The sequence below is a fragment of the Sinohyriopsis cumingii genome, chromosome 5, assembly GCF_028554795.1.
Source record: "Sinohyriopsis cumingii isolate HCF-2022 chromosome 5, ASM2855479v2, whole genome shotgun sequence".
Taxonomy (NCBI): Eukaryota; Metazoa; Mollusca; class Bivalvia; order Unionida; family Unionidae; genus Sinohyriopsis; species Sinohyriopsis cumingii.
In genome coordinates, this window is record NC_142965.1 from 116,453,927 (window position 1) to 116,520,558 (window position 66,632).

The following is a 66,632-nucleotide window of genomic DNA, read 5'->3' on the forward strand; positions in this document are numbered from 1 at the left end:
CTGAGCGCCTAGCGAGGCAGTTGTTATTACCAATTTTATAAGTCTTTGGTAGACTTCGTCCGGGTTCTAACTCGCCAATTCCAGCATCCAAGGCGGACGCTCTAACAACTAACCCGCCGAAGAGGTAAGCAAAACAATGTAAGTTCTGTACCAGAAGTATTTTACTGGTTTACGATCTCTTTCTAAAATTCAAAATACCGGTTGGTATTAGCGCGGATAAGTCTCTTCCACATGCGGTTTTTTGTTCGATTGTGGTCACCCCAACTTTAATGCATACTAACCTCAGCACCAAGGCTTATTCTGCATTCCTCCATGACGTCGCTGACAACTTGAGAGATAGCCAGCTCGAGTTAATGACAATCGGAACCAATGAGAAATTTGTATTCAAAGTTGCTATTAAGCACTGTTTGCCTGGCAGCACATACTTTCGCTGTACTCATCATCTAAAGCAAAGTGCAAACATACACACGGACTATATAGCTGGTTTTCCGTTAAAAGATCGCCAAGAAGTGCTTGATAAAGTGTTTGGCTCAAATGGTCTTGTACAAAAGTATACGTCTCTACCCACCAATAATGGTATGTCATCGATGTCAAAGACTCGCATGCCAAGAAAAAGAAACTTTCATACAATATTGTACACAGTGCTCAAAGAGTACGTCACTGACCAGGTTAACAACGGCAAAATTGCAATTACGTGGGCATAAAACAACTGTGAGAGTGACAATCACATCCAAAAACCGGCCTCAAAATGGAAGCAAGCTGATTGACCTTAGATTGTCAAATCGCTTCAGCAATTAGTTACAGGAAAGCAGGAAGAGAGACTTCATTCTCTGAGAACCATTGCCAATTATCTCCTCAGTTAAATATATTTGCAACACGATCTTCAAATTAACTACTGGGCCAGAATAAAAGAAGAACAACGGGATAAGAAAACAAGAAAGAATTCTCACTGACCGCGCTAAAGACTATCTGAATATTGTTTACTCAATAGATGACAGGAGAAATGCAGCGAAGACTCCTAATGCAGACCAAAGACCTAACCAAATTATTGGTTACACTTTGGTATTAAAAACTCACAGGATATTTTTCAAAATAAAACATGAAATGTCAAAGTAGATGAAGAGTCGTCATTCCTCACGACATTCATTACTCCATTCGGGTGGCACCGATAACTTAGGTTACAATTTGGTAATAAAAGCTCGCAGGATATTTTTCAAATGAAAACTGATAAACCTTGTGACTGTTTATCAAATGTGACATGCATTTCCGACGACATATTGGTGTAAGGACATGAGCATGACCGCATGTTTACGAAAGCACTTGAACGTGCACGTTCTAAAGGAATGCGTTTCAACCAAAACAAATGTATGATAGACGAAACCAAAGTACCATTTTTTGGTCTCTTCATTAGCGCTTCGGCATCGAAATCAGATCCATGCAAGGTCGAAGTATTTATTAACTTGAGGCTTTTGATAATTGCGCCATATTAGAGAACCAGATAGAGATGGTTAGCAATCTGGGTAAATTCGAGTCCATTGTAGCTGAGGTCACAAACTCCTTTACGTGACCGCTTAAAAAACACCCAAAATAGCACAAAAGACGTCGAGATTTACTGAGACGAGGTATAGACAAAGGCGTACCAATAGGTCAATGAGATCATTACAAGGCACATATTCAATGTTGTGTGGACAATATAGTGTGTATTTTCTTCATCAACACCGTCTTGGATATCCGTTAGAACACTGAGTGACTTATTTTGATCGTTACTCTTTTAGAAACGATGAAAAAGTAGATTTAGGGTTTTGTGACTAGTATTGACATATGTTGTCTTTAGCTAGGAAACGTAGTGTACATCAATGGTCAAATGACCTCCATCAGTGGAAGTCTAACTTGACTTGACGACGTTTTCAACTGTGTCAAAAATGTGTTATTTCAAGAAAAAATGTGTTGATGTTATTTATTATATTGGTGGTTTGTTGATTGAAACAAAATATTATAAAAAGGTTATTTGTGGTTTATTTTAAATACTTTTTTATCACTATATGTGCTCTTTAACTTCTATCCCTCTACATTAGATAAGCTATAGCGGCCCTACTTAAAACTCGTGGGGATGTTTTCTATCGCGTCCGCGCTTGAGAGTAATAAATCAATATGATCATCCATTGTTAATGCAGTCGCAGCGAAGATAGCAAGAGAGCACACAAATGGAGCTAGCGATGGAGCAATTAATCCCGGCTCAATCAATGAATGCAATAAAAGGCCTAGGTCTCTTAACTGCATCAGGCTGAAGCATAAGAGCACTGAAGAATCGAACCACGCTGCTCTTAATTTGAGAGAAGACAAAACAAAGAAACGGGAAAATGGCTCACGAGTCGTCGCAGAAAGGGATCCGTGCCACAACAGAAGGAGCAGTCGTTGCAGTTAGTGAGCAACACACAGACTACAACTCAACAAGAAAGAACCAACAACCAAACAACGACCGAACCGACAAAACAACATGTGACCGGGGCCGAAAGTTGTAGCTGAACAAACAAAAAATACAATACAGGAAACATATGCAAAAATAACAACAAATACTCCAGTATACAAGGCAACTTCACCAAGGCAGAAGGATAACAGCGACACCGATGCAGTTGCAGGTGACTTGGAAATATCAACATCTTCCAACGGAAGTCAAGAAGAAGAAGAAGACCAAGAACAAGAAATAAACGAATCGCAAGATGAAGGAAGTGAGGAAGAAATAGGACAGGAGGAAGAAGAAGATGAACACCAAGATATCAAATGCTACAAAGAAATGGGTCTAAAGCCAACAATGGAAAGCGTTAAGAAAGCAGGCCACTTTATTAACGCGGTTAAATATCCTGTTTGTTTTGTCCACTAGTGCAACTGGACTTGATTTGATAAATAAATCCGGCCTGGCGTTTTGGAGAGTAACAACAATCATCTCGGTGCGGAAGAGGTAACCAAAACTTGAAAATCGGATTGAAATTCAAACGGATTGGAAATGAAAAAAACTGGGCCCGCAACTTAAGCTGAAAACAATCATCACAATGGAAATACTAGACACATACTCAAATTCTGTCAAGATATACACCGATGGTTCTAAAACGTAAGAATCCGTCGACCGGCAGCAGCAGTGGTGATCGCGGCATATAATTCCCAAATGTGATCCAGATTACCTGACTAATGGTAAACTTTTACAGCAGAATTCTTGGCAGAAATGGATTAAAAATAATAATATAAACAAATCAGTAATAATAACTGACTCACTCAGCATCATTACATCCATACAAACAAACAGCTCAAAATCAAGAGAAAAAATTCTCCGTAAATGTTACCTTATACCTGAACTACATATCAACAAACAGATTGTAGGATTTATGTTGATACCATGTCACATATTAATCTTAGAAAATGAAAAAGCTGATAACGTCGCTAAGCAAAAATTAGGGGACCTTAATCCCGCACCTCTTAATTATTGCGTAACGTAAATCTACGTCTTAAGAAATGGCAGGATCATTGGACCCAAAGTTCCAAATGACGCAAACGCTTTGCTTTGCAGAAGGAAATCAATAGAAACATTAAACCGCCATGAACCAAAACTTATTAATAGAATTAACAGTGGCAAAACTAAATTAGCCTGCAGCTTTGGGAAATAGTTAGGGCCCAAACCTTCGACCATCAAATGCTTCAACTGCCAAATACCAGATGATCTGTAACACATCTTCAGCACTTGTCCCAAATACCTGAAAGAAAGAAACAAATTTCAAAATTAACAAAAGAATATTGGATCTCTATTGACATACCCTGAATTTATAGCGAACAAAACACTCATATTAATACAACACATGGGTACATGACAAACTATCTCACTGAATCAGGACAAACTATCTCACTGAATCAGGACTTAAAAACAAAATCTAATAATCAAGGTCCATAACCAAAAGGAGCAATACGACCACATAACAAAATACCTAGACTCTCAAACATATAAAGAAATGCAAGATAAATTAAATATTGAGGTCGTTGAAAGCGACACTGTGGCCATGGGGGAGGGACAAACCAAACATATCAAGAGTTAAGCGAACAGCTAGAGATACACCACATAGGGTTGGTAATGTCTGTGCGCAGACAGCGGACCCCATAACGACTGATTAAGAGTGACCTGCCTCCCTATGCCATATTGCAGTCCTGTAAAACCAACCCGACCCAAGAGTGTCAGTAATATCGTGGGTGGGGGATTCTAAAATTGTATAAATTATCCCAAAAAAATCAACAAAATATGTAACACCAGTGGAAAACAGATAAACTCAAAATACATAATTTCGAGACAACCAGCATAAAAAATAAAACAATATTCAGAAATGTAGCTGAAACAATTTTAATAGGGGATGGTTGAACACGACTTGGAAGCCTTGTGGAGGGGAGGGAATACTAAACACATAAAGAGTTATATTAAAAGCTGAAGATCAACCGCTTAGGGCTGGTAATGCCGGTGCGCATACGGCGGACCCTACAACAACGAATAAAAGATGGACCTGCCTCCTTAAGTCATACTGGGTCGTGTGAAAACGCTTGACCTAGCATCGCCAGTAATGAAAGGGAGGAGAAGGAGATACATTCAAGATCACACAGAATACAAGAAACAACTTAACAAATATAATTTCTTTTCTTTTTTCTTTGATACAAAAGCCTAATGTAACCACCCTGATATGAATACTAGCAACGTCCCTCCTAATAACAAACTCTGACCCAAGGTGACAGCTATATAACACCAAAAGGCAAGAAATATAAACCAGCAGAATTATAAGTATCTACTAGAACACAAAAATTTATACTATAATGTGATCTAAACAACCACATTTACTAAGCCCAGCCGCACAATGCGAAAATATAAACTATAAACAAAGTAAGACCACAGTTTAAAAACTTTTAAGGTGGACAAAACACCCAAGACAATCAGTCCCTGCCGCACACAACGGAAATGAAAACATGAAGGTATGCGAAAGACCCCAAATATAATAACGTATAAGGTGGTCTCAAATCCAGAAGCATCAGGAACAGTCACACAAAGTCGCAAATCTAAATCTAGAATTATAGACTGTCATCAAAGGTATCTCCATCTGTCCTAACAAAACCAAAAACAGCACAGAGATTAGAATTTCTAAATTGGGCAAGGCGACTAAATTTAGGCCTCGAAACTGGAGTCTCTGAGCACCTTCTTGTGGACTAGCTGCAACCAACAAACCATCCTGCCATGCCACGGACAGACATCTAAATCAAACAGCGTACAATGCACACATACATTCCTGGTGAGTGTGGCACTAATTCCGCTCTCCAAGAGAACTTAAAACTAATAACAACCATCTGATCTAGTATAATCATCTGAATATCTTGCTAGACCCATAATCGTTGTAGCAACGTCAACATTATCTTGGATAGTCTCAATTTCCTTTCCATCGATCATGTATATAGCACTTTTGAATAACGCCATAATATCATTATTAACAAAGCCAACTCTGATATCAGCTCCTTATTCTGTATTAGCAACGACGTCTGTTACAAGTTCACCTTCGATTTCAATAAATGCTTCATCGGGCGAGAAATATATACTTGTATCCTGAACTTGTAATTCAGTTCGTCCACGCTGATTTGGCTGTCGTGCTTCATAAGAATAATACTGATAATCGCGTATAGATTCATCCTTGAGTACCGGTGCGTCCATGTCAAACGCTGGGTCGGATGCACGTTTAAGCATTTTTATTATAACTTGTTATCGTCTAACACGAAGACCACTTCCTGATATCAGACTTGTATTATATTTTGTTCTACGTGTCCAGCTAAATCTGCTAGTTTTCGATTTGCGGCTTGATTTATTAGTTTACTGACATTTGCAGGCATCACTTCGGTGCTTGGTAATTTCACTGGTTGTGGTTGGACCGCTTTTGGTCTGCGTATTAATCGTGCTAGTCTGTCCTTGATTGCCGAGAACGCTTTACTGGTAACATTACCAATAGCACCAGGAGCTTTATCACGAACAACGTCAATAGTTTTCATTGATAATTGTTTTGCGATCGGTATTGCTTTGGGGTCTATCTTTCTGAATAAACCCTGAATAACATCACCGAGTCGTTCTCCGTAAGTTGCTTTTTAGGTTGGTAATCGCAAATTTATCACCCTAACCGCTACAGGTCCACAGTGAACATTGTGTATACTCATCTTATTTGATATTCATTTATCTAATCGCGATAACAACTAGTTACTATGATAGTCATCAGCGATTTCATCAATGAGTTCCCGATAAACATTAATATCCATGATACCACCTTGAAATAATCGTCGACAAATATCAACTGCTTCATTGGTTATTTTTGGAGAATTATTTCCAGCTCGCGATCCTCCAATCAGAATTTCTAGTCGTTCTACGTCAGATAGAATGTTGCTGGGGCATGGAGTAACAAGACCACTTTCGGTTGTTTCTCTTTCCTCAATACGAGGTGGTCCAGATGGTGATTTTCCTGGCGATAATATATCTCCGAGTAATGGCACCCTTTTAACATCTTCAACTTGTTTCTCAAACGTTTCAAATTCATCCCTATATTTATCAGTGATTTTAGATATACCACGAGACTTTCGAAATACAAAAGGAACCCAATTTCTTTCTGAAAGACTGGTGGTGTTTAGATCTAATAATGTATCACGATTTGGGTATCCTGTTGCGGTAACCGCTAAAGTTTTTTCTCGAAGTAGTCTGCGACCTTTCTTCGGTAAATCGGGCTGGTGGTTTTGGTTTTAGTTTTGGTGTAACAAGATCAATTATATCATCGATCTCCTCGTGGATTTTGTTAACACTATCATATACTTGTTGAATTTCTTCTTGTAATTATGTTTGAGCTGCAGCCATTTTACCTGGAAGTTCTCTTAAAATATTCTCTGGTTTCTTAGTTTGTCTTGCCGTTTTTAGCTGTGTCTATTAATGAAACCAAGAGCTTATCAATGGATTTAGTAACCGGTTTATATAATTGTTCTGCACCTTCTGCAAATTCCACCTGAGACTCTTGACGCGCTTGTAATTTTTGTCTGACAGAATCACGGACGTTAAGATATTTCTTTATTGCCTCTAGTCGCTCTCGAGCTAATCTAGTGATATACGCTTCTCTAATGTTTGCCATTATTGATATAAAAATGATTTAATTTATAGCAGCAGAGAGGCGCTGTCTCAAACTTGGCACCGACGCGATCGCTGACTTTTCCTGCGATTTTTCGCGATCAGAAAATCTTATCAGCGATAAGCTGGGTAAGTCAATTAGAGTTTATTAAGTTCGTTGACAGGGTTTTCTCATGCCAGGTACTGAGTAAATCGCGAATTTTATTTTGTTGTTGTTGTCGTTTTCTGCGATTTTCGAGGAAGGCTTAGTTTGCGAAACGGAGAGTGAATCAATTAGAGGTTGTTCAGCCTCTCTCCTGCTCATGGATAGACGAATTCAGGACAATACATCTGCGAAATTCCATGCTGCTTTATTGTGTTTCAAATTTATTCCTATACATGTATAATGTGACGGGAAATTGGACATCATCACATACTGTGTTTAATTCCAGGAGGCTGAGGGATGCTTATATTTGCATCTAAAGTTGAACACATCAGCAACTCAGAATTTAAAATAAATGAACTTAAAAGCGCACCCAGAGAAAGCAATATATTTTAGATGTTGAGGCCTTAAATATAGGCACACTCTTCATCTAGTTTCACGAACCTGGTGTTTCTATTTGGTCGAATATGGTATGACCGTTGGTTTTGCTTTCCTGTCAGTTTAATGTGCTTAGTGTTGTACGTGTTATATGTTTGGAAAGTAGAGTGGGGATTTATAAAGTAATGTGGCGTTTACAAGTTTTGACTTTAATCATATCAACGTATAGCAGATATAAACTACTGTTTTCGTCTTTATTCAGTGTCAGATATCAAGCAATATTTGCTAATGTAATATTGAAGTACTGTGACAAACTCTTCGGAATTAATCATGAAATATATGTTAAACCATGCATGATTGCAACCCAAACGGAAAAAAATACAGAAATGAAGAAGGTGTCAAGGTTGATAGGTTGACATGAAGATGAAGCTGCATTTATTACATGACGTTTCCTTTATTAGCGTCATGACCATATGACAGTTAAAGTTCAACTTTACACAATATAACCTCATCTTGCAGTACAAATGGTGTGTACAAATACATTGAACATAGTTTATTTTAAGAGAGACGAATTTCATCTTCAGAAAAGGATTTTACACAAAGTACGATATTGCTTTATTCGATTATTTAGGTCGAAATATAGAATATTATTGGCAAAGTAGTGGTCATACTTTGTCATTTTGATATTTTCATATGTGACAAAATGTCTTTATATTAGCATCAGCAAAGTGAAGTCTTCAAATCTTGTCATGAGACGTATGATTGTGTATACCTCCTGATGTTATATTAGCACCATAAACAACGAGTAGTTTGTGAGCTAGAATAAATAAAAGGAAATATTATTATCGTTCAGGCATGAATCTTAATTATTGTCAAAAACATATTACTCGATGTCATTCTCACCTCTACGATGTTATTTCCCAGGTGTTATAGTAACATCAGTGTTAAAGTCCCGGTATTATATTCTTTTGAACCGGACTTGCTTCGAAATCAGAGAGAGTAAAATAGTTTACAAAATGTTAAAGAATAATTTAAGTTAACAGATTAGGTCTTTTTAAACTTACCACTCTCTAACATTGCTCACGTTCTGTAATGAACAATGAATACAGTTGAAAATGAAGTTAAGACAACGTGGGTGGGGTGGTGTCCTGAAAACTGCGTTTATTCTTCTGCGCTTTGACTCAGTAGGAATTATACTATTCGATACCAGAAAGGTTTCTCTTCTTGCGTAAATAAATGATATATATTGTTAAACTACACATTTTTTGGAAAAAGTCTTTAAATATTATTTTCATTCGATTGAATTTAATGAAAGTAGGTCACAGTCAATCAGATAAATTATTCCTCTGTTGTACAGATTTTGTAACAATAATAAGTTAATGTTCCATTGTCAGTTTTTGTCATTTGAAAGTATTAAATTAAAGGTTGTCAAGACAGAAGATAGTCATAGTATTTTCATTTTATAACTATATCAACGTGTTTAATCAAGACGGAGTATTTGACAGAACCTTCCCGCTACTTCCAAATGATTCACGACAAAACCAAATTCATGAAACACGTGGACGTCGTTCGTGAGGATTTGATCTTAGTCAATTACGAAGAAGATCTAAACTTTGTACAAGCCGATGCATTTGGAAATGTCATCATTGCGGCTTATGTGACAGCCCATGCTAGCTTAAAATTGAACGAAACTTTAGAACTGTTAGGGGATCGTGTCCTGTACTTTGACACGGACAGTTGCATCTACATCGATCGACCGGGTCAGCAACACCTTAACATCGAAGGAGACCGTTTAGGAGCCTGGACAGACGAACACCACGACGACAAGATTCTAAGTTTCGCGATTGGCGGTCCTAAAAATTACGGCTACCAATATCGGGACAAACAAGGAGAAGTGCACACGACGTGCAAAGTGAAAGGACTGACTCTGAATTATCGTACCAGTCGAGTGGTCAACTTTGGGGTATTAAAAGAAGCCTTGCAATCTTGAGAGGATGGAAACTTTAATGTGACCACTCACCAACCGAATAAGATTGTACGTTTACCCACTCACCAAATCGTCAGTCGATCCCTGGAAAAAATCTATCAAATCGTGTACCAGAAGCGAGTGAGACTTCCCAATCACTTTACGTTGCCGTACGGTCACATCGATATTGGTCAGCATATAAAAAGGGACAACTTCCAAGAATGACACTTCATTGCGAGGACAAGCGACGAGAAAGATGAATAACTCTACGCAGAAGAAAAAAGAGAAGGAACAAACATCACTGACCTCTTTCACCATCATACCGTCACAGCAAAGTGCATTCAAGAAGGGAAAGGATTCAATAGACCTAAAGGAGTATTTTAGCATCCAAATGACTCAGACAGCGACCTCGAGAAAATTTAGAACGACAACTTACACCTACACGGTGAAATTAAAAGACTTCGCGTCTGACGTTTCAGCCGAGGAAGTATGAGGTTTCATTACGGATCTACTTGACTCACTGTTAGGGGAACTCAAATGACATTGCCAAGTCAAAGATCGAGGTCGTTTGAGCCTATCTATGTATCACAGCAGTTTGAGCTCGCCTGTATGTCTCGGATTTAGCACACCTGCAGAAATAACTTCTTCCAAACTTTTGAGGGCTATTGAAGACGTGCAGTCGATGAGAGAAAAAATTGACATTACCGATGGAAAAGTGACTATTCATATGGCATGTGTTGTACCTCCATGGGAAGAAGACGATGACTGCTGTTGATCTGCTTACCGATAAGTGTACCTAGCACGATGGACGTAACAGCAGATGTACGACTGAAAGGGAGTACGTGATGGGAAACATCTATGCTGGGACACAAGTGGTAGCTGACCAGATTTTAAACAACGTGTGTGACGGATAGAGAGACAGACATGAACTTTCTCTTATTTGATTGTTTGTTACTTGTTTTGTGTTAGCTTTTTTTTATAAACGAACAATTAATGTAAATGTGTTGCATATGAAGTGATTTTAGAAAGGAGTGAACGTTAATTTTAAACATTAGTTTACTAGAGTCAATAATTAAACAACTCGTAAATAGGTTTGTTTTATGTCCAAAGAGAGCCCATGTATTATTTGAATAAATGTTTTGAACCCATACAACAGACTTTTCTTTTTAGAGTCTCTATTCTATCTGTGAGTCTTTCTATAGAATATTTCTGTCCTCTTTTCTGTGTGTTTGGATGTGTATTTGTTTCTGTATGTCTATGTTTGTCCTTATCAACCCTTTGTCCCTACAAATACATTTCACCCTATAGAAGGTGTTGACCCTATAAACCAATGACGTCAACAATGTTTAATTCTCATTGATCCCCAGGTGACATTCCCATGTTTAATTCCCATTGACGACAAAGTGCAAACCCCATATTTTAACGTTAAAGTCCCATTGACGTTAAAGTACTGGTCCTGTTCAATTTCCATGTTCAATTCCCCTTGACGCTTTACAGTTCCATCCATGTTAAAATTCCCAATATAAAATTGCCCTTGACGCCAGAGTGCATCGACTGTTTTTGCATGGTATGTCCACTTGACGCTAGGGTGGCCCCATTTACTACTCTCGTGGCTGCCTGAATTGAGATTTCCTTGTTTTACATGAGTAAGAGTTGACAAGACGAAGACATAATGTTACAGTCTCCAACACATCAATGAGAGTGCCGTTTTATCAATCAATAAATGGCTGTGTGTGGAAGAGAAACCTCGATAAGTTCATTCAAATAGCATGAAAGATCATGTTTGGTCACAATGGCGAGAAACATGTATTCGCACTCGCAGTGATTGGTTCAGTAGGCAATTGCGGCCACGGGTGATACAGGAGTGTAGCAGATTTTCGCCTGTTGCTTGCGACGATGTCAGAGGGAATGTATCCCCTGATCCATCCGGAGAAAACCTATTAATGTGAAGTGAAGCTACGTGGAAAATCTTCATTATCTATATGAAACAGAGTTATGATTTGTCGCTCATCGGAAACATAGCTATTAGCCAACTGTATAGTAACTTCCACCCCACCCCGACCTCTCTCTCTCTCTCTCTCTCTCTCTCTCTCTCTCATGCATACACCTGTGTTGTTTACTTTCAGTTTAAAACGGGTGTAAACTTGAAAATTACATATCACAGGTGATTCAGAGATACATCCTTTTTAATACGATAGCATTTGGCGTATTCTTACTAATTGTTGCTGTCATAGGCATACGGAATATACAATAGTTTGCAATTCATGCACATACAACAAGACATTCAGTCGATTTTACTAATTTATGAAATCAAATTAGGTCCTATGGTGACAATACACTCCGATAGAATCAAAATAGGAAATGCATTGAAGACATCCGTTGACTGTGAAATTCCAAGAGACAGTTATGAAAAAATAAATTGCATTGTAATATCTTCTGTAGTCTGATATTTTTTCTGCTTATTTAGAAGGAAACTCATTGTATATAAGAAACGTATTAGAAACGTATGGTATTTGTCGCCCACCTGGAATATAGTTACGAATAAAGCCCATAATTATTGTACCTCTCTCTCTCTCTCTCTCTCACACTCATTACCTTCAGCATTCACATTAAGACTGTTTCATCTATCTTTAGCAAGAACACATGCTTTTAATCCTCTCTCTCTCTCTCTCTCTCTCTCTCTCATCTGCATACATATAACCTTTAGTATTATTCACTTAATGCAGGTGTAAAGATGAAGCTGTTCATATTACAGGTGAATCGAAGAAAGACCTTTTTAATTTGATCACAATGGCGAGAAAAATGCACTCGCACATTTTGGATGCTGGAGACCGCGAGTTCGAAACCCGGCCGAGTCATACCGAAGACTTATGATAAATGGTACTAGCTTGGCGCTCAGCATTAAGGGGTTAGTGTTAGGACAGGTCGACCTGGTATCAGGAGAATGTGACTGGGTGGTACATCATGATTCGTGTCTGCTGCATGATGCCCCAATACTTGACATCATTATAAACTGCCACACTGCAGACATCGTAGCGATATGACTGCAAAATTGTTAAACTAGCATTCTGGTCTGGGTATTCCTTTTAGTTCATGAAAATGTATTCTTTATAAAAATGCTTATATCATACTGATGCACGAACACGTGTGCTTAACTTTCTCTCTCATGCCAAAACCTATTACTTTCAGTATTACTAACTTAAAATGGGTGTGTATATATGAAGCTTGTCATATTACAGGTAATTCAGAAAACAACCTTTTTAATATAGTAGTAATGTTGATATTCTGATGAATGCACGTTTAACAAGATTTCTAACTGGGACAAATTTGTATTCAAACAGGTCATGGGGTGGAAATACACAGATCATTTCCTATCCGAGAGAATAGAAGAAGATGATTTAATGAACCTTTATAGCTGAAATTGAACTCGCCAATACGTTATTATAAAGGTACGTAAAGAAAGAAACTCGTTGTATATAAGACACGTATTAGAAACTTATGGCATTTGTCGCCCACCTGGATTATAGTTACGAATAAAGCCCGAAGTTATTTACATCTCCCTCCCTCTCTCTCTCTCTCTCTCTCTCTCTCTTACGCACTCACCCATACACATACTCATTATCTTCAGCATTATTACATTAAAGCGTGTGAGTAAATAATGAAGCTTTTCGAATTACAGGTGACTAAGAGAAACACTCTTCTTGATATGGTAGTAGTATTAATATTCTGATGAGTGCTAACTCAAGTACACATACGATATATATAATACTTTACAATGTATGCACGTTTGAAAAGGATTTCGAATGGAGCCTAATTTGTAATAAAAGCAGGTGGAATTAAATTCAGATCTTTTGTCATCCGAGATAGGATCAGAGAGGAAAATGAATTAAAGAAATTGTATTCCTGAAATTAAACTCCTGCATATGTATTATACAGTCACGCCAATAAAGTTTTAATAGCTTTCACATTCAGACTGTGTTTGATCTATATTTAGCACGAACACCTCCGTTTAATCCTCTCTCTCTCTCTCTCTCTCTCTCTCTCTCACTTGCATACATATTACCTTTAGTATTATTAACTTAATGCGGGTGTAAACATGAAGCTTTTCATATTACAGGTGAATCGGAGAAAGACCTTTTTAATTTGATCACAATGGCGAGAAAAATGCACTCGCACATGGTGTATGCTGGAGGCCGCGAGTTCGAAACCCGGCCGAGTCATACCAAAGACTTATAATAAATGGTACTAGCTTGGCGCTCAGCATTAAGGAGTTAGTGTTAGGACAGGTCGACCTGGTATCAGGATAATGTGACTGGGTGGGGCATCATGATACGTGTCTGCTTCATGATGCCCCAATGCTAGACATTATTATAAACTGCCACACTGCAGACATCGTAGCGATATGACTGCAAAATTGTTAAAGCTACGTTACACACACACACACACACACACACACAAGCACGCACGCATTGGCACGTGCAGTGATTGGTTAAGTAGCCACAGGCCACCTCGGGTGATAACGGTTCGTAACGAAGTATCGCCCGTGGCTTGCAACGATGACAGAGGGAATGTATCCCCTGATCCAACCTGAGAAAACCTATTAACATGAAGAGAAGCTACATGGAAAATCGTCATTATCTATATGAAGCACAGAGTAATGATTTGTCGTCCACAGGTAATATAACTTTGAGCTACAGCCCATACGGTGTAAACATGAAGCTTTTCATATAACAGGAGACTTGGAGAAACACCCTTGTTAATCTGATAGTAGTTTGTGTGTTAATCATTTTACATAACCTATAATGAGGTAAACTATTCTATAATTAGCATTCTGAGTGCTACTTTACAATTTATGCACGTTTAACAAGATTTCTAGCTGGGGCAAATTTGCGTTCAAACAGGTCATAGGGTGGAAATACACTGATCATTTCCCATCCGAGATAGAATGATAGAGGAAGATGATTTAACGAAACTTTATAGCTGAAACTGAACTCGTCAATACGTATTATAAAGTTACGTAAATAAAATAATAAAGTTTTTGTAGCTTTTACATTCAGAAAACTTTTCATCTATCTTTAACAGAAAGCTTAGCCAGGTATGTGTTATTATCGTTAGTTTTAGAACCAGAAATCCCAGGCCGTGTGTTTAGCCTTTTATATTGCCTATGATAATATAACCCATTCGACAACCAGCATTCTGGCCTGGGTATTCCTTTTAGTTCATCAAAACTTATTCTCTTTAGAAATGATTTTATCAAAATGATGCACGAGCACATGCGCATAAATCTCTCTCTCTCTCTCTCTCTCTCTCTCTCTCGAATATGGTGAAATTCATAATCAAACAGGTTGACACAACATACTATGCCAGCAATATGTTTCAGTCTGCAGTTAAAAAAAGAAAGACCATCTTCAGATAAGATCAGGGACAGTATCAAACGAGTGCATTTGTACTAGTTAGTAAGGTCGTATTCAACCTTTCTCTTAAGTGAAATATACAACTGAATACTCGCTTGTAAGGTGAAAAAACAAAACAATCGAATGCTGGTCAGTAGGGTAATATGAACAAATGAAATTGGTATCTAAGGTGAAATAAACAATGGAATACTGGTCGCTAAGGTGAATTAAACAATTAAATACTGGTCTGTAACATGAAATAAACAGCTGAATACTGGTTTGTAAGGTGAAATAAACAATTGAATGCTAGTCTCTGATGCAGTGAAATAAACAATTGAATGCTCGTCTCTAGTGTGAAATAAACAATGGAATACTGGTAGCTCATGTGCAAACAACAACTAAGTACTGGTCTCTAAGGTGAAATAAACAATTGAATACTGTTCTCTGAGGTGAAATAAACAAATGCTGGTTTGTAAGTCAAAAAAGACCACTTGAATACTGGTCTGAAAGGTGAAAAAATGATTGAATGCTGATATCTAAGGTGAAATTAACAAATGATGGTCTCTACGGTGAACAAAGCAACTAAATATTATTCCTTAATGTGAAATCGACAATTGAATGCTGGTCTGTAAGGTGAAATAAACAAGTCTATACTGGTCTATAAGGTGAAATAAACAATTCAATATTGGTCCCAAAGGTTAAATAGTGAAGTTTGGCCTCTGAGGTGAAATCAGTTATTGATTTCTGGTCTTTAAGATGAAATATTCAATAGAATGCTGGTCGATAAGGTAAAATAAGCAACTGAATGCTGGTCAGTAATGTGAAATAAACAACGTAATGCGGTTTTCTAAGGTAAAAAAACAACATGATACTGATCCCTAAGGTGAAATAAGCAACTGAAAACTGGTCTCTAAGGTGAAATAAACAATTGAATACTAGTCTCCATGGTGAAAAACAGAAACAAATGAATACTTGTCTGTATGGTGAAATAAACAATGAAATGCTGGTCTGTAATTGAAATAAGCAATTGAATACTGACATCTAAGGCGAAATAAACACCTTTATGCTGGTCTCTAAAGTGAAATAAGCAATTGCATGCTGGTCTCTAAGATCAAATAAACAATCGAATCCTGGTCTGTAAGGTGAAAAAAAACAACTGCATAATGTTCCCAAAGGTGAAATAAAAAACTGAATACTGGTCTGTAAGGTAAAATTAACAACTGAATACTGGTCACTAATGTGAATTAAACAATTAAATACTGGTCTCAAAAGGAAAATAAAAAAAAAACTGAATAGTGGTATGTAAGATGAATTAAACAATCAAATACCGTTATTTAAGGTGAAATAAACCACTAAATGCTGGTCTCTATGGGGAAATAAACAATTGAGTACTGGTGTGTAAATTGAAATAAGCAACTGAATTCTTGTCTCTAGGGTGAAATAAACAATTGGATGCTGGTCTTTAAGGTGAAATAAACAATTTAATACTTGTCTGTACGGTGAAATAAACAACTGAATATTGGCTTCTAACTGAGAAAAACAATTGAATACTGGATCCTAAGGTGAAATGAACATTTAAATGCTGCTCTCTAAGGTTCAGTAAGCAACTGTATCCTGGTCTCTAAGGTGAAATAAATAATTAAATGATTGACTTTAAGCCGCGTTCATTGACTGAAATATTATCTCTTCGCCGGTTTAAATATTGACAGATCTTACTGCTTTCCTAGCAATTGTTTTACATCTCCCAGTATTCCCAAGAGCAGAATTATCGCTCTGTGTGATAGCTTGCAGGTTAGATAAATTATTATTGAGTTACTGGCTATCAATATGATCGATCACAAGACCCTCTTTGATCACTCCGTAAAAAGTCTCGAACATGAACCTATGATTATAATAATACTTTTTATTTCCAGCGGCGAATATAAGATAACCAGCATTTATTAGCAACACCAACGGGCCTTTTATGTTGACAGTGACTACACCATCACGAGATGCTTCATAATTCTCAATGATAGGATGTCGGACAAATTCTTTTTGCTCTATTTTATACATAATATTATTTGTCTAATTTATAATTTGTCTGTACAGAACCTGACTATGTAATCTTCAGGAGTTCTTATAACTTTGTCGCTGTCGTTATTTTCTTTATCATAATATCTCTTCAGTTCTCTATATCTGTTACCACCACACTGCACACACAGCTGTGTTTTACCTCTAATTCCAACGCCACACCGTAAGCAGGGTTTTGGACCTAGACTCCCTCTTTTTACACTTGGCGAATGTTGTCCGCTAAATTCATGTACAAAGGATTTGTTACAAGGAGTTGCAGACCCTATCATCAGCCACTTGCACTAATTTCTTATTTGAGTCATTATATATATTATTTTTTATTTAAATACTTGTCTTAATTATAGCATGGATTTGTTTACGAGATCATTTACAACCAAGCCCAGGAAAAACTTCCAGGTTCGATCTTGACAGACTAACCCCTAACATGCGGAGGCGAACTCTGACTGATCAGACTATTAATCTGATTAATATTATCAGGGGTGCTAAAATCGAATTTCGTAATGATGGGGCATCTCACGTGTGGTCGACATTTAAAATTATACGCGATGACGTCATTGATGCTATAATGAACGATACATGTGCGAAAACGAATATCGTTTTTATGAACGATCAGAAATATTTTCCCAGAATAAAGTTTATTGTGTTAGAAGATTCCGCGGCGTGGATTATCCTTGATAAACGTGACCCCGTCCTTGCTAATGGAAAAACCGCTCTGTTAAGTAAAATTCCAAGCCAGGAACACGGACTGGTATTAACGGACCATATTACGTTCGAGCGTACCCTGTGACCGCGGTTGTTTATGGAATTTATCAGCTAAAAGATAAACCCAACATCGATGATCTTGCACCAATGAGATTTTCAACGTTGAATTGTGTGGCTAAACGAGTTATCGAATATTTTACAAATGCGATACGTGGAAACGGGTTAACTAATCAGCGACGTGAAAAAATAAATAAAATGGGCTGAATCGTTCAAGGATACCGGAGCTGCCATAAATAATGTCGCTGTGTTATCAAGTAAATTAAAATTTCCAATGATAGTAAAAACGTTAACCGAAGAGATTTTATATTAATCAAAGAACAAAGGAAAAGGGACACAATTGAAATTAATGATCACAATGTGCACGCGTGTACCAGAGCAGTAACAATATTTCCACGAGATCGAACTGTAAAATTTTACCCAGAGAACTCTGGGAATATATTTGATTTTGTTCACGAAATAAGTAAAAACGATCCTGGATCGGTATGGTTATCTTCAAGTTCAGATGATAAAAAATATGATTAATTTGTACGCGTTCACGACGATTTATACCGTAAAAAATCTCTTTATGAAACGATGAGAAATCTTGCGCAACAATATTAAAAAAATAATGAGCAATTATTAAAAAATTGTTTTACAGTTCCGTCAGTTGCTGCCCACCCTGCCAGAGAGAAAAATTCATGGAAGCCAAAGCGATTTGAATTTCTTAAAGATGTGCAGTAAAGTTGTATCGAATACGGACATGGCGGTTTGTGGAATACCAAGTATGACCACAATAATGTTATTTCGGTGGATATGGTCGCGTGTTGACTGGGAAGTTTTCTTAGATCGGGTGAGTGTTCTGGATATTTTAAGCCATTTGGACATCCCTGTCCTGAAATGGTAAGAGTTTTGAATTAATGGTCCATTACCTGATTTTGATCTGACAGGATTCGCTCATGTAGTGTCGTTCGAAATCGCTAAGGGATTTCATCCGGTCTGTTATGTATATTTGGTTTGGTAGACACTTCTCAGAAAAATGCTGTACGTTAATAGTGTTATTACGATATATGATTCATAATGCAATACTGATATCGTTGACCGTCAGTGAGGCAATTATATCATATCGGAAACAAACCGAAGTTTGGTTACGTTTACCTGAACTACTCCCTTATCCTGCTGACGCTGACGACTTTTGATGCGCGATTAGACATTTTCGCGAAAAATACCACCGAAGAAAGCATTGCAAAGGATCTCGGTAGAAAAATAATTGGCAAATTTACTCACGGTGGAGCATATGATCACCGACGGCATCACGCACAATTAATTCTAGATGATACTGAATATGATTTTATAATCGCTGATGCAACAGCGAGAAATGTATATTGTAGTCGAGAAAATGCTTACTTGTAAAACGGAAAAATGTTAGGCACAATTGTTTGTTACATTGATGGAGAATCACCGCAATATACACATCAAAGATCCTCAATGCTCGCTTATGTTTCTATAAATTTATTATCAATGATAAATAGATTTCCTGACACCACGGTCAGAGTTGCCACGGATTTATAACGATAAAAAATAGTCAGAATTACAAGTACTGATGCATCATGGGGTTCGTGGAAAATAAAAGAATAACTGTTACGTGATTATTCAGAATCCGCGGATTTTACGATTAACGATAGTTATCGCAGCGATCAGATATCAGAATTATCATATACGGCGTCCGTGTATGATCCGATATCCAGACACAAGACGGTTTATCTAAACGGTCCGAGAGGTTCTGGTAAGACGACTCGAGTGATCGAATTATTTCGACAGAATTCAGATGATATGGTTGTTTTAACACCTACACAAAGACTCACCAGAGAGATGAAACAACGAGTGCAATCATGTACTTGTCACAGTTATTTTCGATACAGCGGTGGCACATGGACTCCTGACCGAATGGGAGAGAAATATATTCCAAAGATCATCATTTGGGATGAAGTGTGCACAATGTGGTTAGAAACATTAAAAACTTTTCTTGATTGGTTATTAACAACAAATACAGTTGTGAAAATGTGCGGTGATCATGGTCAACCACCACCATTTGTCCGGAAGTTTCCGCATGATTGGTTAAAGAATTGTGATTACTATTACTGGGAGATTGATGTCGTCAACCATAGATCTCTTGATGAAGAATTAAAAGAGTTTATAAAATTAATCAGACTACAACCGAATAAAATTCAGTGTGAAATAGCGAGTAGAATAATTCCAGAAACTTCCTTGAACGACTTTTGGGAAAGGTAGAGACCAAACGATTTGATAGTGGCAAGTAGAAAGATAGTTCACGATACAATTCAACAGAGGTTATTTGAAGCGCATAAAGAAAAATTCTCAGCGTTACGTATACCGTTGTGTTATAGACCAGCTGATACGTGACGACAGAATATCGACGTTGATATACCAGGACAGACCGAGAAACAGAATCTTGTATTAAATGATGTTGTTTTAGTCCCTGTCAATGTTGTTGAGGATGCTCTACACGCTGACAAATCTCCGTGGACGCTAGGATACCCAATAACAATACATTCATCTCAAGGACTAACTATTACTGATACAGTTGCTTGTGATTGCATTAACGTGTTTCAACGCAGTTGTTCGAGTTATTTAATTATTTAGCGCAGCTATAACACTTGGTAATCTTGCAACCCATTCACGAGATCTCTTGTTTTGAATGAATTCCTTCGCGTTTTGATATCCAAATAACCGCTCAGCAAGTGTTCGATTAAATCGCTCAACAATTGCCTGATCACGATGAATTGCAGTATGTCATTGTCTGATGGTGACGTTATGTTTTTTCATCAACGATGATACTGCACCATGAAATTCTTTGTCAGGATCAACCTGTAGCAGCTGTGGCCATCGTAGACCACCACGTTGATAAATTCAGAAGCAACTGCATTAGCTGTCCTTGATAACGGTTCTGCTGCCTTGTATCTACTTGCAACATCAAAGATAGTTAAAACGTATTTGTATGTTATTCGACGTCTTCGTATTTTAATAGTATCGTGTGGTAGAAATAATATATCAGCCTGATGAACTTCATTTGGCACGCTGACATCAAAATGTGCAAAGTGAATTCGTTTAGGTGGTAGTAGATAAATTTGCCATATTGCCTGTCGTGCAAACCACATTTCAGCAGTAGAACGTTCGACACCTGCTGCTTCGGCGAGTTTATTAATCGCTGTTCTACCTTTCCAATATCCTCTTGGAGAATAATAAATCGATTCCATTATAATAATAATCGTTTGATTAATTACCAGCTCCTAATACAAGCTTACCTTTCATCGCGGATCTTACTAACCAATTAGCTAATGATTCCATGAAAGATTTATTCGTAATGGAATTTAGCGCATGAATTAATTTTACATCTGCGATATGTCTATGCCGTAGTTCTTTACTTTTATAAGCTACATCATGAGCATGACAGGCTTTATCAATTTCATTTATCGGATATTCACCAGGTCTTGGTTGATCTTGATTATCAAGTCTGATATCAAGTCTGGTTCCAGGGCCACAATAATTATATCCTGGGAGGTGTTTTTCTCCTGGGTATTTAGCCCACGGAGTCCCGGGTAGCTTTCCTAATTTTGCTGCAATATCACCTCCTCGTTTTTGTAATATTGTCTGGCATTGACTTATCACCTGACTGTGTCAGGGGAATACATTTAAATTTCTTTGTACCACATTGTTCACACTTACCTGTAAGTGCTGACCTATTATTTTTTATTGTAATAGTTGTTTGTGTACTTGTGGGGGTACGCGTCCTGCATTTCACACAATATAAATCCATATTTATTTATCTTTCATATAACATGAATGTAATTGATTTTTCTGCAACACGAAAGCATGAGCCAATCAAGCATCATGTTGCGCTACCAAATTCTGTCCGTATGATTATCACAGGTCCATCTGAAAGTGGTAAGACGCAACTGTTACTTAATTTGATAATGAGATGACTCAAGTGGGATAAGTTGTACATGGTTGCTCCGTCTTTAGATGACCAGCGGTGCTATTATGTACTTAAGGATCTTAATGAAAATGCAAAATCGTTAAACGAAAACTGAGACTATGTTGTTGAATTTATCACTGATATCGATTAAGCACCAAGTATTGATGATATTGATGGGTTTATTAACAATTTAGTCGTGTACGATGATGTAATGCTGGACAAATAGTCCAATCCAGGTAGAATATTTTCCCGAGGCAGACATAAAAACACAGATATGATTAATATAACCCAGCGGTATACACAAATTCCTAAAGTGATCAGGGATAATTGTAATATTCTTGCTGTGTTTAACGGAGGTGACACTCACACGTTACGAAATATTCAACAGACCTGCTGTAGCGGTGATATGGACATAAATAGGTTTATAAATTTATTTAGTCAAGCTCAGATATCCCCACATGGATTTATCACGATAAATTTACATGATCCTTGAACACGTTATCGAATTTGTCTTGATAAAAGTTTTGGATAACAGCAGCAGTTAGGCGCTGACTCAAACTTTTTTTTGCGATTTTCGAGGAAGGTTTATTTTGCGAAACGGAGAATGAATCAATTAGAGGTTGTTCAGCCTCTCTGCTGCTCCATGAATATCTTCTGTGTAAAAGATAACGTGAATTCGTTGTCTTGATTGAATATTATTATTGGATAGGCACTTGCTTGTATTTATTAAGGTGTCAGGTGCGTTTAGTAAGCAGAATACTGTCTGCAGTTTTCTTGTCTGTGTTAAAGTGTGTATCTTTGTGTGTGTTTGTGTGTGTCTTCGTATGTGTGTGTGTTTGTGTGCTGATCATAGAATGAATGAAAGACAGTGAGTGAGGGAACAGATTATTCTTCCTGTCCGGATCAGATACTGATCCCCTTGTTTCCACTAATGCCTAACGTTTGTATACAGTGACTGAAAATTGCAGGAAACAACAATTGTATGAGATATATGGAATACAATAACAAAAGCAAAATTAAAGCATACATCACTAAATATCAATTGATGTTTCTTTTATTGTATGAGAAACGCTATAAAAGATAATGCAAAAAAAGCAACAATAAAAAATAAGCAAGCGAACTGAAATGGGAATTGCTTAGCCGAAGCTGCTTCTTATATGTATTTGCTTGGAATAGAGACAAAAACGTACAAGGCTTTCATGCTTATAGATTTGATCGAATGTAATGTTCACGCTTCGGAAGGCATGGTCATCAACGAACCTCAAGGACATCCTAGCGACTAATATAAATATGGTTATGGGGATAGCCTTGCGCTTTATTTCTTGTGTCGACGCCTTCTCCTGTGCTATTTGGTGTTATAGCGATACTTTGAATTTTCTGTGATAATGATCGTAAATGTGGCGATCTGGTAGGGGTTAGGGCAGCATTTAAAAGTCTCCTGATCCACTTCCGCGCTAGTGCTTTTCACTTGAAATTCATCGGTGTAGACTCGTCTAAAATCTGACAAGTCTATCTGCGATGAAGGGGTCGCAAGTTTAATTTCTGTGGCGTCATACGTCCAAGACCCAAACTTGAGTTTACAGACCAGTTCATTGAATCCGAGAAGACGAGCTATTCGGACGGCTTCCGTCGCTTGTTGGCCTGTTTCGCACAAACTCTTGAGATGGAGCTCAGGTTCATAGAATACGGATCCATTACTGTAAACATCGGCTATCGTGTCTGATATTGGTTTCTCGGCGTCACCGTCGCTGGAAGCAGACAGAACACAAATCATACTCGATGTAGGCTACGACATTGATAATTATAATGATTTTACAGGCCGATGTATATATGTACTAGTCGAGCAATGTTTATCGTTGAGATGCATTTATTATTACAAAAATGCATGATTCCATTCAGAAAATGATGTAATATATCGCTATCTCGTTATGCTAAAAAGCGGTGGTTGCAACATACAGCCGCGTGTCCCAGTTCTTGTATCTAACTTGACTTAAAGAGACATCACTGCTCTTGCTATGACGCTTGCTATAAAAATGTCCTACTACAAAAATTCATGAGAGTAGACGCATTCTATAATGTACAATTTGATTAATTCGTTTGTTTCTGTGACTTCTGGGTAAAATATTAAAACCGTTTGATGCTTACACATGCAATAAGAAAGTATCAATACTAGTTTTATTTACATGGCAAGGAGATTGGAGGTAGGTTTTACAATGACATAAATTAGGACACCTTTAGCAAAATACGACTTGATACCACTTTAAGACGTTTAATTGGAACACTATGACACAGGTTTAGAAAAACGTAAGCTGACGATGTTACTAAATTAACTTCCGAATGATATTATATAGTTTACACCATAGAAAGTGGCTTACTTGTTGTACAAATCGATATCCGGAATCCAGATAAAGTCCGCTGGCATATGAATCATCTTGACTTGATGGAAGTCGGATGGATCCCATGATAGTCTTTCGTCTGTCCAGGTCATCGATACCCATGAATGAGTTTCGATAATCCTTTCCTTAGTATCCTGGTAACAAAAATATATGCATGTACATGCTGTTGATCAATACCGTTGGATCATAAATCTACGCAGAGAAGAACAATTATACAGATGCTGTAATTGTTTTAGATCTTTTATATGAGTGGAGCTTATTGTCAAGGGCAGATCCATATTTTTTTCCACGGAGGCCTTTTTTCTATTTTTTGAATTAAAAAATGTTCGTTTCGGGGTAAAAGTTGGATTTTATTTAATCCCAAGAACCCCATGTAATTCCGCTATAAAAACGTTGAAGGATTAACGACAAGTTTAACTGACGAGTTGCCCACCACCAAAGCAGACGGGATGAACGATTTTCCCATGCAGTTCAAGTATCTCTTGCATCTTTTTTTGTTACCTGCATCCAAGAAGATCAATGAAAACTAAAGATTATTCGTCTCCAAAATGTATATTTCAATAGGTCATAGCTTTGAAATTTTCGCTTCTTTGCGGACTCATCCACGACTGCCACATTTTAAACTATTAACGTTCCAGACCATTAAACCACGGAAGTGTACACGGATATGAATGTATTTACTCGTATTGTTGTGGTTAGTGCTTCAGATGGTGTTTATGTGTTTTATTATTTATATTACCGTTCCGGAGGTCTATGTGGTTAGAGCGTCTGTCGGGGAGGGCGAGGGTTAGAACCCCAGCTAAGTCATACGAAAGACTTATAAAAATGGTATTAGCAGCTGCATGCCGTGGTGTTTAACTTTATGATAGTTGTGTTAGAACTGCATTGACGGGTGTAAAGATACTGTGACTGTGTGAGACATGATGCCACACGTCTGCAGTGAGATACCCCAGTGCTAGACATTACTATAGATATCATTAGAAACTGTCACACTGCAGAGATCGTATCGATTTTATTCAAACTGTTAAAGCTACGTCAAAAATCTAACACACACACACACACCTTTGGTATTAATCACGCGTTTCGTGCGTCAACTCTGGAGCAAACGAACTTTATATACTCAGACATGCACACATAATCTTTTATTTCGCCATTAATTAGAGGTCATACGTAAATTTTAAAAAAATGTTCTTTAGCTATGTAATTTGTACATGCTCACTAGATGCCATTGCAGGAACAGGAAGAGTGCTAATACGGTTGTTGCATTGTCAATATGGTAATGATGGTAGTTGCATAGTAATACAAACACATACAATAACAATCACAGCGATAACATTATGGTGGTAATAGTAGTGGTAGCAGTAACAGCTGTAGTAGGAGGTGATGAAAGAGGAGGAGGTAGATGAGAGAAGGTGAATGAGCGTCAGGAATGCTAATACTAGTGATGGTGGTGAGGGCGGTGATGGTACATATCATATGAAAACATAATACTCAGTACTCACCACGCTATCGAGGTTGAGCAGTGAAAGCGACATGCTGACTTGTAGAGGGGACTCATCATAAGGTTCCGGCTTCACGCTCTGGACGTAATCTTCTAAAAGCATTTTCATCAGCCTTTCTCGCGCTCTCGTGCCAGGACCTGGAGGAGATTTATTCACAAATGTAAGCCACGTATAGTCTGTCTGTCTATCTCTGTATCTCTGTTTCTCTCTCTCTCTCTCTCTCTCTCTCTCTCTCTCTCTCTCTCTCTCTCTCTCTCTCTCTCTATATATATATATATATATATATATATATAGACACACAAACAGTGGATAATGAGAACAAAAATAATAACTTAGACCTTTTCTATTTTAATGTTCACTAGATTGTTAATGCAACTAACGTCCACTCATTTTTTCCTTAAATTAAATGACAGCTAAGCACTGATTTTGTCCGCGACACTGCTTTCATCTAGAATTATGTTTTCTTCCATAAAAGTGATATAAAATTAATTTATAAAAAACGACATTCGTTTATACAGTATACTGTGCCTTATATAGTATACTGCCTCCATGCATTATATAATGTAATGTATGTATTTTATTGTATACTCTGTATGTATTATATATTATACAGCCTCGAATTATTATATAGTGTACTTTGTCCATCCATGATACAATATACTGTCTCTATATATTTGACATAACCTATCTCTATATATTGTATATTATGTCGTGTCTTTATTATACTGTACACTGTCTCAATGAATAGTATAGTGCACCATATTAGGTATTATACAGTATACATATTATATAGTATTTTATTATATGCTCATTTTGTTTCTCCGGTAACTTTAGATTGTCTGAATTGTGCAGTAATTTTTCATATTACAAGGCTTCATAATGCACAACACGTGTGTTTCAAATAGTATCGTATATTAGGAACTACTTTGTCAAAAAGGCATGTACAATTTTGTATTAGTATTAGACTCGTCAGATTTTGGTTGATTAGATTTGTTTGTGAATGAAATAAATAAGCAGTTTCGTCCACTGGAAAGTAGAGATGATAAAATTAACTATGTGGATGAGTTCAAGGAGTCACAAAGAAAACTTTCAATGAAGCAAATAATGAACGTGATATTCGCAATGTCAACAACACTCGCAAGAGTCACATTAATTGAAACTGTCATTCTGATCATTAAACAGTTATTTAGGAGAATACAGAATGGTTCCGACTATGACCAATTCTCTCTAAGGTCTATACACATAGCATAGGAAACATATTGAGGCCAAAGACTATCACATTTCTAACAGATACGTACCATTTTACAAGTCAGTCAACAAACTAAATTCAAGAAATAAATGAACCTGAAGGTTTTGCTAGGAAACTAAGAGCTTCAGAGCCATACGCCAAGACGACGAAAAAGTATTATTTCCGCTGTCTAGATGGACAGTCACATAATAGCTGCTTTCCCCTTTTAACTATTTTGATAAAGCAGCGATCATGACAGGGCATAAACATACGAATTCTTCAGATGGTAATTATAATGGAATTAAATATACTTTCATTTATATATCTTGAATTTCATCAAAATTTACTTTGTTAATTAGTTACGCAAATCCGAATGACATGAACTATGTCAAAGCTTGATGCAGGTCCGGAAATTATTCTATTGTTTCGACTAATTTCCAACTGAAATCCCATTCTCCATCCTACAATCAGAACGAAATAAATGTGACATAGCGCCTTTTGATAATTTGAATTAGAATGTATATGTTTCGCAAATTATGATTCCAAACTATCAATAACAGAACAGAAACAGATGTGCGGTTGATTCAGTGGTGGTCCACTGTTCAAATCACACGTACATTGTACGGATTGACGGAGCTTTAAAAATACCAGCTCATCACAAACAGAAAAGCAAAATTGAGTTGGCTCAACAGAAAAACAAAGTTCATGCATTCCATACCAACTGGAGCAGCTGTTTCAGTGCCCACTAATTCAAAATATGACTCTAATAATTTCAATGTTTAATATACCAAAACAAGAATTTGTTTAAATTTATGTCGAGCTCGCGACGGATTAAAGGTCGATGGTCGGTGTTATATGCGCATAATATTGTTCCTACGTCTTGATGAATCTACGGTTGTGCATTTATTTTGGAATACAGCATACACTCAATTACTTTGTTTCTTGTAGTGTATTCCTCCTTACTGCATTCAAAATGAAATAGGCGTTAAATTACATAACGTCTTTTTGATAATTGCAATTGAAAGACTTCATATTTTCCCACATTATGATTTCAAACATTCAATGACAGAAACAGAAACACATTTGCAGATGTAAACACGCTTCTCCCGCGCCACTTCAATCCGATGTATTTCATGTATAATTTGCACAGATGGATCCAGTAAAAAATCACAAAGTTTCGTCGAATCGAAACAAAATACTCAAATATATTCATCCCAGATCAAATGGAAAAGTTGTTGCAATGCGCATTCATCCACAATATGACTGCACGTTTCAATTTTAACTAATCACGTCATTTTTTTCGAGAGTTGTGTCGAAATTTATCTGGGCGGAGTTATGTGCGCATTAATAATGATGTTATTGTGTAATGACAAATCTGCGCTTGTGTATTTAGTTTGGAATACGGCATTCATTCATTTACGTTGTTTCTTGTAGTGTATTTTGTTTATGTAATTAAACCTTAGTTAGAATAAAACAAATGAGCACATAATAAAAAGGCTACTCCATTTGTATGGGAAAATATGAACTCGTTTTGTCGGAAGGATATATTGCACTCCCAAGGTCGTGCAGTATTCCATCCCAAAACTCGTTCATATTCAGTAACCTATAATTATTTGAGAGTAAGATAATGTTGTTAATGATTCCAGTTCGTCTATACAGTATTGACGTCTGCTCTCTATCAGTCTCTGTTCGTGCTATAAACGAAGTAACTCTTATGAAAAATGTAACTCTGTTCGTCATTTTCTCACGAATTTCATCAAGCATCACCCGGGAAGCGCCAGTTTTATTTTGAAGTCTGCCTCTACGCTAGTTAACAACGGCCAGCCGGGAAGGTGTTGAGCCTGGATGTTGTGTTTTTAAGCTCCGATGTTTCAAAAAAAAAACATTAACTTCTGATTGCAATTTTTTTCTGTTGATTGTGTATAAACGAATTTGGAACTTACAATGTGGTCAGAAAACCGCACTGTGGTTCATTTGTGATATTTTCGCGTATTAGTGTCCATTACTTATTTCCTTATTATATGTTGTCGAATCTGGTCAGTATTAACATGCACGAACTTATCATCCAGAAATATAGCAGATTGAAAGACTAATGAATGAACATTTTTATACACTATTCAAAATAATTACAGTAACAATATTCGCGACTACTTTAGAATACATATGAACTTGTTCAACATCAACAGGAAATGATGGAAATTTACAACCTTTGAAGCCATAACCTATTAAATCTCCAGTTCTGTGTACATGTAGTTAACGTAATTCTACAAAGGATATCTATTAACGTAATTCTACAAAGGATATCTATTTGAAGCCAAGGGAAATAAGAAGCGACATTGTAATAGCGATCAGTGTAGGCATATTGGATAGTACTGTTTATTTCATTTTGTGGGAACATGTTAAACAAACAATTTTAAAGTGACTTGCCGAAAAAGTGTGATTTCTTTATTCATTGTTTCTATAAAAGCAAAATCTCTCTATCGTATTAAAATCACAACAATTAAACTTTATATTTTTGTTAAACACCCAAATTCTTTGCTCGGAAATCTTTAGTCTCTCCCAATACACATATGTGATTAAGTTTTAGCAGCTTAGACTTTGAATAGTAGTCGGCATTGTGTAAAACGTAAAATGAGCATCGATGCACTATGAACTGCAGTTGAGTCAACAGGTAAGTTTCACGCGCTGTTGTGAAGGTCCAGTATTACATCATTCTTTGCTGTGACTTCTAATTGGGGCAATAAAACGTAATCCGTCCACTACAAGCCATTATGTGGAGAATGCATGACGACCACGATATTATGTTCTTGACGGACACATCGTAAAAAAGATTAAGGTCCACCATGGGAGCCTGGATTTTCCGAAAACCACTAAGCCTGAACTGTATGTATGCATTGTTATGTGTATTTAATTTGCATTCTATTTTAGTTTTTATAATATAATTTTTTCATTATATGTCATTGATAATGTAACATTGTATGTTGTACTTGACCATGTCCAAAATCAAGTTCATTTTCTACTTGACCTGAATCATTTATTCTTTTTTTTAATTCTTTGAGCAGCTAATATATAGCTAACTATTTTCCCTATGGAATGGTTTAAGTATCCGTATTATTATTTTTGATGAGACTAGGATATTGCCTCACATTTTGTATTATAATGATTAGTAAGATTTTATTTTGAAAACATTAGAAGACCTTCTAGAAGGAAATTTTCTAGTAGGTAATAGTTTTTGTTGTTTAGATAAGGTTAATTGTGACCTAAGGAATTGTGGAGGACGATATAATCTTGTTTTCTAGAAATTCTTTATTTGTGCTTGAGAATCAGATCAGAATCAATTATATTATTGTTGTGTTCAGTAATTAATTTTTGCTGAAATTTATTATTCAAAAAATTTATTCACTGAACAGAGAACGCGCTTTTCAAAAATAAGATTCTTGGAAATAAAGACTTTGAATTATAGTGAAATTTCAGAAAAGGATATATTCATGGATTGTATTATTGTGATCCAACAAAAGACTGTTGGCACATTAGCACTACACTGGACACCAGAGGCACATCAACACTTCCAGCGTTGGATTTAATTTGGATTTCCGTTAACGATTATTAAGAATTTTGTTATCTAGGATTTGTGTCTGTAATTCTAGGATTATTAGGGATTAAATTCGCAAAACCGTAAGTTCCTTTTTAACTGTATCAGTTGGTATTCAAGGGACATGAATTATTTGTTGAATTTTACAAATCTTGTTGCTTCTCACTCTTTAACATTACTTGTTTTAAGACCATTGAGTCGTAATAGTATGTATGTATGTATGTTTGTATGTATGTATGTATGTATGTATGTATGTATGTATGTGTGTGTGTGTATGTATGTATGTATGTATGCATGCATGCATGTATGTATGTATGTATGTATGTATGTATGTATGTATGTACCCATGCATGCATGCAGGTAATGTATGTATGTATGTATGTATGTATGTATGCATGCATGCATGCATGTATTACTTCTTCTGTCAGAGACGCTTCGATCGAGAAGTCCCTTTGGAGATAAATGGATCGTGGATGCCTGAACGCTGACCAGAAAGATAGCGGTTGTCAGAGGGATTAAGCCTTTCATGGTTGGTTATCTGCGAAAATAACAAAACAATCAAAGCAGGAACAAATTGTCATTGTACCGGTAGTTCGCTAGTTTCAGTCAGTATCGAATTTATCGAAAATTACCGATTAATCATGTGGCCGTTTCCTTTACAAAACGGCTGTATCTTGATGATGAATATTATAAATATTATTATATTTATGATACTTTAGTCACATGTTTGTCACAGTATCCAAATATAATAATATGAGACATTCGTGCGATATCCAGCTAAGGAAAATTAATTTTAAAAACTTAAAATCAAACACGTCATCTTTTTGTTATCTACTTCAGAAAATGAGTGTGATACGTGCATTATTCCATTACAAGACTGTTAATCATCCTAGGATTTTCAGAAGCACGGATGATATCCGTCCGAACTTTATATAATTTGTCATGTCCACTAAACAGTTTCTACTTTGTTGAGCTAGTGTGTTTTATATTTACCCACCGTCTCTGATGATTATTTTGCCCTGGCATTGTCGTCCCCGTCAAAGTTCTTCTGCCTTTCGTTAATATCCTGTCGAGTGTCAGCACGATGTCTATGGCAATATCAGCTATAGCGTAAGCATTTCAGTTTAATTATAGTTTTAGATTACAACCCATAAAACCATTAACATATACATATCCAATTCATCTTCTATACGATACTAGCAATTTAAACTGTGGGAGAGGGGCTTTGATGGGATTCTTTTGAGCTGGAATGTTTTCTTTTTTTATTTATCGAATATATAAGGTGTGGCATTTTGCATTCAATCAGAGCAAGCTTTTGTTTCAAGGCTGTTAAGAAACGATAATTAAACGAAAATGTGTCAGGCACATGCCCTTCATAATTAAATTGTTTGTCCGAATATAACTGCGGTATACCGTGGTACGTATCGCGGTACGTTCCCAAATTCCGCGGTAAAAATAATTTCGTGGTACCCAGTATTAGTTTCAAATGTCTTTTAAGACCAAACAATATCATAATAATGAATTTACTGATAATATAATCGTTTCTGAAATAATTTTCTTTGCTTAACTACAAAGAAATCGTATTAGAAAAATGAAATCCAGTATTGTCACTAGCAAGTACAAGTACTAACTTATTTTATCCATTTTAAAATATATTTACACAAACATTAAAAAATGTAAAATGTGTGAAAACTTAGATCTTATGATAATCCAGTGGATATTCTGCTAATGAGAAATACAATTATTTACTTTTTATATTTATCTCAGGTTCCAGGCTACAAAGAATGGCATTACATCAAGCATGTAGTAAATTCATTCATAATTAAGTTGGGATTTAAAGATTGTATTTGCATGGTATGTGCATGAACATCAAACTGTTTCCATAATATGTTCTAGTCTTTATTCACCTTTAAAACGTAAGTTATATAACAAGATTTTGTGCCATGTACATGTTATAATTGCCCAAATTAGTAACCCAAGAAAATATAAAGTCAACCAGCTTGTTTTACCTCTCCACAAATGTGTTATGTACCAAAGAAAACAGTTGTCATTTTAAAATATTCAATTAACTTTATTTACAATTTTATTGCTTTCCTTTGAAATTGGCATGCATACAAATTTAATTTTTACCCATTGCATCATATTTTGGCAGACACCTTTCCTCGCGAAAAATTGTAAAGATGCATTCAAAAAATTGAAACAACCAGATATTTACAGAGGTTAACTTTTCAAGACATGAACTTTCCAAAAGTTTTTGGTTTATAAGTGGCTTGTAACCTTTTGAAATTTGCATTGACCTATCTTTGCAAAAAGAGTACTCACCAGAACAATGTGGAAGATATTCTACACAGAGAAGGGTTTTGTCTTTGTAGAGCTCGTAGAGTCCTGTTATGCCCTGGTTTCATGCGGAGACTGTGTGTGTTTCTATTAAGCCGAAATATTTGTAAGCTTCTTAAAGTAGTAGGGTAAACGTGCCGCCAGATCAGTCCGCCATGTTGACGGATGAATGAGCACACATTCAGATGGGAAGAGCTGCAGATTCGTTAAGTCATGTCAATAATATGTAACCATTGAAAGGGTTGTCTCGCCTTATTGACTGATTGGTGGACTGGTTAACGTTTCGAAAGACTGCGTTCGGTCAAAATGTATTATGAAGGTAATATGCTTGTATAGGCTCGTGTCTTCTAAATGTCAGTTAGATTTAGCCACACATGAAGAGGTGCAGCTTCAAACTTGTAATGGTTATTCTTATAAACGAAGGAAAATTTACTGCACTCGTAGAATATAACTATTTCTTTCGTTCTAGTTTATAAAGCGGGTTTATCAGTGCAAGATGGCTATTGGTAACCTTCTATCCCAATTGTAGAGGACAAAGGATGAGGACATCTCACCTGTTTCAGATGACAAGAAGCAGATCGTAAATTCTCACAGTGGACTGAAATTGTATAGATCCGATGTTATGTTTGGAAGCAATTATACTCTTCAGATGATATCATTTCACTAATTATAAAGTCAGAACAAAAATAATTTGTTAAAACATAGTTGTCACTGGATTGAAACATGTAATTCCCACACTTTAAATGACATTCGTATCAATACATATTTCCTTAAAGGTAACACAAAACATTTAACACAGTGCAGTATTTCTCTACCTGATCCATTAGTATGCTACCCTGACAACTCACCCCATTATCCCTCGACAACTTTGACAAGTAAATGAATACTTAAATTTGGCACAGGATCTAACGACAAACAACTAAAATGCATTTGCTGCTTGGTAAAACATTATGAAAATATAAATCCTTATATATTTTATTATCGATTTGAATCTGATTAAAACTATTTAAGCGACAAGGTGGACGCTTCTTTAGGGTTCAGTATTGTAAATTCCGATGAAACATATTATATCAAAACAAAGATAAAATTACACATCAAAACACACACATTTTTCAGTCTTATCTAAATCTAAAGTAAAAAAGGGTAAAACACACACACACACACACACACACACACACACACACACAATCAGAAAAAGTAAGTAAAACGTTAAGTTAAATTTTTTCCATATCTATGAAATACACACACACGTTTACACACACACACACACACACACACACACACACACACCCAATGAATGTTAAGAAAAACATAAATCGTAAATAATATTCTGTCCATATTATACACTCTAAATATATTGTACAAAAACCAACTCTCAATGCAAATCTACACACACATTTCCCTAACTTTCATTTTTAATGTAAATAAACAATTAATCACACTCGAAATTATTTATATATTATTTACTTTGAATTCACTGCATACAAAAATTTTGCACACGCTCATATTCACACACACACGCACATGCACTGAAATATTCTTAATCTTATTTGAATTTAAAGCAAAGAATTAACCATCTAAAGAACTGCAAACAACAAACCCTGAGTTTTTAATCAAAAATAGTAAAAGCTGTTACTTTAAAAATAATTTACGTAAAACACACACGATTCTTGTATTTGATGTATATCGAGAATTCGAAGTATCGAACCCCGTACGAAGAACATGTGTTCTGGCTATCTTGGAGAAAAAGAAATACAGTGTTTGGCAATAAGTTTACAGCAAATGGTGACTTATCGAGGGAGGTACTGCATGAATTGTACTAAGGATAAGGAAATATAGCAATGCAAGCAAGGATTTGCTCCTTTACACAAATACTCTATACAATCCTTTTGAACTAAGTACGCATGCACCTGCTGACCAAACCATGGAACCTGCAGCTTGGACTACCATTATCTTGCAGAATAAAAATAAAGTGAATCATTATCCGTACATGAATGGTTTAGATTCGAAGCTTCAGTTCATTGCGACGTAATTATTATTCGTTTTTTATTCTTCATACCAGACGAATTCTTACTTCATACTACAATGTGGCAGCCTAAATGATTCCATAGACTTCATATATGTGCTTAGACTGAAATATGGTTGGTTATATAAATCTTATCTAACCACTCCCAAAGTATACAAAGTTTGAAAGAGGGTAAAAGATGAGTCATTCCTTCTTTCAATATTAGACATCCGCGTGTTGTTATCGCATTCGTTCGCCATGCTACCCAAGCATTCCGATGTTTCAAAAGCGAACTCATGTCCACTATTAGTGAGATTCCTTGCTGGTCATATGACTTTCATTTTTAATAACAGCTGGTCGAACCGAAATGCAACAATTTCTGAAGATTGGTTTCTTATGCATGCCATATGCTTTTTCGGCAAAAGAGGTGAGTGTTGTAGTGAAGAAAGGGCAGCACAATTACACTGTTTTAATTTGCAATGGACGATTTTAATATGAGGCTGTACATTTTGATCGGTAATCACACAGGTGTGGTTAGGGCATGTTGTAGTCATTATTATGGTGTATGGCGTAGGTATACATAAAACTTCACATAAAATGACATGGAAACAGGGACGAAAAGTAGTCCGCAGAATTTATTTTCTTATTGAGTTTGCTTTATTTGGATTCTAAGACTGAACGACGACGCAATATTTATACAAATAAAATGAACAATTAATGTAACCACGAGTGCACGTAACTATTGACAAAAACAGGCACAGTGGACATCATGGACAACGATGACATATTTATAACAGAGAGAGTAAATTATCAATAGAAACTAACGAAACACACAATTGTTTGGATAAAAAAAAACACGGAGACTGTGAACATTGATACATAAAGGACAAAGAGGATACATTTGCACATCTACGTTGGACTATCAATACAAACTAATGTATGCTATTAACAAAAACAGGGAGTCCGAGGACATTAGTGCTAAATTGGCTACGAGGACATGTTAACACATTTCGTCTCAACTATCATAACAGACTAAGGATGCATACTATTAAGAAAAGTATTGGCGACTGTGGACATTGCTTCAGCGTGGACAATGAGGAATGTTTACACATCTTGTCTGAACTATTAATACAAATTAAGGACGCACACTATTAACATCATCATTGAGACTGAACAATGATGCACACAGGCAAGATGACATGTCTACACATATAGCCGAAACTATCAACACACTATTAAAACAAGCGTGTTGACATTGGTTGATCATGAACATTGAGGACATGATACACATCGAGTCTGAACTATCAATACAAACTTAGGACGAGCACTATTGAGGACATCACGGAGACCGTAGAGAAAGTTGCATCATGCACAAGTGGACGTCACAGAACTTGTATTAACAAAAACACAATCCTAATGAGTCCGTACATGAACGGTTCCGATTATGATGTTTAATGCAAGCAGATGTAATAGTGGTTAGTTCTTTAATCCTAGACCCTTTCCAGAAACAAATGTCGATGATCAGGTCCCTAACTAATACATTAATTGTTAATTGCTAATTTATACAGAAACGTTGAAGTATGGTGGTTCCATACTTTTACATACATGCAGTGCAGTAGTAAACTCATGCGATATTTCACGTATTACGTACATTATCAACATATTCCACAATAGTAGGAAAGTATCATATGATTCATGATATCTCAAACTGATTCAGTTTTGTCATTATTACAGCGCTTATACTATTTCGATTGCTTTAATTTTATATCATATTTATTAAGAAAAGCCTGTTTGCTAAATCGTCAAAGATTATTGAATGCACATGTGCACACCGATAGTGTATATCATAAAGACCGGGAGACTCACTCAATAATTTACAAAAACATGGAGAACGTAAACAATGGTTAATTACGAGAAATCAGGTCATATTTACAAAAATAGTCTCAATAACAAATGAAAACTGAGCACTCGTTGTTTGAACAAAACATGAAGACAACATATATCAGCATATATTAGTAGAACACGGACAATCAGGATATTTTTACACAACTAGCGTGAATTATCAGTTAAAATAGACAGCAAAACAAACTATTGGCACAATACATGTTGACGAGGCATAATGGAATACAGCAGACGTTCGGACCATACTTATACAGTCTAAAGTATCAATTATAACTAAGTGCTAATATCATTATTTACATAAAATGACACTTTGATATCACAAACAGCAATGTCTCACATTATCCTGCAAAACGAAAATGAAAAATAGCCATTATTAAGCCTTTTATGAGCGGGTCGTATTCAGGGATTTAGTGCACTCAGCGTATTTTGAAATTTAAAAAAAATCAACGAACAGATCATTATTCCGTCTCAGTATTAAAGGGCGACCGCATTATGATAATTTCTGATCTAGGTAATATTTATTTTGATACTTCAGACATCATGGCGACAGTCCCTTGATTCCATAAATCGACTCAGAAGTGTGTGAGGCGGAAAAAAATAAGGTCATGCTCTGTTTAGGTTTTTCAGATGTTCGTAATCTTCACCATCATCACAGATTCAACATGCTGCTAATCTGTCCTTTATAATCTGCAAAATGGTAATTAAATTTATTAACTCACACGCTGGTCGTTTTCTTCTGTTATTGCGTTGTTCTTAATTGAATTTTTGAATGTTTTCTTGTATTTACTACAAATGTTAAAAGTTTCTAAAAGTTAAAACTAATGCATACTATTACTATTAAAATAAGGACTGGACGTGTTCCTGATACTCGCGTGACAGAAGCAGACTTTGAAATATTCAAGATAATAATATACTGAGATACACGAATTCATAATAGGTTGTTTAAGCTATTATGTTATAAGAAATAAACATTCTGTGACCTGATAACTTTCTCTATATTGTCCTAAAACACCACATTTCGCCATTAATATACATAACTATTTGTAAAAATCCAAGTTTTGATAGCGCTTTAAAGTTTTAATTTTGTAAAATTATTTTTGCCATACATTTGATTCCATTTGCACTAATAAATGGTGCAGAGTATATGGAGAGACATTTTGCCTTTCATGTTTCTCTTGCAAGTGTGTATTTTCATGAGTCTGTTTGCTGCCTCGTCCAGTACCTGTCATAGGTTAACCTGCAATTGTGAGAGTCTGACCTGTAAACAAACCATGGCTCACAGAATTCACTCCTGGATTATTCACGGTACACTGTCATTAAAATACACATAGACACTTGCAACGTAATGCTCTCTTTGTAAAGAATAAACAATTTCCTTTAAATCATTTCCTTCAAATCACTGACGAGAATAAATCAATCTAAGCCCCGGAACGAGGACAAATTACACTCATTTAAATTCTCATATAGTAAAGAATAAACAATTTCCTTTAAAGGAATACCGAGAATATCTCAGTTTAAGCCAATGATTACCACGAAATAGAAAGAAAAATTACTCTAAAAATGATTGAGACTAAGATTGATGACCCTTAATATATAATTGTGCCCTGAGTTAGTAGCAAAACACTCAAGGCAAAGGTCTGAGAAAATATGCAATTTGTCTTAGAATGCAATACTTACTATCAATCGAATTATTATCTGTAATATAGGAATAGCTGTTTTTCAAGATTAATGATTATTTGCTGAGGAGCCTACAGAGTATTTTGGAAACCTATGTTCCTTCAGCAATATGCCCTTCGTCCGTCCATTATGATTTCTTCTCCAATATTATCAAGCAGAATCACATATAGTACAGAGGTCATGCCTTCTTTAAACCCAGTTTTGAGCACGCCATAGGCAAACCACGTAAAGGCTGATGTAGTTCAGTGAATGATGCATATGTTTTATTTCAAGATCTTCTTTTCAGTAATTTAACAGCATTTTGAGCTTATATTCAGGTAGGACAATAGTCAGATCCTGGTACATTTCTACAAGGAATTTTCACTTATTTTCAATGCATGTGTATTGTGCACTTTTAATGAAAGCTACACTCAAAATTCACGACACAGGCACCAAGTGTTTCCAAGAAGACCTTCCTACAAGGTATGCTTTTACGTTGTTCTGAACTAAATTTATTCGTAGCGGCAAGATTGTACCCTTTCTGTATCCGCTTACGTTTGTGTACAATCTCTCAATATACACGAAATATAGAAAAGCAGGCACACACACACACACACACACATTCCAGTGCATCATCAACATTAGGAGATAATAATATTACTTACAATAGGTGGCATTAAAACACTCTCATTATGAGTCGCCTGGGTGAAATTTTCGTGGAGGCTGCATTTATATTTTGCATTTTTCATATCGACTGAGATGTGAGGGGACAAAGCTGCTGATAAAATATATCACGCACCTCTTGTAAAAGGCATGACCTATTATGACATATATCTGCTTTGTGCAAGACAAAAGTTTAACAGTGAGACCTGATGTTTTGTAATTATGTTTGTTTTTAACTAAGGCATTGATTATATTTCTAAGTTTATCGTTGAATTATATATTGTTACTTAACGTTTTGGAGGACGCACCGAGTAACGGTCATTAAATGCCAATATAAGGCAACAGTGCGAGCGCACTGTACATTTTAAAATACTACCATCATTTTGACATAAGTTTTGCCCACTTACAACTGATGAAGATGCAAACTTATCCACTGAAAGGCTCAAAGTACCCCAATGTCAACTATCATATATTTACTTCACCTGACTATGTGAATGATAGTGCAGATTAAACCGGATTAGACCAGATTATCCAAAACTAAGCATGCTTATAACCCTAGTTGTTAAAATACTACACTATTTCAAACTCACCAATTTAAGCATTGCGTTAATTCCAATTACTGATTTTCTACATAGCAGTAGATAATATGCATATTTATTTCATAAAATGAAAGATAACGTACATATTTACAATCTTTTATTGAGTCAAAATAAAACACGCAAAGCATGGTGAAAAGAGTAATTTTACAGGCATAAGCAAATATAAATACATTTTAAAAGATCGAGCCTGCCTAAGATATTTCAAACGTAGATGTGAAAACATTTCATACACATTTGCGTGCTTGACTCGAACAGGTTTCAGAAATATATTGAAACAACATAATGTTTTACAAAGATTTCACTCATGGCTACGTAATTGACAGTGACGATTAAATAACGGCTTCAAACCCAGAAATAAATGAATGATCTCACAAAAGAGGAATGACATTATCGCCTCTCGATGTAAATTCTGGTGTGTGAAAGACAACCCAACTTGTGAGTACAAAGGTTTGATTAGCAGATCAAAACTATGACATATTTATGAAATAACTTAAAATTTAGGTCTTATACTGAGTCGTGAACAGTACTTCTAAAACACTCCAATGTAACACATGACCTAAAGGGAACTGTACATTTTTATCACGTTTAGAATACTTCACAGTATCAGTGGTCAAATCGCTTTCAAATGTTAAAGTAACAATTAAACTCCATCAAGCAAAAGTTCAAATCTATAACAAGGCAACATTCAATTTTAGTCACCTGGATCTGATCAGTCTTTAGTTCGAAACTTTCCAGTTATGTTCGATGTAGAAAAAATCATTTGAATGAAGAAACTATCGAAGGAGGAATATAGGTTACACGTGAAATATTCGAAAAAGCTTAAGAATTGCTCATTCCCGGGTATCTATAATTTAAAGTGCGATTTGAAGTGTTAAAGAAACTGTTATGCTACGAAACTAAACTAAACAAGACTGTTATTGTAATCCATGGATAGGGTAAATGAATACAAATTGCTAATGTAACAACAACAGTTGTTACATGTTCACTTCAATGTTTTATTTGATATACATTACCCATAATTTTGTATTTTTCAATTTATTTTTAACAAGCAATGCTAAATACAATTAATAATCAAATGATGAAAATTACAAACAACAAAGTGATTAGCAGCCGCTTTGTGCACATTGGTAACCTACTGACAAAGTTAACAATACCTCTTTAAATAATATATTTTTCAATTTTCTATTTCGCTGAGGTGTAATCCGCCGCTTCGTGTCTACCATTATATTCAGTTGTCACAGTCAAATCCTAAGAGGGAGAAACAATGCATCTATGCGCAGTTATGATTGGAAAAGTCCACTAAGAATTGGGTGTTTATGCTGATTTTGTATCAGGCTAATTCATATAAGTTCAATGTTATGTGCATACAGACCGCTGTACCACGGCTTTCTAAATCAAATGGCACAACTGGCAGAAGCTGGGCGATCATCTTCACTGGCCAGAGGCCGATAAACCACATTGACGCTGAGCATATGTTGCAGCCCAAACAGTCCCTGAAACTCCACTATCTGAGTGGATGTATCTGAAAGAAACTGAAATTTCACCAATTAAACATATCATACACATTTTTCTTTCAGGTCATGGCATGTGGACAAAATGGTAGTCACCATACTGAAAACATAACAAGACAAGTAACAAGGTCTCTGATTAGTTAATTAATTTTTCTTTATATAGATATTAATGGTTATTTCGCAAGGCAGAAACTGTTGGAAACACTATTTTGGCTACCATATCAATGTTGTAGGAAGTGGATGGATGATATATAGCTGTCATGTTGGTGCGAACGTTTCTGTTTAAACACTAACACGAATTGGATCCAATCCATGAAAGAAAATTATAAAGTTTATACTGTTGTAAATCCGATAGGAATTGCAGAGTTTCAATTTTATGTAAATAAAATAAATATTAAATTCTTAATCTAACTTGTATGACTTATACTATAGTTATTAACAGTTATATATATATATATATATATATATATATATATATATATATATATATATATATATATATATATATATATATATATATATACTCTCAATGTACATGTTTGTACCATTATACTGAGAAGAAAATACTCTTATTCAGTCGAAATAAAATCAAGGTAGAGTTTTGAGAGAATATGCAGTATTAATTAGAAGCCAATGTTTTCTTTTAGTCGATATTTAAGACATTCAAAACAAACCTGTCAGAGGTCATTAATATAGAGTACTTTGTAGATTTTCAGTCGGGATATACTCAGAGAAGGAACTTCATTAAATATAGTCGCTCAGTAAGAAAATGGGTTTATATGTAGCAGCCGGGTACTAACTTTATTACATTTTAATAGCTTTTATAGATTAAATTATTTCATTTTTTTTAATTTAAAACATGTTGGAGTGTTATAACTCTATCGCCCACCTTGATGATAGTTAAGAACACAAACCCAAATTTATGGTACTTCTCTCTCTCTCTCTCTCTCTCTCTCTCTCTCTCTCTCATCACACATATCATCCCATCAGTATGATTAATTCGGGATGGATGTAAATATGAAGAATATCAAAAATTTTATATTAACCATTGCTCTAAGACACACACTTCTTAATATGCTGGCGTTGTTCCTATTTTGTTTGACTTGGAGTGTTCGTTGATGAAGGCATACGACATATATAATGATTTTACAGTTTATGCACGTATGATACAAAGTGTAATAGATAACTCGTCAACTGAAAACATGATTTAGGGAGAAAATGTAGTCTAACAACTGTTAGATAAAATTCTCCAAATGCGATAAAATCAACGAATAGAATGTAATTCATTCTGAAGTGGAGCTCATAAATATAAATTAGAAGGCTATGCAAATGCCGGACATTTAACTTTAATGGCTTTTACAAACTGAAACCTTTTTGATCTTTCTCTGGAAGAAAAGTCAGCTTAATCTGTACAGTGTGGAGATCCGTCTGGCGATTCTTTCTCCGAGTGTGGTCTTAATCTCATTCAGGGCATGGATGAGGTCATAGTCGACGCTTTGACGCGGAAGGATATTATTTGAGCGTTATACGCCCAGAACATGCTTTTAACGTGTGGCATCGATGTATGAACAGCATCTGAAATATAAAAACGTTGCACGGTTTTAACTGCATTTTCTATTATCTCGTCTTTGATGACTGCAGTACGTCCATGGACCACGTTTGATTTACTTGCCACGATAAAATCGAACTCTTCCGATGCATTTCATCTGCGTGGATTTTCATCGATGATTCATCGCACGTGGAATACTGGCATTGTCAACTTGGATTCGCCAACAGGACATGCAGTTCATTGGGCCGCATACACGATGACACCTCAAAATCTATTATATTTTGACTCCTACAGGCTTGCAATGCTATGTTAGTTTGTCTACTGGTCAAATAACCTACCCTTGTGTTATTCAACGATGCACTGAAAACTCGAACCGATATTCCAATACGCAGAAATCTGTCGTTTAAGTACTGCTCGACAGTTCACCGACATACCGCGAATTTGAATTCCAACAAATATAAGAATGACCTTTATTATTTTTATTCCAAAATGATTATGATCTCTTGGTGGTTCATTCTTTATCATTCAATGTATAAAGAAAGTATTGCACACATTGTGTTTATCTTTGTTTGTAAAATGTATCTTAGCAGCTTCAACTGACCATGTCTTTTAATGAACCAGTTTGTTTCTTTGAAAATGAGAACTAAACAGTATTTAAACACATTTTTCATCAATAAGGTTGACTCTAACCTCTGGGTAATGCGTTGATACAGTTGCAAAATCAAACGTTTATGAAAATCTTCTTTCTGGATAACCTTTAAGTTGTTTTAATACTTTCAAATAATAAACAAACAAACAAACAATGGAACATTTAACTGATTATTGTTTCAAAATTTGTAAAACAGCATGTTTCGGTAATAAAAAAAAAGACAATTTAATAATTTAAATGATTGACTGTCACCTACGTTCATTTTAATATCAATCGATTGAAAATAATTTTAGACGTTTATAAAAATAAATATTTCAGCATTTTGTCATGTATTTACGCAAGAAAAGAAACGTTTTTGTCTCAAATACCAGAATTGCTACTGAATCAAAGCGTAGAAGATTACACGCAGTTTTCATGACACAACCCCACCCACGTTGTCTTACCTTCACTTTCAGCAGTATCCATATATCATTACAAAACATGAACAATTTTTGAGAGTGGTAGGTATGAAAAGACCTAATCTGATAACTTAAATATTACTTCTGACATTTTGTACACTATTTTACTCTGTCTGGTTACAAAGCATGTCCGGTTCAAAAAGCACCATGCTGGAATATGAACACTGATGCTAATATAACACATGGGAAATAACATAATAGAGGTGAGAATGACATCGAGTAAAATGTCTTCACAATAAATAAGTTTGATGCCTGAAAGAAAACAATTTCCCATTATTTCTTCTAGCTCACAAATTACTCGTTTTCATTGTGCTGTTGAATCAAGTTGAACTTGAACTGTCATATGGTCATGACGCTAAAAAAGGGAACATCATGTAATAGATACAACTACATCTTGCAAACCTTTTAATTTCTATATTTCTTCTTCCGTTTGGTTTGTAATCATGCATGGTTTAACATATATTTCATGATTAATTCTGAAGACTTTGTCACAATGCTTTAATATTTCATTCGCAAATGTTGCTTGATATCCGACACTGAAGAAGGTCGAAAACAGTAGTCTATATTTACTATAATTTGATATTCGAGTCAAAATTTGTAAATGCCATCTTATTTTGTGAATCCCCATTATACTTTCCAAGCATATAACACGTACAGCACGAGGCATATTAAACCGATAGGACGACAAAAACAACGATGTAAATTAAGTGTTTGTGATATAGCTATAAATGATTTTGAAAAGTCATATCGTATTCGGCCGAGTCGAAACACCAGTTGCCTGAAACCCGATGAAAAGAGTGCTTATAACACCGAAACGATATTGTTTTTATTTGGGTGCACTTTTAAATACACTTATTTTAGATTCTGTGTTACTTATGTGGTCAAGTTTAGATACAAATACAAGCATCAATCATCCTCTGGGAATTAAACACAATATGTGCAGATGTCCATTTTCCCGCCAAAATATACATTTATAGGCAATACATTTGAAATACAATAAAGCAGCATGGAATCTTGCAGATGTGTTGTTCTGAATTCGTCTATCCATGGATATCTGTTGTGTAAACTATAACGTGAATTCGTTGTCATGATTGAATTTTATTTTTGGATAGTCACTTGTTTTCATTTATAAAGGTAGCATGTGCGTTTAGTAATCAGAATACTATCTGCAGTTTTCTTGTCTATATTAATAATAATAATAATAATGATAATAATAATAGTAATGAGAACTTTGTATAGCGCCTAATCTTTACAAGCTCTAAGCGCTTTACAACATTAGACAACACCTATAAGATAAAAAACATATAATGATATGATTACAAAAACAAACACCATGAAATTAGAAAACATTAAATAACATGCTGAGAATATTTAAGGTAGGAAACATTATTAGGTCTTTAAGTTTGTTCTTGCAGTCGAAATAAGTGAGTTTTGAGAGCACTCCTGAACGGGATCACTGTGTCTTTGTGTCTAAGTTCAATGGGCAATTCATTCCACGTTGCTGGGCCCTGGTATGCAAAAGAACGCTGTCCATATGACTTTGTTTTCATAGTGGGAATAATGAGTATCCGATTGTCAGAAGAGGAGCGAAAATATCTTGCTGGTGTGTACACATGGGTGAGGTAGGATAGTTATGTTGAAATAGAGCCCGACAGTGAAACGTAGCACAGAGAACAAATTTTGTGTTTGATTCTGGATCGAATGGATAGCCAGTGCAGGGTACAGAGCAGCGGGGGGGGGGGGGTGTGCTCTAATCGTGGCACTCTTAAGTATGATCCGAGCAGCTGTGTTTTGAACTTTTTGAAGTTTCTGAGGCAGATATTGAGATGAACCAGACAGAATTGAGTTACAATAGTCCAGTCTTGAAAGTACTAATAAACACACAAGTCTTTTAGTGGCATCATCTGAACGATATTGCGAATTGAGCTGATGCGACTCAGCTCAAGATATGCAGCCTTGCATATGTTCATGACATGTTGGTGCAATGTTAGAGTACTGTCCAGAGTAACACCTAGGCTTCTTTCCTGAGAAAGTCTTTGTGTTGTGATCAGAATGGCCTCAGTTTTATCATCATTTATCTGCAGCTTGTTACATGTCATCCATGATTTCACATCAAAAATGCACCCCTCTACACCTTGGATGGTAGCATCAACTTCAGTTGGGTGGCTAGATGTGTATATATGGGTGTCATCAGCGTACAATTGGTAAGAGATTGAAAGATGATCTATGACACTTGAGAGCGACTGAGTTTACATAATGAAGAGAACAGGTCCAAGAACAGACCCCTGTTGAACACCACAACATAGAGCAACTGGGCTGGAGTGTATTCTATTTGCAGATACAATTTGTGTCCTGTTGACCAAGTAGGACTTGAACCACAATAAGGCTGTATCATGAATGCCAAATACATGCTGGAGACGGTGAAGTAATATATCATGGTCTATTGTGTCAAATGCTGCAGACAAGTCAAGGAAGGTGTGGACTGTAATCTATCCGCTATTAAAAAACAGAGAGAACGTAATTTACTACTTTCAGAAGAGTAGTTTCAGTTATGTGGCATGGGCGATATGCAGAGTGTACATTGCTAAAAAGACTATTTGAATTCAGATGAGATACAAGTTGGGATAGAACAACATTTTCTACGATATTTTTTATATGAATTGGAGAATAGAAATTAGGCGTAATTCTTTAAATCGTTATGGTTGAGTGTTGGTTTTTTCAGCAGAGTCTTTACAATGGCAGTTTTGAAAAATGATAGGTATTTTCCGGATGAGAAAGAGGTATTAATAACATCAGTTAGTGAAGGCAATATTGAATCTAAGCACTCAAGCAGCAGTGATGTTGAAATTGGATCAAGATCACATGACTTTGGTGCACTCATCACGATTGTACGTATTAAATCCATTGAGCCAGGTTTAAATGCTACTAACGGTTGCCGCGGAAATTCTGTATCGCAACTGTATGGTGACGACGAGTTAATTAAACATGTGTTGTCATGCTTATCTCTAATGGTTTGTACTTTGTCACGGAAGAAACTTGCAAACAGGTCCGGAAGTTTGACTGGAGACAAGTTAGTTGGAAGTGATGCACATTTGTTCCTTGACATTAGCTTGTTAGTAATGTGGAAGAGCTCTTTGCAGCTGAAACTTTCCGTGATTTTATTACTGTATTGTATTGATCATGTAATATCGTGTTTGTGTTAGGCATGTCTATTTTATTTTAATTTGCATTGCATTTATTTGCGTACAAAGAAAAATAAAAAATGTAAGGTGTAATATTTAACATTTGTATAATATATATATATATAGAGAGAGAGAGAGAGAGAGACAGAGACAGAGACAGACAGACATTATCTTCATTTCGTCGCTGCATACCTGTTTAATTCCCCAGTCATATTACCCACAGTAATTGTATACAGTGAGAGGGGCTAGAAATCACTCATGCGTCATGCTTAACATAACTAAATACAAAACACTTGGCAAAGACGGATTCGTTAGTTACGATAGCAGTTATCTTCTTGTCGAGCGGCTTAATTACCTACCGGATGTAGAAAATACCAAATACGAGAGGGAGCTAACTAGGTTACCGAAAAAGTCCATATTCTGTTTCTACTAAATCAAGCAAAACCTCTTTTTCTTATATAATCTGAGACACCACAAAGAATCATGTTATGGAGATACTTAAGAGCATCATTAATTTAAATAAAAGCTTTTACAGATTTTATTTGGCTTTGGATATTTGTGCATCTGAACAAATTAAGCATATATTTTGTATGTGTTTATGTTTACTATTCTATTTCCTGCTGATGTATTCCGTATTAGACATTCTACAATTTATACTGCTCCCATACAATTTATTATCATTTGGAACTTCGGAAATCATGCCAGACACAATCGTAGTCTGTATAGAGTAACAATCAACACGTACGTTCATAATTTCTGTGCTTTTGCATAGTGAAGAAATAAATTATTGCATCTGTAAACTGTTGCCTTAATGTATAACCCTGAGAAAAGAAATTGTTGAATAATCATTCTTGAGTGTGCTGGATCTTTTTTATAGCTGGATGTAACAAGTTTTCATGTTGTTTCTCAATCTTTTTACACGGTATTAAAACTCTTTTTACACGTATTAGCTGCAATATGAATAATTCTCGCTCTTGTTATGTGGTCTTAGATGAAAATAATTCTCGCTCTTGTTATGTGGTCTTAGATGAAAGGAACTATATAAATGTATTGGTCACTAATGGATTGAACCGTGGAAACTGGAGTAATCGTGCAGTCAAATAATTTTCAATTAGTAATTAGAGTTACCACTTTACATCATTCAGGAAGTTTAATATTACAAAGATTATGTGTAAAAGAATGACGTTTTGGATTTAGATGTTTAAGACCATGTGGTATTTCTTGTTTTTGTAAATTTATTTATCTACCATATGTTGCCATTTTATGCTATCTATGACAAACGTCAAAGCGTGTTCATTTAGCGTTGCCTGCCACGACCACAATATATGGCTCCCAGAGAAGGCCAGTAATGGGATTACTAAGCAGGAAAGAAGTCTGATTGTTCCAGAGATCTTTGGATCTACATATTATTTGACTGCAGCATCAGTATCGTCGATCGACTCATGCGTCTGTCGAAATATGATTCCGTTCAGGATAAGATCTTCGCTCATTCCGTTGCCGGAATTTTTAACTGTAAATAATGTGTTTGTGTCGATGTAATCTTTGATAAAGCCAATCGACGCTATTTTCTAACCCGTGAGACAGAGAAATTTATCTGTTTTACTAAACCTTACTTTTCGTATCTCAGTCTGGTTATCTTAGACCAGTCGTCTCAGTCATGGTGTGCACGAGCTAGGGACTACTTTATCAAGGGACGCAACCATTGCTGTCTTTTGCTTGGCCTGATGGAGTTGTTTTCCGACCAAACAAACGCCAACGCTTTTGGAAAATTTACCAAAATAGGTTTTGGAGGAGAGAAACAAATAACTGACAAAAGGAAGATTAAAAAACGATATAGATAAGGCAAAAAGAAAATAAACTACAAGCTAGGAAACATCTTGACTTTTAAAGGTATGAGAGCAAAAATCGTAAATGTTCGCTTAGTTTAATAAATTTTATTCCGTTCCTGTTAACTTTAAAGAAGCATTATGTCAGCCCTGGTTTATTAGAGTAATGACTTGGATTATATATGCAGACATTCATTCCTCAAAAATAGCACAAATCATTGATGCATACATCTTAACGTTTTATTGGTTACGATCACTACATATTTTAATCTTGTTGATATTGGAGGCAATCATCATACATTCTGAGATTGGCAAATAAGTTATAGTGGTGGTAAATTTGTTTCTTTGAATCTATGAATCTAATATTATGAATAAATGTTGTTGTAAAACTCTTTCTTTCCGTTAAAATGTGTTAATGTTTCATAAAACATTTCAGCACTAAAACAAAACTTACAAGTAAGATAACGAATTACTAACAAAATCCATAAGCATCTACTATCCTAATTGTTCTTGTGATAAAAATAGCATTCCCAAATTAAACATATTTGGCATCATGATTTGTTATTGCTTGTACTTCTTCATCAGGATCACGCTTAGCCAATGCAATAATATTTAAATGTGAAATTAAATATACTTGATAAGTTGTGAAGAAAACGTTGTAAGCATTTTGGATGTCTTTATTTTAAATTACAGCCATTATATGTGTGACCTCTATTATTTTCTGGGGGCCCCGAGTGGCCGAGTGGTCTAAAGAGCTCTCCGTTACGGATCACTGCCATCTCACCTCTGTCTGCGTGGGTTCGAGTCTAGGATTCGGCCAATGTGGGTATGTGAGAAAGCTTGCCAGTAGCTTCTCGTGGGTCGATGGTGCTTCCCCGGGTTTTCCCTCCACCATTAATACTGGCCGCCATGCATAGCCTATCGAGTGCTGAAAAATGGCGTTAAACCCCACAACAACAACAACAACTATTATTTTCTGTCAAATGATCATGATCTCTTTCATATCTTCAACATCCATTTTTAACAAAAATATGGCACCCATGGCAAAATCAAATTCTGTTTTATATACTCTTGCAAAAGTTATTTTAACAGCTTGAACTGACCGAGTTTCTTCAAGAACCAGCATTTGTTCATTGTAAATTAGACCTAAACATTGCAAGACAATATTTCCTCAGTAAGATATATTTATAGTCCTTATGCAACGCGATGATACTCACGATTGAATATATTTTGCTCTGCTTGACGTACACTAATATCTCCTTTCATTACAACCTTGAACTTGTTTTAATACCTTCAAATCACAAAAATTAATATTGAAATGTTTCACTGATTGTCGTTTTAAAATTTGAACAACGGAGATTTGTCTGGCATGCTGTCAATTGAATATTTTTTCTGATTGACAGTCACCTTTCACCTGTTTCATTTAATTTCAATAGGATTTAGATTATTTATTATAAATTAATTTAAAGGTTATCTAGAAAATGTCAGACACACACATACACACAGATATATATATATATATATATATATATATATATATATATATATATATATATATATATATATATATATATATATATATATATATATATATATATATATATATATATATATATTCACGAGATGAAGTATATCCGGTCTTTACGCTGGAAATGCCAGAACTGTACCTGAATCGAAGCGCTAGAGATTAAACCCACTTTACAGCACACAACTCCCACTCCTGCTGTCTTGACTTCATTTTGAATCGTATTCGTAGGCATCATTATGAAAACAATATCAACGACTTCAGAGAGTAATAGGTTTGTAATTACCTAAACTGTTACCTGAAATCATATTTTCGACATTTTTTTGAACTATTTTACTCTGATTACAAAGCAGTTCCGGTTCAAAAAGCATCACACCGGGGTTTTAACATTGATGTTAAGGTAACACATGGGAAATAACTTCGTAGAGACAAGAATGGCGACGAGTAAAATGTCTTTGGCAATAAACAGGTTTTTTACCTGAAAGATAATAAAATTTCTCTTTATTTGTTCTAGCTCACAAATTACTCCTTTTTTTCCATAAGTTTAACTTTAGGATGCATTCTAAACCATGCGTCGCATGAAAATATTAGAATTTAACCAACACTGTTCTATATTTCGCTCTATAGTATATCACATAAATACATAATAAATTCTTCCTTCAAAAAATGTATTTATACGCAGTGTTTGTAGTTGGGAATAACTTTATGTTGAATAAAGTGGAAATTTAATTGTCATATGGTCATAACGCACAGAAAGTGAACATCATGTAATAAATGTGACTATGCCATGCTTTCAACCTATCCACCTTGCCATCTTCTTTATTTCTGCATTTCTTTTCCTGTGGGGGTTTTGAATATTGTAACAGTTGCTTCGTGATTAATTCTGGAAACTTTGTCAGAGTGCCTTAATGTTTCATTCGCAAACGTTGGATAATAACTGACACTGAAGAAAGTAAAAAACACTAATATAATTTTCTTCTCAGTTGATATCATTATATCCAAAACTTGCACATGCCACCCTAAGTTTACAAATCCACACTATACTTTCCATACACACAGCACGTACAGAACGATACATACAGCACGTTCAGGACGATGCATTTAAAATGATCGGAATACAACATCAACGGTGCCACTCAAGTGTTTGTGCAATAGCATTAAATAATTTTGCAAAGTCATACAGTATTCTGACGAACAGACACACCAGGTACGTGGAAACCTGTGAAGAGACAGCCTTTATATAAGACCGCAACACCTAAAGTATTTTGTTCTCTCTGGGTGCACTTTAAAGTACATTTATTTTATAATTCTGAGCTGTTATTTGGTCCACTTGAAAGAGTAAAATAAAAATCCATCAGCTTGTGGGAACTAAACCCAACATAAGGTGGCAGGGTCCAGTTTCGTAAATTGGCCTCTGGCAAATTTCTTAACTTAAGGCTATGGTTTGACTTTTTCAGCTATTATTGTTTAGTATTTATAGATATGGATATATTTGTGAACTAGGTGTTTTGGGCTTGTGTTGTTCTTGAAATTGATGTCAGGCATGTACACCTTCCATAGTTGCTCTGCAGTATGTTGATAGTGAAATACCAATAGTTGGCTAGGAAGAAGAGCTAGCCTCCCATAGCAGTAGACACGTGGGTTCAAGGCAACTAGAGTATCTCAAAAACGGCTTGGATGACAACTATTCTGAATTGCATCAAACTATTTAGTACACAATGTTTTTCAAAATTTTCATCCAGGGAAAGGGCTTGCGTTTGTACTGTGAGCACCACATGCTGTCAAAAATGGCATTTGGATGTGAATAATGCAGGTATAAATAGGGGTTGGGGTGCATAAACCTCTTCTGCTGTGAACTGCGATTGACTTCTTTGGTTAGTGAATACTATTCTTATGCTTTGTTTTAATATAGGTATTTAAAAATATGGACCTTTTTGACCCCACTTATGTATTTGATTTTTTATGATTTTTTATACTAGGTCGCTGATTGCGACATTAAATTTGTACATAAAAACTGGACCCTGCCCCCTAAGCTGATGTTCATTTTCCCGCCAAAATATGTTTGTATATTGATTAAACATGAAGTACGATAAAGTTTGCATGGAACCTGCAGATAATGTTTTGTCCACCCATGGATATCTTCTGTGTAAAATCTGACAATTAAAGAAAGCGAGTTCTCTGTAATTATGGGGTGCGGGCCAATTGGTCTAAAGCGCTCACCGTTACGGATCACTGCCATCTCACCTCTGTCTGTGTGGGATCGAGTCTCGGGCACAGCCAATGTGGGTATGTGAGAAAACCTGCCGGTAGCTTCTCGTTGGTCGGTGGTTCTTCCCGGGGTTTTCGAGGGTTCTTCCTCCACCTTTTATAATGGCCGCCATGTATAGCCTATCTTGTGCTGCAAAATGGTGTTAAACCTTACAACAACAACAACAACAACTGTCTTTACTGAGTTATATTATTGGATATAGTCACGTATAAGCACTTGCGTGTATTATAAAAGGGGGAGGCACTTATTAACTCGGTTGCGTTTACTAAGCAGAATTCTGTATGCACTGTTCTTGTAAATGTAAAAGTGTGTGTGTGTGTGTGTGCGAGAGAGAGAGAGAGAGAGGGATCTGTTCTTGTCCGAATCAGAAACCGACCGCCTTTGTCTCCATGAATGCTGTAATCTCTGTATACAGTGGCTGAAAGTTGCAAGAAACAACGATGATCAGATATATTGTTTGTACATAATAGAACAGGTAAATACAAAGCATTCATCACAGAGTTGCATTTTGTTTTTCTTTTATTATATTGTACATTTTTATTGTAGGACAAACACCATCAAAGAGGAATCAACAAATGAAGATAATAACAAAACCACCAAAACAACAAACAAACTAAAAAGGATATAGGCACGCCTATCCTACTGCATATATATGTGATTACAATAAAAGCAGGCGTAAATGCCTATAGCTATGATGGAGTGTCTTTCACGCTTCGTGGACAATCATCATCAGCGAACCTCAGGGACATCGTAGCCACTAACATAAACATGGTCACGATGATAGACTTGCGCATTAGCTCGTGTCTCGACGTCATCTCCTGTGCTAATTGGTGCGCTATCATAATAGTACTTAAGATTCTTGCCGACAACGATGGTAAACGTGGCGAGAAAGTAGGGGTTTGGGCAGCATTTGTATGTGATCTGATTCACTTCCGCGCTAGTGTTTTTCACTTGAAATTCATTGGTGGGGAGTCGTCTGAAATCCGACATATCTATCTGTGATGAAGGGATCACAAGCTTCATCTCTTTGGCGTCGTAAGTCCAAGACCCAAACTTGAACTTACAGACCAAGTCACGGAAGCGGAGACGATCAAATGTATTGATTCCGTTAGTATGTTGTTGACCTGCTCCACACAAACTCTTGAGATGGAGCTCAGGTACATAGATGACGGATCCATTGCTGTAAACATCGGCAATCATGTCTATCATTGGTTTCTGGTCGTTTCCGTCACTGGAAGCAGACATAACACAGATCATGCTAGATGAAGATTACGACATAGATAATTATCATGATGACTTTACAGGCTGACGTATCAATGATATACGAGTCGAACAATGTTTGTCGCTGAGTATCAATTTTAACGAAAGGTGGAATTGCAATAATCAAATGGACTTTATAATATACGTTTATGTTTAAAAACAATCAAGATTTCATTCACAAAGTGGCGTAATATATCGTTATGAATGGTTGCAACATACTTATGTCCCAGCTCTTGTACCTAACTTGAATTTTAAGAGACATCACTGCATGTGCTACAAAATAAATTTTGCCACCAATGTCATGTTGAGTCATCGTCAAAAAGATATAACGTGATTAGTTCTATTATTTCTGTTACTTCGGGATTTAAGATTGAACCAGTTCAATGCTTAACAATAAGATCAAATGAAACAAGAAACAAAAGTATGATTTTTACTTCCATGACAAAATAGTGAACGATTGTTTGACAATGACATAAATTCGGACATCATTACCAAATATGACGTGACACCACTTAAATACGTGTAATATCAACAATATGACACAGACTTCAAAAAACGTAAGCTGACGCCACTAAATTAACTTCCGAATGATGCAATGTGGTTTACAACAGAGAAAGTTGCTTACTTGTTGTACAAAGTAATATCAGGAATCCAGATAGAGTCCGACGGCATGTGGAGCATGCCGACTTGACGGAAGTCTGAAGGATCCCATGACAGTCTTTCGTCTGTCCAGGATAGTAATACCAATGAATGAGTTTCAATTATCCTTCTAATGGTATCCTGGCAACAAAAACAAATAAATGTACATGCTGTTCATCAGAACTGTTCAATCACAAGTCAATGCGGAGGAGAATGGTTATATGGATACGGCTTTTTTTAAATAGATTTCTTTTGTATGAATATAGTTTACTGTCAATGGTGGATCCATGACACTTTTCATTGATATTGCTGTAATTACTCTCTTTGTTGCGGTTTTTGCTTTCATTAGGTGTTTGCATGCGTTACTTTTTGTATTTAATCACACTTTGCATGCGCAAACTCTGGAACAAATTTTATATCCTCCCAAAATGAACACAACCTTTTACTTCGCCATCAATTTGTGCTCATATCGTAAAGAGATATAATGTTATTTTTTAATTATATAACTTGTACCTGCTTACTAAATGTCGTTGTAACAATATCAACAGTAGTATGCGGTTGTCTTATTGGTGATAGAGTTATGATGACAGTCGCAGTTGTAGTAGTAGTAGCAATAGTAACAATAATAATAGTAGTACAAATACATGTAATATAAATGGAAGCATTAGTAAAATAGTGTTGTGGTAATGGTAGTGGCAGCAGCAGGTACATATTGTGGTGGTAATCTTAGCAGTGATAGCAGCAGCTGTAGCAGAAGATGAAGATAGAGAAGAAGGTGGGCGAGAGAAGGAGATGGAGCACCATGAATAATAGTCGTTATAGTACTGATGGTTGTGATGGCGATGGTGGTACATATCCCATGAAAATATTGTACTCAATACTCACCACGTTATCGAGGTTGAACAATGAAAGCGATATGGTAACTTGTAAAGGGGATCCGTCGGAAGGTTCAGGCTTTACGCTCTTGACATAATTCTCTAAAAGCGTTTTCATTAGCCTTTCCCGTGTTCTCGTGCCTACACCTGGAGAAGATTTATTCACTAATGTAAAACATATAGCTCGTCTGATTCTCTTTCGTCCAATGTAAATATAAACACATCGCTAAGCGAGCCCTGACTCATTGATAAGAAGATTCCACTCCCAGGGCCAGAATACAATAGAAGGCTTTTACGAGTGTTTGACCCAAGATTCTACTTTCTAATCTTCTAATCTTCTAATCACGAGGGTGGAGCTTCTTATGCAGCAGCGATGAATAATAAAGGATTATTTTTTTTTAACAAAACGAAAACCAAGGATAGATATCACGATAGCGTATTGTGAATTATGATACAAATAATAAAGGATTATTTTCCTGAACAAAACGAAAACCAAGGATCGATATCACAATAGCGTATTGTGAATTATGATATAAATAAAAAAGGAATATTTTCCTGAACAAAACGAAAAACAAGGATCGATATCACTATAGCGTATTGTGAATTATGATACAAATAATGAAGGATTTTTTTCCTGAACAAAATGAAAACCAAGGATCGATATCACGATAGCGTATTGTGAATTATGATACAAATGATAAAGGATTATTTTCCTGAACAAAACGAAAACCTAAGATCGTTATCACGATAGCGGATTGAGAATTATGATAAAAGTAATAAAGGATTTTTTCCTGAACAAAACGAAAACAATGGTTAGATATCACGATAGCGTATTGTGAATTATGATACAAATAATAAAGGATGCATGTATGTATGTATGTATGTATGTATGTATGACTACTTCTCTCAGAGACGCGCTCATCCTTTGGAAATATAGGGACTGAGGATGCCTGAACGCTGACCAGAAAGGTAATGGTTGTCAGAGCAATTAAGACTTTCATGGTTGGTTACCTGCGAAAATAAAATAAAAAACAAAGTTAGAAGAAAATATGTATCATTATTGCAAATAGTAGGAGTCGTAGCAGCAATAGTTGTAGCATCATCGTCATTAGAAGAATCTCCGATTCATCATCGTTAGCACCTACATCTCATATCATCAACGTCGTCGTAATCGCCATCATCATCGTCGTTATCATCATCATCATCAACATCACTAAGCGACACCACACACGATGTCAACGATTACAAACATTTTATCGTCAGACATATGAAAGACCGACTAACGACAGTGTGCTTTATTCTGAAAATGCTATATGAAGTGCAAATCGTACCTTTAGTTGAATTATGCATGTATACTTTCAGTTGACCTGCATATTGTTTTGTTTCATATATAAGTACATGCATGATATGCATGACTTGAATAACATTGGCGCATTTGCACAGAATATTGCTATTTTCACGTGTACACACATGTATGCCGAATGATATGCAAATAGCGTTGACATGGATTAAGACACCGTACAGGGCGTGAAAGATATATATCAAATAGACAGTGCCACGGAGGGACAGACGAAAACAATAACCTAGTACAAAAAGAAATACTTACTAGAACAATGTCGATGATATTGCAACAGAGAATGGCCTTTTCCTGGTATGGCCTCTAGAGCTCTTATATACTCTCGTTTCATGCGGGGAATGCGTGAGTGTGCGTGTCTATAACACTTAAACTACTTGTAGCTTCTTAAGAGCTTTATTTACACTTTCAGCATCTAAAATATTTGTTTAAACTTTCAAAATCACTGAACTATAAGGATATTCTTCGCTAACTAATGCTTGTACACAGTACACCAACAAAGAATATGAACTCTGTTTTCCATTTAGACAAGTGACCCATAAGTATACGTAGAAATATGAAGAAAAAATACATAGAAATATAAAATAAATACATGGAAATATGAAACACATACATGGAAATATGAAACACATACATGGAAATGTGAAACAAAATCAATTGATGGCGGCACACAAAAATAACAATAAGTTTAACTTTTACAATTGCAGCTAGCTTTGTGAAAATAATAAAATGAAAACTTAGGGTTGTATGAAAACTCATCAGAGAAATGGAGAAAATACAAAATTAATGTTAATTTCGTCAAAACAAAGAACAAAAACATCAACAGTAAAATGAGACGTTGTTCATTTATGAAATCTTTGTCGATAAAAATAAAAGTTCTTTAAAAAGTTTTATTATTCGAAAACTTTAAAATAGTTTAATACATTAGAACATATCGGAGATTACACAAAATTTACTGAAAATATATTTCTATGTAAATGTTCATACGCTAGGCACACAAATGAAATATGACATTTATCCTCCTAAGCATTACTCAGTTTTTCATTTTCTCTTTTCAAGTGCAATGTTTTGATTTTTCCGTTTGACAATTTAAATTTCAAGACAATGATAATCCTCCCGACCACTGCGGTGGCATACATTTGGTTAGAGAGTCCGCCTCCGATGTTGGAGATCGCGGGTTCATACCCTGGACTAGTCATATCAAGAGCTCTGATGTTAAATTTGTAACATTAACTGTCGGCATTGCACGATTGTTATTTCTAGGCGTGGGTTTGCGAACCTTGCGTGTGCAAAGTTAGCTGTTGTACGATTAACGTAAGGGGGGCCCCGATTGGCCGAGTGGTCTAAAGCGCTCACAGTTACGGATCACTGCCATCTCACCTCTGTCTGCGTGAGTTCGAGTCTCAGCCTCGGCTAACGTTGGTACTTGAGAAAGCCTGCCAGTAGCTTCTCGTGGGTCGGTGGTTCTTCCCGGGGTTTTCCAGGGTTCTTCCTCCACCATTTATACTGGCCGCCATGTATAGCCTATGTTGTGCTGAAAATGGCGTTAAACCCTACAACAACAACGACAACATTACCGTAAGGAACATGTTGTCAAAAACAAAACCCGTTATCTCGAAATCATGCGAACCAAATTGTCTATTCAGATTGGAATTTTGTTTGGTTTGGTGTTTTATGCCATAACCACACAAAAATAAATATGTAATCTCGAAAACCAAAATAAAGAACGAATTGTTTCGCAAGTTTGGAACTTGATTTTGTTTGGAGTTTTACTGCACAGTAACACAAAATAGGTATTTTTGGCGCTGCAACAATTGGAGTAAAGTGATTTGCCCAAGGACACAACACAGTAGATTCGATGGTAGGATTCATACCCATACCTTTTTGGTCAAGAGTCCAGCACACTACCTACTAAGTCACCATAACCCCTCTCTCCATTAGTCGACTCTTAAAACATAGAAACGTACATCAGGTATATCCTATGTCCCGATCCTGGAGAGGGTCCCATCTTATGAGACACAAAGGAAACAAAAACTTAAAGGGAGAGTCGATAATGGTTTATTTGCTTGCAGAAAAGGGGTATATGTGACACTGGATTAGCTTTTTATTAGCTTCTTCACTTTCTGGCCTGTGTCTCTGTACCGCTGTTTGAAACTTTCTTGACTTTGGCAAATTTGGCATCTGCCAGTCTCTTCTTTATCTCACGCCTCTAGTCAATGACTTTCCATTTGTCAGTCTTGATCCACTCCTTGCTCTTTTTGTTGTCTGAGGTAATCTATTCCCGTGTTGAGCTGATTGTATCGTCTCCTAATTCTTGTAGGGCTTGGAAAATATTTCTCACACTTCAATGGTGAAGGCACTCTTCACAGTGACGTCTTGTAGCTTTACATATCTTTGCATGGATATCTTAATGCCCGTCCTACTCATATTTAGCTTCACATGTGATGTCACGAGGTGGTGATCACTATTAACATCTGCCCCTTTCTTCATTTTACGTATTGGAGGCAGCGTCTTCATGTACCATATACCATCAGATGGTCAATCTGATTATCGTCACTACCGACTGGTGAACACCAAATCAGCGTGTGAATTTCACGGCGTGGAACGCGAGTCCTTCCAGTGATCAGATTGTTCATGGAGCACAGCTCTACAAGTCTCTCACCGTTGTCATTTATATTACCATACCCGTGTCTCCGCGTGACCTGTCATAATGTGTTGTAATTTCTCACTTTGGCATTCAGATACCCCACAATGATAACGAGATCGTGATATACCTGAAGTTACTCATAGAAGGTGTCTTTATCTTCTTCATCATAGTTGTTTGTTGGGGCACAACACTGGATCAGAGTGATTATTATTATTATCGTCTGCCGTGTGTGCTCAGCCATTTAACAGCGCCATCATCAGAAAGGTGGAGAGCCTGTAGTCCACCGTGGAACATTGTCAGTGGACAGTTGTTGACAGTGTGTGACATGGTCTGTAGAGCTCCACGGCTACAGGAAGAGTCAGCTTCACAGCTACAGGAATAATTAGTGGCCTGGCCCCATCGGACAAGGTTGACTGCACAACGACCATGTCTTGTCCGAAAGCGGTTCAGCGTGGTCCATAGATGATGTGGAAGGTTGAAGCCAAGAGGGCAGACATATGGCTCAGCTACGAGGGAGTGGTCTTCAAAATCTGTTGAGGACCACTCGACACTCTATGCCGAAATAGCTGTCTTATCCTAAGGCAACGAACCTAACCAGATTGGGCATTTCGAAGTCAAGCTTGTCGAAGTGATGTTCACAAGTTTTCCATGCAGTCTGTTTCTCATCAGTCTGCGGTTGTCTAGTTACACTCTAGTAAGCATTTCTAGTTTCCAATCTTCAAGATGATGGCCACTCCCTCACGATGCTGGTATTTGTCTCTTCCTGAGTAAAGCACTGTTTCTCATAAAGAAGCCTTCCTGATCATGTCCGTCAACTCTCACTAACACCCAGGAAATGTAATCTATATCGTCTCATTTTTGCTGTCGTCTGTATTAGCTTGCCAATGTTCGTACCTTCCAGAAACCAAATTAATACCTGATCATTCGGAACCAATAGCACCAGATCGAACCTTCTGAAGGGTATATTTCATGTAGTTCCTATGGCTGCTTTCCGTAGACGGAAATATCTCAAGTACCGTCTGGCCAAGGTGACTTCGGACTAGCCCACAGCTTCAGGCACCTGCAAAAGCAAAAGGGGGCAAAGCTCTTTCGCTCGTGTGACAGGATATGATTGATATTCGGCCAGTTAACTAAATCTGGATGTCACTAACAACCAATTCTGTATACGCCACACTTGTAATTAGAGTCTTGCTGGACAGTTTGAAATTTTCCTACTCTCCTTTAGTCTGAGAATTTCATGCACATTGTATACTTATAACTTTCTACAAATAAATCAATATCGCATTAAAGTAATTATTTACTATTTTAGTGATCTTAAATCGGTATAAATTGTAGCAAGTATTTTAGACCGGTGATCGAATTTAAACTTTGAAGAGAGTTTCAATCAAAATGGGTTTCTAAAGCAAAAGTGAAACCTCATAGGCAGTTGGTATATTAATTTGTCCTTTAAAAGTGTGTGTGTGTGTGTGTGTGTGTGTGTGTGTGTGTGTGTGTGTGTGTGATTTGGATTTTTAACGTAGCTTTAACAATTTTTCAGTCATATCGCTACGATGTCTGCAGTGTTTCAGTTTTTAGTGATGTCTAGCACTGGGACATCATGCCGTTGACATGTGGCATGATGTCCCACCCAGTCACATTATCCTGACGCCGGGCCGACCAGTCCTAACACTAACCCCTTAATGCTGAGCGCCAAGCGAGGTAGCTGTTTGTACCATTTTTGTAAGTCTTTGGTATGACTCGGCCAGGGATCGAACCCACGACCTCCCGCATTCGAGGCGGACGCTCTAACCACAAGGCCACCGGAGCGGTCGTCCTTTAAAAGGGCTGGGGAGTCATTTTGTCTGTGGCTTGGTGTAGGCAAGATGTGCAGGTGGTTTTTCATTCTTCTATAGTGATCTTTTGGGTGGCCCAAATCAATAAAGTCTGCTAATATCAATCCCTTCTGCGACATTTAGTAGGATATATAATTGTTGCTGTTGGTGTTATAATTGTATAATACAAAGAGTTGCAATGGATACAGTGCATTCTATGTATTTCTCACCCTTTCACTTTATGTTGCTTGCTGATTTCTTTTTCTGATGCTTTTTAAGCCTCATTTGTCCTTCTGGCAGAACAGCTTTCTTATCTTTTATGACTGTCCAGGGATCCTCGATGAATTGCTGAGCCGTATCTGGGTCATTCAAGATCTTATCAACTCCCATTTCATGCGTATGTTACCGGCGTATAGGTCTGCTTCTTGGTAGATCTGGGGTCTGTTTGCGGCCACTCACACCACTAGTTATGGTGTTGGAAAGGGTGAAGTTGCTTGCAGGCTGCCGCCTCTTTGTTTCAGTCTGGCTGCCCGTCCGGTTTTCGCCGGTATCCTTTTCCTTCTGCCTTGCGGCTTGTTGCTTGTCATTCTGTTAAGTTCCTAGTGGTGGTAGTCATGACAGTGGTGGCTGCTGAGGTGCTGGTTCTATGCGGTTCCTTCATGTCTGGCTTCAGATCTTTTCGTTGTTGTCTTTCCCATATCAAAAGTAGAGTCGTCCTCTTCTCCTGAGCCCTCAGTCTTCAGACCGTTGCGACTGTCAGGCCTATACCTTTGAGTACGATTAGGGCTTGGGCTGGGATCATAATCCATCTCTAGCGTCATGTCTCCTGCTTAGATGCGGCTTCTCCGATGTTTGCTGGTTGAATAGGTCAAGACTGGTTCAATTCCATCTAGGATTTAAAGGTCACTGGCCACCTGTATTGTACAAACGTGTGATATTATTGTAGTTATAAACAAAACGCATTGGTTATGTATGCACACCATAAAAATGTTTAATTAGACTTAAAACTCCGCTTTATAAAATGAAAACATTATTCGGCAATCTCCGCAAACAATCGGTAGTTTTCGCGTGCCAAAACCGGATATGACGTACATTTATCCCTTCTATTCAACCTAGCCATTCAAGCACTTAATTTCCTCACGTAAATGTCTATGTGATATAGCGTACGATCGTGCTTTTGTACAGCAAATATGGTGCACTGTGTTGCATACGGATGTAACCAAAAGAGTTTACCAGAAAAAAAAGTGTATTTAATCTGTGGGATCGAATAGGGGAGGGATGGGAAAGTTGTATCATTTATGCCGAATTATAGTGAATTTGGCCCAAAGACAATTCGGCCAAACTTAACAATAGTTTGTACGTTCTTTTTCTTCAACAAAAAAGTAGATGCTATGTAAGATATGCTTTAGGAAAAAAACTAAATTTAACCAAACTATTTTGATATTCTTTGAAAGAAAATAATCATACTTCGTAACGTACATATTTATGAGAGAAAACACAAGCTGACATATGTTGCTTGTTCTAATTAAAATATTTATATACATTTCTATGCTAAAGAATATATGCATCTGCACAACGACATTCTCAATTTAAGTCTTCCGGTCAAATTATCAATAATCATTTATAAAACAAAAATACGTAACAGATAATATTCTACATAATACGTATACATTTTGTTAAGGGTAATGTACATGAGATATTATAACAAATATACTTAATTTTAGGCTTCACGTTGTAACACAGCTGCATACAATACAGACTAGATTACACGTGTGTGTGTGTGAGAGAGAGAGAGAGAGAGAGAGAATAATGTTGAGCAGTTTGTCAGTATTTAGTTGCTGCAATATGAAGCTCTTACCAGTTAAATTTATTGTTTGTTTTTATTTTTCAAGTTGTCTTAGTGTTTGCGCGCGTAAATTGAAAGCTTGTCATTACTGGTCAATATCGTCAATCATATTTGCTCCATTATTCCGTACAAATTAGAAAGGAAAAATTTGTGTGTTTAATTTGTGCCCCCCCCCACACACACACACACTCACGGTACAAAATAAATTGATAAACATACACTTGTTTGAAAATAAAATGAAAGAAATTAACCTTGCATTGTTATCATATATTCCTTCTTTTTTCATCATGCGAAAATTATTTTTTTACAAAAATATATGTCCACGAACTCCGTATATATAGCGGATGCCGGCTTGCATATGCATCCTTACTGTAGTGTGTATCACTTATGTCAAATAACAAAATCGCAAATGAGACGAAAGTATCACCCGATTCCTTGAAGGCGCCTGCCATTTACGCATAATAAGTTACTTATTGCAAACTGACCCAGATTGTATTGTATCTAGGTTAACTATATGCCGGTATCTCACAAATAATAAAAAAATCATAATTTTAAAATACATTCAATATGAGTGCAAATGTTAATCTTTTTGCTAGCATGAGTTACAAAAGTATTATTAAAGCAAGTTTTTATTGTGTATACTATTTGCCCTGCAAACAAGAATTATGATTACATATGGCAAACAAATAAAAGCCCGGAAAACACAACTGGCAGGGAGCAATAAACTCATTGTTTAAACTTACCGACAGGATATCAAATACATAGGTCATTTTGCTACAGTGCAAACCAACCCTGGAAACTTGACTTTGGTATCTTTTTAGTGTGTCGATTTTTTCTTCTGAAATGGGCCGACAAAAGGAGTCAAGTTTGGTTCCTTTGGATTCTTTAAGTGTGCCGATTTCTTTGATCTTTTTTTAATAAAGTTTGCCGACACAGGCAAGCCAGCATTGATTCTTTTTACCTGTATTAACGGGAATTTTCAAAATAAATTGAAACAATAGAACAGTTTTGAAAGCGACACAATCTAGTGCGTCGTGCACGCATACCGATATAAGGCTGAACAGTAAATTAGTTTTCATTAGTTTCATCCAAATATTCCCAATCCATAGTTTATAGTTGTTTTATTTTTCGACAACAAGAAGCATGTACTTCGTCTTGTAGGGATAAATGTACGTCATTTCCGGTTGCGTCCTCTATAGGTGGGAAATCGTAACTAAGGGGAAGTAACAGCGTTGTATACTTCTATTTCGAGTAATCAAATTATCATTTCTTCTTTACACTTGATAATATTTTTGTTCTTTTTGTGCGAGTATAATTATTTTTAAATATGTAATGCAAATTTGATATAAATAGGAAAATGTTGGAGTATGGCCGGTGACCTTTAAGACGTATTTCGGCCATCCGGCCATCCACATCCGGGGATCGTTTCACTAACACTGGCTTAACTTACTCCAGACATACGTTACTGACAGCTTACGCACTTTATTGAGGGGTTTAATTACTATGTGCACAGCGCACTGCTTAATTTCTTGCCAAATGGGTAGCAGGTATCCACTGGGGGCCCCGAGTGGCCGAGTGGTCTAAAGCGCTCTTCGTTACGGATCACTGCCATCTCACCTCTGTCTGCGGCGGTTCGAGTCTAGGATTCAGCCAATGTGGGTATGTGAGAAAGCTTGCCAGTAGCTTCTCGTGGGTCGGTGGTTCTTTCCGGGGTTTTCTCGGGTTCTTCCTCCACCATTAATACTGGCCGCCATGTATACCCTATCGTGTGCTGAAAAATGGCGTTAAACCCCACAACAACAACAACAACAACAGCAGGTATCCACTCGATACCTTCATGTGTGAAATGCACACTATTTAATTACATGTTAGGACGTGGAAAGGTAAGAGAGGCTTGACTGAAGACCGTTCGCTGAATTGGAAACGTCCTCAAACGCCAAGGTCACACCGTCGATCAAATTCTGCCAAGTTATTTGGTGGTCTGGTGGTCTGGGCTTGATACCACCTTTTCATGTTAATTGAGCGGGTCATAATAAGGGATCTTGTTCGTTATTTAAATAGTCTCTGCCGCATTGTCCGTCTGAGCCTGGTGGTCTGGGTTTGGGACCACCTTATATCGTCTCGATTTTATTTATATGGTCTTTGTTTCTTTCTCGTTTACTTTAGTGACTGTGTTCACCCTATTTATAATTTCGAATATTCGGCGTCTTAGGTACTCAGCCTCCACATTGTGCCATAGGAGCCTGATGGTCTTGGTTTGGGACCAAATTATAATATTTATATTTGTGTGGGCCAGTTTATGGACCATATAAGATATTTATAAGCTAACCAATCGTGATAAGTTGCACGTTAACCAGTGGTTGCCACCTAGTACAGCGGAGTCTGATGGTTTGGTTTGAGGATCACCTTATGACTTGCTAATTTATTTTGCGGTTGAGGCCTTGCAGTAATACATTTAATAATTTTTTTCAATTTACCAATGGGATAGCACGTGCATGCCTTGTTGGATCAGAAGAATGAAAACTAAGTGAGATATAGCTGTCCTGTATGTTTGTTCATAACATTGCTAATGTTATCCTAAGTTTTTTTGTGTTCTTTACAATGCCTTATATTTTGTCACTGCTCTGGAGAACTGGTTTGGCCTGTCCACAAGCGAACTGATTCCCGTAATGGGTCAGTCTACCAATCCTCTCCCTCTCGAGGCGAGGCGCGACCTCTCCCATTCTAGACATGCTAAAATCCCATACTATATTATATAAGTGTCAGGACTTTTACTTACTTAAATTAATGAAGTGTTCGACACTTAGACCACTGTTATGGATTAAAGTAGCATGGACAATCGGCCTTGTGCGACTAATTAATGCCTGTACTTCTCAATTGCTCGTAAAATCGTAGACTAACAAGTACTGGCACTTGACCATTTTGTATATGCAAAGGATGTTTCATAATTGCTCGTCGAGTGGTAAGCGAACTATCTCTCTTCGTTTAATATCTGTCCTGCACATACGAACCAACATCTCGGGGTGCGACAAGGAAGAAGTCTGGTTGGGGTAGTCAAACGGTAACTAACCACTTATGAGACCACATATATATACTATCAATCAAGTTCTGCCCAGTTATCTAATTGGGACTATCCCTACACCCAGTTATCTAACTGGAGCTATCCCTACACCCAATTCTAATTGGGGCTATCCCTACACCCAATTCTGTTTAAGCCAAACTTGTAACTAGCACCAAGCTTTGCAGGTTTTTGAAATTTTCCTATCCAACACTATTTTAAAAGAGATAGTTTGTGCACAGAGCGAAATTATTGTGTTGTGTAAACTTGAACTTTACTTTTTGTGATCTTAATTCAGCATACAATATTATAGTGGAATCTTAGAACGGTGGTCAAAAAGATCAAATTAGTTGGTTATAGGAGTATGTTCAAAACTGGTTTTTCAAGCCAAACTATACATAATCAGTCAATTTGTTGTATTCCTTTAACTCTTAGAACGGC

General features: G+C 36.4%; 2 protein-coding genes across 3 annotated transcripts; both read right to left on the reverse strand.

The window, feature by feature from the left end:
* Nucleotides 1-22,868: 22,868 nt before the first annotated feature.
* Nucleotides 22,869-33,072, reverse strand: LOC149800039 (neuronal acetylcholine receptor subunit alpha-2-like). The gene is made up of 5 exons (XM_089957174.1): nt 32,893-33,072; nt 30,987-31,108; nt 25,751-25,887; nt 24,228-24,382; nt 22,869-23,600 (listed from the first exon to the last, which is right to left on the reverse strand). The coding sequence occupies exons 2-5, from the start codon at nt 31,096-31,098 to the stop codon at nt 23,198-23,200; spliced, it is 807 nt and encodes a 268-aa protein (XP_089813300.1). The 5' UTR covers nt 31,099-31,108; nt 32,893-33,072; the 3' UTR covers nt 22,869-23,197.
* Nucleotides 33,073-53,202: 20,130 nt separating this feature from the next.
* LOC149800040 (neuronal acetylcholine receptor subunit alpha-6-like) lies at nt 53,203-57,224 on the reverse strand. Of its 2 annotated transcripts, none has more exons than XM_089959567.1 (5): nt 57,082-57,224; nt 56,377-56,486; nt 55,486-55,622; nt 54,587-54,741; nt 53,203-53,932 (listed from the first exon to the last, which is right to left on the reverse strand). In XM_089959567.1, exons 2-5 carry the CDS (start codon nt 56,474-56,476, stop codon nt 53,431-53,433), a joined length of 894 nt encoding a protein of 297 aa, XP_089815693.1. In that variant the 5' UTR covers nt 56,477-56,486; nt 57,082-57,224; the 3' UTR covers nt 53,203-53,430. The 2 variants fall into 2 exon arrangements, with proteins under 2 accessions (XP_089815693.1, XP_089815694.1); XM_089959568.1 differs by lacking the exon at nt 57,082-57,224 and adding an exon at nt 56,621-56,639.
* Nucleotides 57,225-66,632: the final 9,408 nt, after the last annotated feature.

Bases quoted from the DNA above. Each gene is read 5' to 3' on its own strand.
- LOC149800040 (XM_089959567.1), bottom strand. From the start codon at position 56,476: ATGAAAGTCTTAATTGCTCTGACAACCATTACCTTTCTGGTCAGCGTT. The intron at 55,623-56,376 runs GTAGTCATACAT...AATCTTCTCCAG, and splicing joins TGAGCGCGTCTCTGAGAGAA to GTGTAGGCACGAGAACACGG. The intron at 54,742-55,485 runs GTGAGTATTGAG...TTTTGTTGCCAG, and splicing joins TGTTCAACCTCGATAACGTG to GATACCATTAGAAGGATAAT.
- LOC149800039 (XM_089957174.1), bottom strand. From the start codon at position 31,098: ATGAAAGGCTTAATCCCTCTGACAACCGCTATCTTTCTGGTCAGCGTT. The intron at 24,383-25,750 runs GTGAGTACTGAG...TTTTGTTACCAG, and splicing joins TGCTCAACCTCGATAGCGTG to GATACTAAGGAAAGGATTAT. The intron at 23,601-24,227 runs GTAAGCCACTTT...GTCTGCTTCCAG, and splicing joins GATATCGATTTGTACAACAA to CGACGGTGACGCCGAGAAAC.